General features: G+C 37.2%; 4 protein-coding genes across 8 annotated transcripts in view; 1 reads left to right on the forward strand and 3 right to left on the reverse strand.

Annotated features, from left to right (window-relative positions):
* LOC125574904 (probable protein phosphatase 2C 13) overlaps positions 1-1,262 on the reverse strand; it is a 2,989-nt gene extending 1,727 nt beyond the window's left edge. For 2 of the 3 annotated variants that reach the window (XR_007325236.1, XM_048761206.1), the window contains exons 1-2: positions 927-1,262; positions 1-276 (exon numbers count right to left, since the gene is read on the reverse strand). The exon at positions 1-276 is cut by the window's left edge. Coding sequence is in view for 2 of the 3 variants with exons in the window: in XM_048761206.1 (XP_048617163.1) it covers positions 1-276; positions 927-1,067 (417 nt within the window). In the remaining variant the exon portion in view is untranslated. Of the gene's footprint in view, positions 277-746 lie in introns of all 3 variants that reach the window. The other variant, XM_048761207.1, reaches the window with a different exon arrangement.
* A 7,451-nt stretch (positions 1,263-8,713) lies between these two features.
* On the reverse strand, positions 8,714-18,877 carry LOC125589046 (acetyl-CoA carboxylase 1-like). Its single transcript, XM_048761208.1, has 32 exons — positions 18,325-18,877; positions 17,892-18,232; positions 17,614-17,820; positions 17,255-17,416; positions 17,091-17,183; positions 16,896-16,991; positions 16,640-16,813; positions 16,454-16,547; positions 16,191-16,369; positions 16,071-16,121; positions 15,917-15,956; positions 15,690-15,814; positions 15,485-15,601; positions 15,336-15,410; positions 15,211-15,267; positions 15,025-15,129; positions 14,832-14,918; positions 14,561-14,752; positions 14,288-14,476; positions 14,111-14,221; positions 13,926-14,015; positions 13,656-13,832; positions 13,473-13,553; positions 13,259-13,381; positions 12,893-13,141; positions 12,506-12,819; positions 12,173-12,401; positions 11,796-12,091; positions 11,486-11,702; positions 11,238-11,414; positions 9,032-11,158; positions 8,714-8,960 (listed from the first exon to the last, which is right to left on the reverse strand). The coding sequence occupies exons 1-32, from the start codon at positions 18,620-18,622 to the stop codon at positions 8,904-8,906; spliced, it is 6,930 nt and encodes a 2,309-aa protein (XP_048617165.1). The 5' UTR covers positions 18,623-18,877; the 3' UTR covers positions 8,714-8,903.
* Positions 18,878-28,714: 9,837 nt separating this feature from the next.
* LOC106404549 lies at positions 28,715-53,847 on the reverse strand. Of its 3 annotated transcripts, XM_048761796.1 has the most exons (63): positions 53,563-53,847; positions 53,246-53,327; positions 52,935-53,038; positions 52,005-52,100; positions 51,860-51,907; positions 51,705-51,755; positions 51,369-51,472; positions 51,087-51,204; positions 50,465-50,566; positions 50,151-50,348; positions 49,757-49,914; positions 49,403-49,561; positions 48,975-49,067; positions 48,479-48,833; positions 48,236-48,349; positions 47,690-47,785; positions 47,423-47,490; positions 47,092-47,212; positions 46,795-47,016; positions 46,478-46,705; positions 46,298-46,407; positions 46,055-46,151; positions 45,665-45,760; positions 45,428-45,568; positions 45,205-45,273; positions 44,491-44,740; positions 44,261-44,430; positions 43,852-44,172; positions 43,471-43,602; positions 43,287-43,400; positions 42,989-43,173; positions 42,612-42,720; positions 42,372-42,515; positions 41,908-42,183; positions 41,132-41,803; positions 40,713-40,919; positions 40,275-40,378; positions 39,728-40,023; positions 39,516-39,600; positions 38,394-39,095; positions 37,962-38,280; positions 37,627-37,785; positions 37,383-37,546; positions 37,128-37,308; positions 36,778-37,047; positions 36,478-36,684; positions 36,149-36,203; positions 35,836-35,966; positions 34,810-35,742; positions 34,650-34,726; positions 33,849-34,287; positions 33,561-33,647; positions 33,062-33,217; positions 32,799-32,983; positions 31,915-32,451; positions 31,415-31,735; positions 31,191-31,317; positions 30,610-30,831; positions 30,085-30,441; positions 29,796-29,954; positions 29,382-29,669; positions 29,086-29,278; positions 28,715-28,911 (listed from the first exon to the last, which is right to left on the reverse strand). In XM_048761796.1, exons 1-62 carry the CDS (start codon positions 53,575-53,577, stop codon positions 29,138-29,140), a joined length of 12,327 nt encoding a protein of 4,108 aa, XP_048617753.1. In that variant the 5' UTR covers positions 53,578-53,847; the 3' UTR covers positions 28,715-28,911; positions 29,086-29,137. The 3 variants fall into 3 exon arrangements, with proteins under 3 accessions (XP_048617753.1, XP_048617752.1, XP_048617751.1); XM_048761795.1 differs by having other exon boundaries at positions 44,261-44,740; positions 48,990-49,067; XM_048761794.1 differs by having other exon boundaries at positions 44,261-44,740.
* A 16,710-nt stretch (positions 53,848-70,557) lies between these two features.
* Positions 70,558-71,516, forward strand: LOC106404443 (receptor-like kinase TMK2). Its single transcript, XM_013845161.1, has 2 exons — positions 70,558-71,191; positions 71,281-71,516. Exons 1-2 carry the CDS (start codon positions 70,558-70,560, stop codon positions 71,514-71,516), a joined length of 870 nt encoding a protein of 289 aa, XP_013700615.1.
* The last annotated feature ends 573 nt before the right edge of the window (positions 71,517-72,089 follow it).

The raw sequence follows: 72,089 nt of genomic DNA on the forward strand, positions 1-72,089 counted from the left end.
CATCTCCGGAAATACAGAATCTTGGAAGAACAGTCTCGTCAAGTTCTCCTTCATGTAAAGCGACGCCTCAGGTCCGCCATGGCCATCAAAGACTCCATAGAAAGCACTTGGTAAAGAGAAGTTGACGGATCGAAACTGAGCTGATAAGTCGTCTATGCAGATGTGTTCATCCTCCATGGTCTCTCGGCCCCGAATGTCAGCAAAGCTCCCTGAACGTATAGTTGGGAAAAACTCAATGGTGGGCTCTTCAATGCTAGTAGTCGCAAAACTCATGCCCTGTTAACATAAATTCAAACTGTTAGTATTACTGCTTATAATATTCACAGAAAAAAAAAAACAGAAAATTCACAAAACTAATTCAACAGAACAGATAATGATCAACAATTCAAAGGGCAACCAAGTAAGTCCTTGTAACAATGTAAACACTGAGAACCATTAACAGCTTAATTAACAGTCTTAATTAGAGAAATAATCAAAAATTAAAAAGGCAATCAAGTCGTGCTTACAACAATGAGATCCCTTCACGGCTAATTAACAGCCTTAATTAGAGACGTAATAAACAATTGAAAGGACAATCAAATTGTCCTTGCAACAATGTTAACACAAATATTCATTAACAACTAAATTAACAGTCTTCACGGTAAATCAAAGGCATAACTTTTCTCTAAAAGGAGATAAGCTAATCATCTAATGCTACAGAAGAAGAAGAAGAAAAAAAAACAAACCCAATATGAATGAGCCCTTACGCAAAATTGATCATTAGCAGGACATCAAGGGAAGATCTCATCTCAAAACCTAACCGTTGACTCGCAATCTAAGCGAATCAAAACCCAATTTTGAGGAAGAATCTATTAACAGCAGATGAATCTTGGAAACCCAATCAAATAGATATTAACAGATTCAGATCGAGAGCCCTAAACACATACCGATTCGAATCGAGGCGTTTCAGCGGAATCCGAAACCTCGGCACGCACAGACTCAGAAACTCGAAAATTGTTCTGCTCTTTCGCAGAGGAGATATGGCACTTAACGTCGAGGACCCTGATCTCAGGCTGACTCAGAATCATGACGTCTCTTCACGTCTTATAATCAAAAATTGAGCAGATCTGATTGCGAAATCCACCGAAAGGCGATATCGACGACGCTTTGTTTGGACGCAATCGAAATTCGCGCAAAAGAATAAAGAACAAAGGAGAGAATTGAATTTAGGGTTTGGTTTCTGTGTTCGATGTTTATTTGTATATACTGTATGGACTGTATTCACAGATGCCCATAACTAATAACAATAATAAATAGAAAAAAGTTTTTAGGATAGCGCTACAATTTTTTTTATTATAAATATAATAGATAAGGGTTAAAATAACCAAAATTTTAATTAAAATTTTAAAAAGTAACCTTGATTTAAGTTTTGTTTATTAAAGGTGGGGGTTAGCATTCTTTTTTCAATAATAATTAAAATTTAAAATAAGAATTTCAAAAATAATTTCAAAAATAATTTCAAAAATATTTTCAGATTTCAAAATAAAATTAAATTGAAAAAAAAAAAAATTGGCATTCCTACAATATATACTATATTATCCTTCATAATTATTTATTTTTCTTTTGTTTTATTATTCTTCGAGTAAACTATAACTTTTTTCTTCCCTAATTATTATCACCGACTCTATTACTATCAGTCTTTGCTATCATAATCGTCTTCATGGCAACACCATCTCTGTTATGAAAAACCATCGCCTCTTCTATATCCAAGAACACCGATTCTTTCATAACCAGGATAATTGTTTTCTCCATAACCACCACCCCGCCATACATCCGCCATAATCACGGACACGAGATCCATATTAATATTCTATTTAACCGGATCTCGTAGTCTGGTGGTAAAGGAACCTCGGCTGAGGTGCCCGCCACCCGACTTCGAGCCCCGGCCACGAGGAGTATTTACATGGACTGCCTCTCGCCCTCCAGACCACTTCGCGTAACCAGGGGTCCTTAAGTGGACGCTTAAAAATCCTGTAATGGCTTGGGCTTCGGCCCGGTAGGCTAGTCGATCACGCAAAGTGGTCGGATACTGGATTATCAAAAAATATTAATATTCTATTTAGTTATTCCATACCATTCAGTTTCTCACGTACTATTGATATTTGGATTAGGATTTATATTTATTTTTAGGGTTTAATGATTATTATTTAGGGTTTAGTTTATGAGAGGTTTGAATTTAGTTTATGAGAAGTTTGGATTGATGTTGGAGTAACCATTACCTTATTCCCTGTGATTATAGACATTTCAAATGGTTAGAGAGAATGTCAGATGTGTGGTTCAACACTGACAAACGTATATCTTTCTTAAGTTTGGGCCAGAATTTAGATAGGCCCACTGAAAATAAGCATTACCTCATTTCCATTGCGATGTACGGAAATCTGCATATTCATACATCAATATAGGGTTGCAGTCCCGATCAGTATATAAACACGAATTCTGTGATAAAACATATCTCAACACAAAATATATTCAAATATCATATATAGACAAAAATATTTAGGTTTACCCATACATTGATCATGTCTCCGTTGATCAAATAGTAACGGATGCTGACGTGGCTTTTATATTTTATTTAATAAATAAAAAAACAATACAAATAATTTTAATTTGTCATTGGGGGCATAAAACCTGAGTTCAGCCCATATTGAACCATGCATTCAACCACTGTGCCACATCGGGTTATTGATTGTGTTAGCTATTGTGTCTTACTTATATCTAATATATTTTGTTCATATATTTCTAATTATCTAGAATTAGTTCCACAAAATATATATAAATTCTAAGAAAATTGTGTTTATTTACCTAAATTATTGTTATTGTGTTCTTAAAAAATTAAAATTTCAAAATGAAAATAAAATTTTGAAAATCAAAAAAGAATTTTCAAAATTAAAAAAGAAAATATGAAAAAACAATTGAAAAAAATTCTAAAAAATTATTATAAAAATTTTGAATTTGAAAACATATAATTCAAAACTATTTTAAAAACTATTTTATTTTAATTATTTATTATATATTTAAATAATTATTTATATTAATAGAACTATATTTATTTAAATAAATAGAAATATGAATTAAAACTAAAAAGTATTTCTGAATATATGTTTTCAAATTCAAATCTTTTATAATAATTTTTTAAAAAACAATTCAATTTTTCAAAAAATACTTTTTCATATTTTCTTTTTAAATTTCGAAATGCGTTTAAAAATCAGTAAAATAAATTGTGTCGAACAACAATAACAGAAAATTACTTATAAGGCGGTTCATCATAACCAAAATACATATTAATTTCAACAAATAAACGACAAGCAATTTCAAAGAAAAATCTTGTTTCAATCAACTAAGGGCAGGATTATCGCCGTTTTTTAGGGTTAGTATTTCGTGTTTTTAGAATTAAAAAAAAAATCTATATTATTATTTGAGAAGTGAATTTGCTTATTTGTCATCTTCTCCATATTTTTAACTAAGTCATTATTTTTTCATTATTTAACTAATTAAAAAAATAATATTGAAAAATTATCGAAAAATAAATGGAAAACGTGAATAAAAATAAAAGATAATTTCATGTATTTATATTGTGTTTATCTTCATTTTTATTTCTTATTCGTTAATTTTATAATTAGTAGTATATATACACATAGAATAATTAGATTTATCATTATACTAAAATATTAAAATAGGTTTATAAAATAACTAAAAATTGATTTATATTTGTTTGTAAACCTAAAATGTGATGGAACTTTTCTAAATAATTAAATTTACTTTAGTATTAAAATATTAAAAAGAGATATATAATCAATAACAGTAAATTTGATTTATATTTGTTGTTAATTAACGTGATTTTGTCGTGGTATTTTAATTTTTATTCTTATTATTAAATCGCAAGAATAAAATTAATTTTTATTTAATTTTAAATTTAATATTTATTTGTTTTGGTTTTTATAAATATTTAAATGGAATTATCTTTAAAATTTTAAATTATCTGCCTCCAAAAGAGAATATTTTCAAAAATATATATTTTTTTATTTACAACAAATATCTTATATACAGAAAAATTTCAAATTAACTATATTTACTTTTATTTTTTCAAGAATTCACATAATTATAACTTTTTAAAAATTAAATTTCTTTAAAAGACTATTAAGTAAAGGAAAATGTGATTATATTTTTTTTATAAAATCCATATTTTAGAAAATGATTTTTTTTGTTATAATTATTAAAGTTTGAAATTTGAAAAACCTTTTGAAAATAATAAATTATTATTTTATGATAAATAAATTATATTATAGGAAAATAAGAATTTACATTTTAAAGGAAAAACCAAAGAGATTGACTATTAGAAATAGATACAACAATAGATAGGAAATGTTCTTATCTTATATTATTACATATTAATGTTTTGTTTGTCAACATGTCTACTATGTTTGAGTGTTTATTCAGTTATAATGGTAGGTGTTTCACAACATAATCATACGTATGTCAATAGTTTTATTTACTTTGATAAATATAATATGTAAAGTTGGTTTCAGTTTAATATTTTTGTACTTTAATTTATTTTGTGATTTTGTAGGTTTTGGTAATTCCAAGAATTTGTTTTAATAACATCACTTTATATTAAAATTTATATTTTATTTAAACAATTGTTTATAAATCAATATGATAAAACTGGTCAAGGATAACAATATATTTTAAAATAAAAATATCAAAGTTGAAATATATTTTAAAATAAAAATATCAAAGTTGTTTTTCAAATATAATGTTTTTAAATCAATAAAATTTTTAAAAATTTAAGAAACTGAAAGATTCATAAAAATAATATAAATTATTGTTTGATTTAAAATTTTTGATCTTTAGATTAATAGTATATTTATTAATAAATATGTATAAAAGAATTATGCCCTCATTTGCGGGCAAAACATCTAGTTATCTATTGAGTGAAGAACCGTCCTTTAATTAGGGGGCTTAAAGCAACATTATCGCGGTCCAAGTACCGCGTCCATAACATTATTGGGCCGAAAAGAAAATCAAAAAGACTGAATTATATTTGGGATGTCCCTTAGTTAAGATGTGTTGGTGGTCGTCCTTAGGAGGCACGTGTCAGGTTGGGAATGGCCGATGATTTTTAGGGAAAAATCGAATTGAGTCCGTCTTTCAGTTTGTGTGTGTCGGTTATCTCGCGAGGGCGATTGACAGTGCGATTCTCTCTCGACGGCGGATCTCTCTCCACGACGATTCTCTCGCGACGTCGGATCTCTCTCCACGACGATTCTCTCGCGACGTCGCTTCTCTCTCGCCGGGGATTCTGTCTCGCCGGCGCTTCGGTCTCGACGGTTCTCCTCTCCTTGATTTCGAACGCAGTACAGAGGATCTGTTGTCTCTCTCGACGGCGGATCTCTCTCCACGGCGATTCTCTCGCGACGTCGCTTCTCTCTCGCCGGGGCTTCTGTCTCGACGGCGCTTCGGTCTCGACGGTTCTCCTCTCCTTGATTTCAAACGCAGTACAGAGGATCTGTTGTCTCACCGACAGCGTTTTACTGAATACGAAGGTGAAGAAGGTATGTGTTCCTCCACCGTATTAAGTATTTGTATCTATTTTGTTGTCGTTGTCGATCTACTTCCTTGGATGAGGATTTTGTTGTCGCTTTAGATATAGGGTTTTCAAAATTTTGAATCGTCTTTGTGATATGTGTTGATATTTGGTTATGATTGCCGTGTCTGATTGTCTGTTTGGTGTTTGCGTAAAATATAGTGAAAACTAGTGTAGTTTTAGGGTTTTGAAAATATATTATTGTCTTTCTAGTCTGTGAGAGAGTATGGTGAAGTTGTAAAATATATTGTTCTGTGTGATTATTTGTGGTATATTGTTTGCAAAATCATTACTTATTTGATGAAACTGATATCTGTTTTTTCGTTTGATTGTGAGTCTGCTATTAGGTGAGGTTCGTTTGGCCCTCAATAACCCGGATAATTAACAAGTCAAAGAAGAAGAACCATTTCGTCGAAAGTACAAGGTAATTCACTTTCACTTGAACTCCAATAGTTGTTACTAGTAGCTGAACATGGGACATGACTATAGCTATAGCCAGCTTTCTGAATCAGAGGAGTATGGTGGGGAGACAGCTGACAGTATCTACAGCGAGACAGAAGATCTTATACGTCGAGACCAAGCTGAGATAAGGTACAATTATGGTGAGCCGGTTCAGTATCCTCCTCAACCCGAGGTTGAGTTTGAATTTCCGCAGACATGCTACTGTGGTAGTCAACCTGTTCTAGCCACATCTTACACTAGAAATGATCCTGGAAGAAGATACTACACTTGTGATAATGTTGATGATGGAGAGTGCCGTGTATGGAAATGGTGGGATGTGGCGGTTATGGAGGAGATGAGAGCCAGGGATATACACACGCTTCAATTGGCTGAAAAGGTAGAAGCTCTAGCCTTGTTGAGTGACTATGAGACTCAGCAGAAACTGGATACGGTAGAGAAGATGGTGTGTGAGTTAGCTAAGAAGAAATCAAGGTTTACCAATGGCTTTGAATACTTAGTTGGTGTAATGGTTTTCATATTAGTTTTAATAGGAATGCTTCTCATGTTTAAGTAAATCAAATGAGTTATGGTTTTAGTTTCATGTGTAATTTGTAATGGATTTGTACTCTTTCTCGACTTTGAACTCTTTGAAGACTTTCTCGGCTTTGTGTAATTTGAACTCATGTTAACTCATGAGTAATTTGTGTCGGATTTGAACTCATGTGTAATTTGTAATGGATTTGAACTCTTTCTATGTCTTATGTTTCATGTGTAATGAATCGGATGTCTTAATGAACTCTTATGTCTAATGTTAAAAGTGTAAATGAACTCTATGTCTTATGTTAGAAGTGTAAAGAAAGATGAACATGTCTTTCTCGTTTGCTGGTAGTAAAAATAACCAAAATATCACAGGCTACTCAAGACTCACATGCTATTTACATGGGTTGTTTGTTTGTTATTATCACAAGATGTACTATAGTATCACAAGATATACTCAAGAGTCACATGGGTTGTTTGTTTCTTCCACAAGAAAACAAGATGCCATCACAAGATATATACTTCAAATATCACAAGATACATTTTTTAGTTTCTATAAATACTTCATCATCTTCTCTCATAACATATATTCAAATCATCACTCGTATGCTCACTTTAAATACATTTTCTTTCTTTTAAAATTTTAAATGGCTTCTTCTTCCCATTATCATTACCACAAAGATGATGATGATGATTTTGATAACATATTTGATGATTTTTTGGAAAATCCTGATCTTTTTCCAGAACCAAAAGAGCGAAAAAAACATTTTCGAGCTGTTGTTTCACCAAGTCGTACATATTCGTCAACTGTATCACCTACACCACCATACGCCAATTGACGAATTGCTGCGGTACATTTCTGGAGCGGAGATAGAGTCGACTGTCCGACTGCATCTTCTGTTGGTCGAAAATACTCTACTTCTGTAGAGGGACGATGGACAATACTCAAGAACAATGGTTTGTTCATTCGAAACCGTCGCCGGAATAAAGCTAAGCTATTCTTTGGATGGTCAGCACTCCAAGGTTTCAAGAACTCAACACTACAAAGCGTTGAAGCTCCCTCAAAAAGAAGCAGAACTTCAAACTTGCAGCTGTAACTGAGAAGATACAGTTTCTCTAATTGAGATATTATTTTTTGTATTTATTTTTTCTTCAAGTTTTGCAACATTCCCTTTGCTTCACAGTCCACATTGGTCTTTATGCTTCAGAGTTTCAAATTAATTATTTTCCCCTAAACCAGCTCTTGTATGCGTCTGTCTTGTGTTACAGAACTGGTGTTGATCAACACGTAAGTGACATGTTTGTCTTGAGCTTCAAGTGTTGGATAAACTTGTTCGCAATGAATATTGGTGTTGAGAGAGTTAAATATTCTATATAAACCTGGTTTCCCAAGTAATCTTAATTGAATATTACATTCCTTTATGTGTATACAACGTTTGGATCTCAACGTTTAGGCCACTGGGAGTTTTCTGGAGTAAACAACGTACATTGGATTCCGAACGTCCTGGATTTGGAGATATATCAACCGCCTGAGTTGATCACAAGTTGAAAATGATTCTCTATAAAGAGGGTTTCTAATAGAAGGTGTATTGATGGTATATAAATATACCTGAGGAGGTTCATATCCGCCAGCATAGTGAAAGTATGATCCAACAATGAGAGCATGATCTGCGTCACCAGTCGATGTCCATATCGAGATTGCTTTAGTGAAGAAGCAACGGTTGGAGAAGCTGCAGAGGTAAAGACAAGAGAGGGAGTGATCGGTTTGAGAATCCACAAGACTTGGCAGGTTTGTGTTAAAAGAGAACCAACCTCATTAGAGCGAGTCCTCCTAGCTTGAGGATTCTATTCATTTCCTTGAAAACTATAAGTGGTTTTGTAAGATAATCCACACTTACCTATTGACATACAAATAAACACATTGGTTAGTCATGACTTGAGTTTTAATTATGAAGTTTACTTTTAAACACTTACCTTTGTTTTTATGTTTTTATTTTAAAATCAGTGTTTAAAATGTTATATTTTAAGTTTTAAAGAAAAGTTTAAGTTTAATAAGAAATATAAAAAAAAATTGGTGTTTAATTTTTTTTAAAAAAATTTAAGAACCCTTAGTTAAGAGACTTGCATTGAAGCACTTAAATTTTCAGGTCTCTTAATCCAGTCTCTTAATTCACTTTTACAATTAAAAAGTATTAAAAAAAAAAGGTCTCTTGATTCATTTAGGGTCTCTAGGCTAACGGTGCTCTAACTTCAATTCCAAAGACTTTATTGGGGGGCACAAGCTATAAACCCCTTTGATATATCAACTCAACACCTTTCTTAGAGCATCCACTAGCTCTTTTCTTTTCAAAGGCTCCACCTGCATCGCACATATTCACTCAGGCCTCCACAACACACACACAATTCTAGAATTCAAAAAATGGTTTTTACCTTGTGTAGAATATTGGCAAGTCCCTGGGGCAGAGCCTGCAGATCAGATGAATTCCCAATCTCCGCAAGTTGATTCAGCAGTTTACGTGCTCTCAACTCGCTGAGCTCGGATTCGTAGTTACCAACATTGTCTTTCCATGTAAAGAACACTTGGTCGTCTGTCCAAGCCTCTTCTTTCCCCTTTGCAACATCAGATTTGCAGAACCAATCCTTAATCAAACCCATTGCAGATTTGTACGATAAGTTGTCTCCAGAAGCTTCTCTTACGTGTTTCACCAGGGAGCTCTCCGCAATTCTCCGAATGAGCTTTCTATAGAAGAAGGATCGCGAACCGCTCCAATCCACAACGCATTTGATCACTCCTTTTGCTGCCATCCTCATGGAAGTGTCGTGAAGATCCGCAAATTTGGTGGCGATTTGGATGTAAAGCGGTAAAAGCTGCTTCTTCCGAGCTTTGATCTGTTGCTTGATAAGGTCCATCTCGCTTTGTTTGGCGTCTTGCAGTTTTGCTCTGAGACTGATCAGGTTCTGGTCCAACCTTCCCATGCACTCCAACATCTCTCTCTTTCTAAATTTGATCTCTATCATCCCTTCGGGCTCGAGCACATTCCCACGTGAAGTTTCGTCAGCATACATTTCAACGTAATCCGAATTAATCTGGCTATCAACAACCACCCACGCTCCACCTCGCAGCTCTCCCATCTTGGGGATGTACACAAACACAGGCTGCCCATACGTTCTCAGACTTTCGACGATAGCTGAACCAGCCTGGAGTATCCCTTCGAAAAGATCTCTCTGCCCGCCTGAAAACCCTCGCCAGTTCGCTAGGATAAACAACGGAAGCCCTTCCCGGTTGAAATCCATGAGCGCTTGAGCCGTCTTGGCTGCTGAGCCAGGGAACCAGACTTGCCCTGCCTGCGGAACCACTCTTTCGTGCGAGTCCACCTGTCCAGGATCCGCTGGAATAATCTGCGTCACAGTCTGCGTCTCAACTGCTACAACTCCAACAGGTACTCCCCCGAGCTTAGCTCTACCGGTCACAACCGTCCTCGCCCAGCCTTCCAGAGTCTCGATAAAGCTGTTTTTATCAAAGATACCGCCAAGCCATTTACCGGCCTTGTCATTGACCCCAGCTATAGCAGCTCGCGGGTCGCAAGAGTTCTGCGGGACGTACTCCACAGTTCTCTCCGGTGGATCTAAAGGGGCGAGAAGAGGAAGAGGGCCACCCGCGTGAGCAGGAACGTAGCTCAGCCAGTTTAGAATCGCCGACACGCCTTCTAGATCATCTGAGACTGTACGATGAACAACACCATTTGCGCCCATGATTTTGGGGCCGCCGAGCTGCATGTGAGAGCTGTAGACCTCACGCCCAAGTAACTTGTTCAGCGTCGAAAAGCCAGTCAAAATGATAGGCTGGTCTAATCTCTGAATGCACCGCATACCCAGGCGGCCAAGGTAAGCACCAATGCCAACCGTTCTTCCACTGACAAAGGTTAAAGTAAAAGTTTCCTTGTACGCCCTCGAGTAAGCACCCGCTATTGCCCCGCTTCCCGTTAGATTCTCTACGCCAATACCATCTTCTTGACCAACGATTGTATCAATGACCCACCTTTTTTCCCCGCTGGGCAGCTTTATTTCGTGCGCAATGACAGATGATCCAATCCTTGCATGATCCTCAGGGCTTAGGTATATATACTGAAAACCATTCTCAGGGGAAACTTCATCCGACCATCCGACTTTAAAGCAGGCTTTGACTTCTTCAGCTACCCCTAGCCGGGCGCCAGAGTTTGCTGCTAAGTAAATCAAGGGAAGTTTCTCGGCGCAAGCGAGCTCAGTCACAGCGAGGAAAAACGCGTCCTCTCTAGGACCAAAAGACCCAGCTTTGAAGGTGACGTCATTGGCGACTATGATAATTTTCCGTCCCTTTGGAAACTCAGGAGTCGACATCTCTAGGGTCCATGCCACCATTCCACAGTCGTTGAGACCCGGTAATCTTTTAACCGGAATAAGAGAACCTTCTGGAGTAGAGAGTACAAGCTCTTCAACATTGATCAGAGTATTCTTATAAAGTTTCTTAACTCCCGGGTGTTGTGACTCCCACAACTCTTCCAAGGCTGTCTCAAATGCCTAAAAACAGAAAGAACAAAGGTAAGTGGACAAAAGAGTACACGCCAAAATGTGTGATCTTATGAATTAAGTAACTAACCAAAGGGAAATCATAGCAATAAGTAGTGTTACTCCTCCTTGCGGCTAGTCGTTGCCTGTCAAGATGTCCCAGTGGCTTATATTGATCATTGATCGGGGTTCCATGCAAAGGTCCCTTCTTGGTTATTGATTGATAAATTAAACTGTTTCCCCCAGTCGCTTCAACTTCTCGGTATATCTGAAACATCAAATCACAGCAGGTTACTATCTGTATTAATCAAATTTAATGCAAGGAAGCAGAACGTTTACATGGACAGTGCATGTACGGCCTGTCACGTTTGTAACCACAGCCCTCCAAGCGCCACTAGCCACTCCAGAGGACGCCAACCGCAGGCGCACTTCCCACTCGCACACACCCAACCTATGCATTCTCACTCCAGCTGACTTGTGTATCTCTCCTACTGTTTCTTCTAACATCATCTCCATTGTAGTTTCTTCAACCTCCGCCGCATTCACGTCAACTCTCCTGTGAGAAACAAAAATGAATATGAATATTGTTAGTTGTTACCATAAGGTCTGATAACATAAAGTTCTCAAGGACACAGCTAGCATCGCAGACCTGGGGTAAGGCATAAGATCATTAATCTGCTGTTCACGAGATAGGCAAAGAAACATATGTGCGTGGTCTGGTTTCATAGCATCCTCCTTATGGGCATTCAGTTCAAGTTCCTCCATCGCATCCCTCAAAGATCTAACAAGTGTTAGGCTAAGTTGGTTATCCTGCCCTTGTCGAACAAGAGATCTCAGGAACATCCTCCTGACTGGCACCGGCTTGTTGTCTGTGACAGTATACAGATGCCATTGACGATCTCGTGTAGGGGTATATTGTATATTTTCATATCCTCTCAGCTTATCCTGCGTCGGACAAAACAGTAAAAACGATCATGAATATAGAATGCTTGTCAAACAAGAATTTTATTAACGTTTCATTCATACCAACTCAAGGTATATGGAAAGAGGAGGTTCAAGATGGCGCAGCATCGGCTCTTCTGCGTAATACTGTTTCTCCATCGACCAATGGAACGAATGTCTAATAGGCGTTTGTTCTTCATCCCGCTGGATTATACAGCTTACCACACCGACACCTGCAGAACGGAGTCTCGAACTTACTTCTTCCTCTTTGAGAACTTTGTCCACTCTTCCTTGAGCTTGTTCCTCATTCTCACTAATAAGGCGAACAAATTAAAGCAGCAGCGTTAACAGATATGGTTAGACGATATATCTAGCACCTACCTTAGTTTGAAAACGTCACAGGCTTGTGTCAAGTACCTGTCCTGAAGAAGACTCATGCCCACAATAGCAATGTGCATTATATTGCCAGATAAAGGAGATTCATAGTCGCTGTGGTTTGTTTCTGTCAGTGCTGCACTTATTATATTCGGCAAAAACTCCAGCGATTTGATTATAACCATAAACCCCTTTTTTTTCTTTCTACGCTTCTCAACAAAAACTTTTTCACATGTCTCTTGGTCATCATCTGAGTCAGTGGTTTTTCTTTCCATAAGATCGTCTAGAAACTCCCAGGAAGCAATAAGACCATATTGGTGCCACTGCATCCTCACGCTTTCTTTAACGACGTAGGGCTAATGACAAAGGTACAAGTTAATATGAAGTGTTTAATAATAATAATAAGGGTGCAAAAGAATGAAGTAGAACCTGGTACAATCTGCGAATATAAGTCTCAACAACTAATCTTTGAAGTGTGCGGTCGCTGTGGTCAAATAGTCCCACGAGAGCATCTTCAACAGCTAAAGGTGCGCTCACAAGATCTTCCATGGCACACTTACTCTTGGGAGTATCCATATTTTCCCCATCCTCTGCACACATTTCTAACTCCGACAGAATGCTAGAACGAAGTTCACTTAGTTTTCTCTGTTCGAGTAATTGAATCGCCTTGAGCACCACCTACACACACAAATTGATCATCAGTTAAAGGTACACACACAATCTAGAGATGTTTAAGTGTAGTTAGTATGGTTAAGGTATCCATATTATTATATCACACAAGGAAACTAAACTCACATCAGAGTAGTTAGTATGGTTAAGTGTCAAGAATCGGACAAGTTTATCTCTGTACACAGAAGGATTAGCATAAACAAAATGCTCCATGAGTCGGAGAACGAGCTTGTTTTTGCTTTTTAGGCCCTGAAAAGAACAATAGATGTAGCATACCCAATTCAATGACATAGTGTGATGAAGACAGTAAAAACCTGGTCTGAGAAGGATAATTACGGACCTGGTGTGACAGCACTATATCCACAATCTTCGACCGATCTACTTTCTTGTATTCCTGACGCATACGTTCTATAACATGAGCCTGTCGAAAAGAAAGATAAAAATGACTCCTCAGACATAGCTAGCAACCACAAAGCCGTATATAAATCAAATTGAACCATGTATATATATATATATGTATTACCAGCATGTTATCGTTGAATAATCCTTCTACTGATAGATATTCCTCAAAGAGGGAACGAACAATAGCACAGGCATGACTTTCTCTACCACCTTCGTAAGAGTTTGCAAGGCTCATCAATGGTTCAATGAGCCTTTCAAGGGCACCTCTCTCATTCTCATCACAAGATGCTACATGAGCCTGTCTCAACAAGTGGTGACCGAGTTAGTTCAGAGTAACAACAGGATCATAGGATCTCAAATATTGGAAGAAATAAATAGGTCAATCAATCACCTTTAGAATGCCTTTTAAAAGTTTGGCAGGAAAATCTGCGGTCAAGGAGTTCCTGGAGATACACTCATATTCCATGTACTTTGATTCTAGCTGATATAGAATTTTAAAAGAGAAACATTATTAAAAGTCTTAAAACTAAAAAACAAATAATGCAAGAATGGGATAACATATTAATAAGTGTTTACCATGATTCTGAGATCTTTTGGTAACCGTGTCGCCAGAACTGCAAAGCACTCTTGCCACTGAAGGAATGGGAGTTCAGGGCTATCAAGGCAAGAAACCAAGTCTTGAACAACCTGCATTATGAACAATCTCAAGCGCCAGAAATAATCTTAAGAAAGTTGGATCAAACGGTGTTTTACCTCATCTACTTGATGCTCATAGCCGGCAAGAATCATGCGAGCAGCATTTAAAGTTGCAGCACATCTCTTATGAACTTTAGCAGAAATTTCCGTTGGAAGCCCTAATCTTGGGAAGCGACCATGGAAGGGTTCGGCCTTTCTTACAGTCGAAGGATCAGTAAGATCAAGATTGGCTATAAGTTCACCAGGCTGCAAGAAAAATAATGGATGAGTTGATAAATAAAAAAAGTCAACAAAATCTATTTGTACGTAACTAAAGTAGCAGCATTTTACCAGCATGACTTGTCCCTCTGACATTTTAAAATGGATAACTCCTGACGCAGGTGAAAGAAGCGGCATGCACATCTTCATGACCTCAACCTCTGCATAGGGTGTATCAGCATCAATGCTGCTATCATCTGAAACCAGATACCTAACTAGCTTGCACGGTGTCTCAGCCATTAATTTTGAAGGGTCGTGTTCATTCTGAATAAAGCCAAAAAAAAGAGACTTCAGATAAATGTGAGGTAGTAAGGTAAGACAGAAAAAAAATTCAATTTGAAACCTGAAGTAAACAAGTTTTGCCGTCAATCAGAAGACGGGTGCCTGAGGTTTCTTCCTGTGCATATATAACATGGCTTTTACCATCCAACTGCAATAGACAGTGAAAATCAACGGGCTGGAGGTGAGATTCTGAAAGGCAGTTAATATATGTGGTGTGACATATGTTGCTTCTGTTTTGTTAGTATGAAACTTGCCTGCATCAACAAACCTCCATCACGTAGAGTGTGTATTTCTGCTGCCACTTCTGAGTTGTTCATTCTTAGCTTGTAGCTTCCTGATCCACTCCGGACCACATCAACCTAGAGAAACATTTATGTTCGCAATTTAATATGGCAGAAGAAATCCAGACAAGTAGAATTAATTGGGCACTAGAAACATACCGTATATTTACTTCCTTCAATATTCAGAGACACTTGAGAATGCACAAGAGATATATGCTGCAGTTTAAAAAAAAAAAAAAAAGTAAGATAAAAGATCACCAGCAAGAGATCAGATAATTTAATACCTTTGGGGGAATTTGCCCCTTGTCAAGATAAGCAATGTAATCCGAGACCACGGCAGCACCAGTCGCTGATGCTTTCTGGACAAATAAAACATCCTCTGTGTCACCATACAAACTTTTTACAAGAAAACTCTGATCTCTGAGAAACTTACATAGAGAGTCCCGCTGACAACAGAGAGGTGCCACGGAGGCCTATCTGCTCGGACCCGCATAGCAATTCTACTGTCCAACCAACCAGTGTGAATTTTGTTTTCCCGGTAATCAGAAGCCTGATCAACAATTGGCATGATGATCCTTGTCAGAGAGTGCATTTTTTTCTGTAAACACAGAGTGTGACTAGGAAGAAGGGAAGCGTACATGTAGAAGGTCAATCGTGTAGTCAACGTTAGTCCTAACTCCTCCACGAATTTGAATTTCTTTCAGCGCAAGAACCATATTTGATATTGCCATGGCTCTGGATTCCCCAAATGCAAAAACATGTCCTGAGTTGAAGATTTTAAAACAAGTTTAAATTTGTATTTTTTTTTTAAAAAACTCGAGAATATAACTGACCTAGCATGCAAAAAAAATTACATTAAACTTACCAAACTGAGAATCTGAGAACTCGTGGATGCCTCCACCAGACTGTAAAAAGAAAATTTGAAGTTGTAAGATTAAAGACATGAGGATTTTTTTTCAATAAAAAAAGACTAAAGATATAATACAGAAGAGCATCCATAGACATGTATGTATGTATACCTTGACAGAGAAGTACCCCCACACATTTGGGTTGCTCTTAAAACTAAGCTCCTGTCACAAGTTCATAAGAGTGTTACAATAGACATTTTCACATTTTCATTCGACAGCTACCGTTTTTACCTGCACTTGACCGCTGGTGGGTTTAAACCCGTCATCAGGATCCTCGCTTGTCACCCGGACAGCGACACAGTGACCTTTTGGCCTTACAGATTCAGCTTTATCAAAATCAAAAGGGGAGGCTAGCAAAGATGTTGTCCTCCACGAATCATATTGTTCTATACCATAGAACCGTCTTATCTCTGAGATATATTAAAGTCCATTACAATACGCATATGGGGGACTAGAAAGGAGGAATCGCTGCCTTTTTGGGTAAATAAGCATACCAGGGATTTGCCAGAGAGGGATTCCCATACCGACAGCAACTTGGGCAGCTGGAAGATTTATGTCAGCGATCCGCTCGGTTACAGGGTGCTCGACCTAACCCTCAAAACAAGTTTTTTTTTTTTCTACTTTTCAAAAGACCAAACGTTTCGTAGAAATAAACTGGAAACCTTTTGAAGGAAACAAACCTGTAACCTAGGGTTAAGCTCTAAGAAGAAGTAGTCCCCAGTGTCCATGCTGTAGAGAAACTCAACAGTAGCAGCTCCAACATAGTTAACACTCTTAGCCAACCTTCTAGCTGCCTGCTCCAGCTTCTTCACGGTATCTCGGGGAGCCACAGTGATGGGACCCTCCTCGATGATCTGTGTGATAACAAAACCCAATAAAGTAACAAGTCAAGCAATCATAGGTGGTCTTAACAATTTAGATCAATTGATAACAAACCTTTTGGTGTCTTCTCTGGACGCTACAATCACGGCTATGCAAAGCTGAAACATTTCCATATTGGTCACAGAGCAGCTGCACCTCTAGATGCCGACTCTACAAAATTTAATAAAGAGAAAAAAAAGCAATGCACTCATCAGCTGTGTGCTTCGATCAAGTGATCTATTTTTTTTAATGTAAATCTGCCATACATACCTGGGAAGCAACCTTCATTATGAATATCGGCGAGCCTGGGACCTCGCCTTGAACTTGCTTGAATAGAGTCCTAACCTCATCATCATCATGGACCTACGAAAATGAATGCAGAGTAAGTACACTTTCAAAGTGACACTCCAAAGGCATTATCTACACTAGGTTACCTCCCTAATGCCTTTACCACCACCACCCCACGAAGCTTTGATCATTGCTGGATAACCGACAACTTGACAACTAGCAACCGCTTCTTCGGTAGTGTAGACACAAGCTTGCCTGTACATCTCCTCGGGGATCGTTACCATGCTGCTACCAGGAGGTATTTTAACCTGGAAAACATCAGAACTGATCAGCACTTTTATATAAATATTTTGGGGGCTCTAGGCGATTTAATAAAGATTTCAATAGTTTGGAGACCTAAAGCGAATGTTTGGGAGCCTATGTATGTAATGTTTTTCAAAAGATTTGGAGACCTAAGGCGAATGTTTTTCATCAGTCTCTGGTAAGCAAGTTCAGCTTCACTTACATGGGAACCACTCCATGGCAGAGTAGGTACATCAGCAGCTTGTGCAATCAAGGACGAACCAATCTTATCGCCTAATGCTAACATTGAGGCTGCTGTAGGACCAAGAAATATGACTCCTTTGGCCTTTAATGCATCAGGCAACTCAGGGTTTTCAGATGCATGACCCCAACCAGGCCAAACTGCATCCACACCTGTTGCTTGAGCCATCTGCATATTTACAATTGTATTAGTAGACTAAAGCAAAAAAAAAAAGGTAGCTCGCACAAAGTTGCACTCACCTCTACAATAAGATGAACATTAGCATAATTGTTATTGTTCGTTCCACCCGGGACTTGCATAAACTGATCAGCGATCCTGATATGTTCCGCATTGATCCGCATGTCTTCAGGAGTCGCCATGGCCACCAATGATATGGATTTTTCCGAGCCAAATGTTTGGTAAGACCATGCTCTAACACTCCGTATCAACTTGACAGCTGCCATTCCATTGGTAGCAACCAAAATGCTATGGATTGGCCTTTTTCCACCATGAGCCTTACAGAACTCATCGACTTGAGACACTCTTACAGCACTATGATCATTCCCATTAATGGATCCGGTCCCTTGAGGTTCAGATATATCTGTAAAAATAAAATGCAAAAATATTACGATTTGCTTAGTTTCATCGATATGAATACGACTTTAAATAAAATGCAAAAATAATAAAGCAAACCATTATCGCAGAAGGAGGTCGGATCAGGGCTGCTCAAGTCCTTCCTTCCTAAGTAGGCCATAGGACGGAACTGTTTGTTCCTTTGAGACAGAACATTCCTTCTGGTCTTGTTTTTGTAAATCGAAACTCCTTTGAAAGCTCTAATCATAGAGCTGCTTCCCAGCTTCACTGTGGCTGGGGAGTCACTGCCACTTGCACCACGAGCTGATGTGATCCATGGTGAAACATTGGAGAGTCTAAACCGATCAGAAGCTCCATTTCCGGCAGCAGAACACGAAACTAAAGCTCTCATCTCCATGTTTGACAGAAAACTTTGCAACCAAGCCAGACCAAAATGACCGTGAATAGTGTTGTAGAAAACGTAACCCTAGAACCTTGTAAAAATACTCAAGTACCCTCCATATTAAATCTTTTCATTTTAAAGATATAAAATAACTTTCCTAATATTTAGACAGCACTAAATCTACGATTCAAATATATTCTAAACCAAGAAAAAAGTATAATACCCGATATTTTTAAATCCGACCTGGACACTGAACCGGACGATTTACCGGGTTGCTGGGTCACTGGATCGACCGCAGGTTAACCGCGGGTTAATAAATGAATTAATTTTATTATATAATAATATATCAGCTATGTAAATAAAAATATAGAAACTAAAATTTAATAATTTAAAATGTTTTTAAAACATAAAATAATAGTTTGGGTATGTATATATTTTATGTTTAAAAACATTTAGAAAATATTTAATTTTAGTTTTAAATTTTTATTTTCATTTGACATACAAAATATCAAAAAATAGTTTAGACTATTTATAAATTTTTCTAACAAAGTAAGAGTTATGATATATAAAAAAATCAAGACATAAAATTTATAAATATTTAAATATTTAATGTGAATAATAAATTAAACTTTAAATACAAAATAAACCAAAAATAAAAGATCATTGTAATAAATTGTCAATAACAGAAATAAACTAACACCAAATCACTTCAACTAATTTTGGTTCTCTCTACCATCGTTCACTTCATTTTCTTCAGATGGCATAGTAAAATCTTCATCAAAATCTAAAATCACAAATATAAAATTGAAAAGTGAAAATCTAACATCTTTTTTTTGTCAGCACCTAATTTCTTAATTGGAAATTTAGAATATAAAATATAATCTAAAAACATAATTAAAAACTCAAAAAAGAAGTAAAAGTTATTTATTGGTTCAATTGGTGGTTCAACCGGTATCAGGTTTCGAGTTTTACTGGATTTTTACGGGTTTCTAAATATTGGGTTTTTCACTAAACTCAAACCAAGTTTTTTCTGGGTTACCGGATTTACAGGTTCAACCGCGGGTCTGGGTCGGGTGTCAAAATGAATGAATGCTATTCCAATGTTGTCCACACCCAAATTAATTTTTCTCTGTGTATCCATGACATGAAAACATACGAAGATATATAGTTCATTAGAAGTCATTACAATATATAATTTTATTCGCTAAAATTATATCTCATATATATTAAAAGAGAATCATTACAACATTTAGGGTAGTCATGTGTCATCACCACAATGAGTTTTAGAATTCTTAGAGAAACATGTTGGTTCATCTAAATATATAATAAACTTTTTATTAAACTAACCATAAATTTATTATTAATATTTTTTATTTTTTCCTTAAATAAAAGTTACGGAATTTTCTAATGTTACTAAAGTATATATAAAAATTAATGATGTTGAATAATAAAGATTTGATAAAAATTAGTGTATTCTCTCACTACAAGAAAACGTTTCCGTAACGACGAAAAGTTACGAGAAAAATTTTTCCTCGTAAACTTACGAGTAGTTTACGAGGATGTTACGACGAAATAGAAATTCGTCGTAACGTAGACGTAAAATTACAAGAAAAACATTTTGTCGTAAATACATTGTACATTTACGACGAAAGTACGTCGCGAACAATATTCATCGTAAATATACGAGGATATTAAGATAAAACATGTTACTGTTATTTACTGGTGAAAACGTGTATTCAATGCGCTTTGAATTGCCTAATTTCGTTGTAAATTTCTTGTAAAACCGATGTAAGAGAGATGTAAAACCCTAGTAAAATTTTCCTAGTAAAATCATTGTTATACTTCATCTACCAAATTCGAAATTTTTTCTATATATATGTCATTTCTCACAACTCACTCTCTCACAACACACAAAGGAAAAGAAGAAGAAAAAAGTTTTGAGAAAAAAAATTCCAGAAAAAATTAAAAAAAAAAATTCCCAAAAAATCCCAAAACAATTTCCAAAAAAAAAATTCCGAAAAAAAAATGGCGGACGGTGGTAATATTTAAGAGCTACGGAGTTGGATGTATTCTCATAAAGATTCGGAAGGGAGAGTGACGAATGCATTTCTGAGCGGGTTAGAGACATTCATGTACCAGGCGGACTCTACACCGATCACGCAGGAAAGCGGTAAGATGTTCTGACCTTGTCGGAAATGAGAGAATTCAAAATTTGCACGTAGTGAAACTGTATGGAAGCATTTAGTAAACATAGGATTTACACCACAATATTATATTTGGTATCAACACGGAGAGGGTTATGGTGGAAATGAAGCTAGTAATAGTAATAATAATTTTGAGGATGTTGGTAATAATGAAGAACCGAATCATTTGCGTAATGAATATAATTATCATCAAGAAGGTCAGATGGTAGATCATGATAGGGTTCAAGACATGATTACTGATGCATTTTTAGAAACAACTACAACAATAGATGATAGAACTGGAAATGTAGAAGAACCTAATTTGGATGCAAAAGGTTTTATGAAATGCTAGATGCTGCAAATCAACCAATCTACACTGGTTGTAGAAAAGGTCTCTTTAAATTGTCTCTAGCAGGTAGGATGATGAATATTAAAATGGATCATAATTTACCTGAGAATTGCATGAATGCATGGGCGGAGTTGTTTAAAGAGTATTTGCCAGAAGACAACGTGTCTGTTGAATCTATTATGAGATTCAAAAATTGGTTTATAGTCTTGGGTTGCCTTCGGAGATGATAGATGTTTGCATCGACAACTGCATGATCTACTGGAAAGATGATGAGAAGCTAGAAGAGTGTCGATTCTGCAAGAAACCACGATTCAAACCGCAAGGACGTGGAAGGAATAGGGTACCGTACCAAAGGATGTGGTACCTACCAATTACAGACAGGTTGAAAAGGTTATATCATTCTGAGAGAACTGTTGCATCGATGAGGTGGCATGCCGAACATCTCCAGAGGGATGGCGAGGTCGCTCAACCATCAGATGCAAGAGCGTGGAAACATTTCAACAAGGTACACCCATATTTCAGTAGAAATATTCTAGATGTCTATCTTGGGTTATGCACCGATAGATTTAGTCCATTCGAAATGTCTAGGAGACAATATTCTTTGTGGCCAGTCATTCTTACGCCGTATAATCTGCTGCCGGAAATGTGCATGGAACAAGAATTTCTGTTCTTAACCATATTAATCCATGGGCTGAAGCATCCAAAACGGTCGCTAGATGTTTTTCTTCAACCATTGATACAAGAGCTAAAGGAGTTGTGGTCAGAAGGGGTGATGGGTATGATTGTTCGTTGAAAAAAAAAATTTACGATGCGAGCAGTTCTGCTGTGGACGATAAGTGACTTTCCTGCTTATGGGATGTTGTCTGGTTGGACAACACATGGAAGATTATCTTGTCAATATTGTTTTGGATCGACAGATGCTTTTTAACTGAAGAATGGTAGGAAGAGTTGTTGGTTTGACTGTCATCGTCGGTTTCTTCCCATTTCTCATCCGTACAGAAGAAATAAGACATTATTTAGGTACAAAAGAGTTGTCAGAGACAGTCCTCCTCCATATTTCACCGGCCAACAGATCGAAGCGGACATTGATTATTACGGAGCTCAGGAAACAATTAAGTGTGGAGAAAACTGGCATGTTCCTGGAAATATGTATGATGGGTATGGTGTGGCGCACAATCGGCATAAGAAGAGTATATTTTGGGAGTTGCCTTACTGGAAGGATCTTCTTTTACGTCACAACCTGGATGTGATGCATATAGAAAAGAACATTTTTGACAACATCATGAATACAATACTGAACGTCCCTGAGAAAACATAAGATAACAAGAAGTTAAGGATGGACTTACCGGATATTTGCTCAAGAAGTGAGTTACATATCAAGAGCAATGGAAACGTTCATGTTCCTATCTTTCAGTTGTCATCAGAAGCCAAAATAACTTTGTTTGACTGGGTTGCATCAGAATTTAAGTTCCCTGATGGTTATGTTTCTAATATGTCAAGATGTGTTGAACGAGGTCAAAAGTTCTCAGGAATGAAGAGTCATGATTGTCATGTGTTTATGCAATGACTACTTCAATTTGCTTTTGCCGAGCTCCTTCCAACAAATGTACATGAAGCAATTGCAGGTAAATATCAATTTATAATATATGTACATATGTTATGAAATGTTATTAATTGGGTTACTTTTGCAATATACAGCCACCAGACCCTTCTTCAGAGATCTTAGCACACATACGTTCAAAGAAGAAGTCATCGAACAACTTCATGAGAACATTCCGATCATATTGTGCAATCTGGAGAAGATATTTCCACCTTCATTTTTTGACGTCATGGAGCATCTAGTTGTCCACCTCCCGTATGAAGCATTGCTTCGTGGACCTGTTCACAATGGATGGATGTATCGGTTTGAGCGTTCCATAAAACATTTGAAGGGAAAAGCAAGAAATCTTGCAAAGGTCGAAGGTTCAATAGTTGCTGGGAGTTTGACAGCGGAAACATCTAACTTCACATCATACTACTTTGCTCCAACTGTTCGTACGAGAAAAAAAGTTCCTAGAAGATACAATGATGGAGGAGTACCGACATCATATGCAGTTGATGGTGTTCCTGACATTTTCTGTCAAATTGGACTGTTTGGTGGTAAACTGAAAGAAGTATGGTGGTCATGTGAAGAAGATAAGCATAGTGCCCACACTTATATTTTGCTCAACTGCGAGGATGCACTAATTCGTTCCTTTGAGAGGTAAATATTCTTGTGAATGTTAATTATATGAAAAATGTTAATTATATATGATCTAAAGCATTCATTTTATTTGCAGCCTGTTTGTATCTCAAGTTGAAGAGGCAATACCAGGAATATCCTCAACTGAGGTGGACGCACAGAAAGATAAGCACTTTGTCAAGTGGTTAAAATCACAGGTATATATATATATCTCATTTTAACAGTGATGCTATAAGATAATTTTAACGGTTATTCTTTTTGTAGGCTGAGTATGACGATCCATATTACCCCGTATGGTTTCACGATTTGGTCCAGGTCCAGTAGCAAAGGTCACCACATCACCTATGTATTTTACACGAGGTTTTACCTTTCACACATACGAGTATGGGAGACATCGGGCAACAAGTAACTACGGAATATGTGTGAAAGGCGAAACAGACTTTTACGGGATCTTGCAGGAGATTATTGAAGTCGAATTTCCGGAGTTATTGAAGCTAAAATGCGTCCTCTTCAAATATGAATGGTTCGACCTCGTTGTGAACCGAGGTGTTCGGGTTAACAAATTTGGTGTTGTGGATGTCAATTCTGGGAGCAGATACAACAAGTTCGAACCTTTCATCCTAGCTTCTCAAGCCGAGCTAGTTAGTTTCCTTCCATACCCTCACCTTCGAAGTTCAGGGATAAACTGGTTAGCTGTTATAAAAATTATACCTCGTGGACGAATTGTTGCTGGAGAAGAACCACATTTGCAAGAAGAAGACGTTATCAATGAAGTTGATGTACCTGATCAACAAATTAATTAAATCCTTCTGATCGATCCGGAAAACCAACAATATGAAGATCTTCCGGAGATGTGACAGATGAAGCACGTGAAGACGAGTTTGATGGAAGCGACGATGATCATTGTACTGATCATGATGAGAATGAAAACGATTCAGAATGATGTAATCTATGTAACAAATGTTGTTTTTCTTTTCCATTTTCTCATTTTAATTTTAATGTATGTGTAACAAATGTAGTTTTTCTTTTTCATTTTCTCATTTTAATGTATGTGTAACATATGTTGTTTTATATAATATGTTTTCCTTTGGTTTTAAGAAATTAGTTTGGAGTTTAGGGTTTAAGTTGGATAAAGAGATAATGAGGAAGAAGATGTAAAGAAGAAGATGGTGTTATAAGATAAGTGACTTTGGGGTTTAGGTTTTCGGATTTCGGGGTTTTGGGTTAAGCCTCGTAAAGTCGTCGTAAACAAAAACATGGGCCTGGTAAATTCGTCGTAAATGAAAAAAGCATGACCCTTCCACGAAAATTCTCGTAAATATTCCACGTAAATTCGTTGTAAAGTTAAAAACACGGGCCTGGTAAATTCGTCGTAAATGAAAAAAGCGGGCCTGGTAATTTCGTTGTAACTGAAAAAACGTGGGTCTGGTAACTTTGTCGTAACTTTACGATGACTTTTACGAGGAATGTCTTTTCTTATATATAGGCGACGCCTCAGAACGAGCTTTGCTCGTTCATTCCTCCCAAATCCCTCTCCACTCCTCCAAGGTAATCTCTCTCTCTCTCTCTCTAATTTTTTTAAAAATAATTTGTTTAATTTTAGGTGGTTAGTATAGGTAATTAGTTTAAGTGGTTTGTATAGGTAATTAGTTTAAATGGTTAGTATAGGTAATTAGTTTAGGTGATTAGTTAGGTATCTGAATAATATTTTTAAATTTTGTCGTTAATGATAAAACTAACTGTAATTTTTTTTTTTTTAATTTAGATGGGTCATAGAAGAAAGCCAGCTGCACCTACTTACTCTCAGATGTTTCATGATGGTGTCAGGACATCTTCTTCCGGTCCATCATCTTCCGAGGCAGTTCCGGACTCTCAGACATCTTAGAGTGTTTCTTGGAGTCCTTCTCCTCCTGCACCTCATATGCCTCCACCACCTCCTCCTCCAGCCGCTGCACCTCAGCCTGTCCCAGCAGGTGGAGTTCATCCAGATTTGTGTGTGCCTCCATCTGCCCCATACGCGAGATATACAGTGGAGGATTTGCTCGCCCAGCATGGAAGAGAGGGCTTGGGTGCTCTGGATCCCGATAGACCGCCGGGAACTTATTGGTAACTTATTATTTTTTAGTACATTAATTTTTTTTTTTAACAATTAGGTTCTCTTTTCAGGTTTGGGGCCAACAACCGTGTTGGCCGAAGCGTGTCGGAGACGATCAAGGGATACTACGACGGAGCCTATCCGAATTGGAGCAAGACTCCAGACCACGTTAAGACGACTTGGTTTGAATGTTTTGTGGTGATATTTTTTTTTTAAATCTAATTAAATATTTAAATTAAATATTTATTTTTAATTTTTCAAAATTTTGTTTGTTTCAACAAAGGTGGCACTGGTCCTTGGGAATCACCGAGAGGGTGAAGAGGGAGTTCGTTGCAAAGGCAAAGACCCGCCTTTGCAACACTGTCTCCAATTGGAAGGACAAGTGAGAGATCTACGGTTATCAGGGAAAGCCCACCGAGCTCACGAAGGAAGTATGGGATGATCTCATCGCCTATTGGGAGCTACCCTCTTCGATCCGTAAGGCCAACTCGTGCTCCGCTTTGTGAAGAACGAAGGACAAAGATGGTCATTTGCCCATGGTTCACAGAACCGGACAAAAGCCTCACGCCGAAATCCGTCTAGAAGCTATAAGTTGTTTCTAATATTTATTTTGAATTTTTTAATTAATTTAAATTTTAATATTTAATTTTATTTAATTTTTTTTGTTTGTAGTATGAGAAGATGGGAGTCTTACCATCTCTGTCTGATCTATTCGAGATGACTCACGCCACATCAGACGAGATTTTTGTGGATCCGGCATCCGAGAAACTCTTCAACGCAATGGCTTCTCGGGTTGAAGAGCGGGAGACGCAATTGACCCAGCAGTCTCCTGATGGATCACCCGTCAAACTGACCACCGAAGAGGTCGACGGGATCTTCGAAGAGGTAAAACTTTATAAATTTATTTAAATAAATTTAACTATTTAATAAAATTTAACTATATTAATATGCTTATATAGGTGGCTCCTAGAATGAAGGGACGGACAGTGGGCATAGGTTCTGTTAACGAAGTTGCTAAGGCAACTTCGTCGTACGCTTCGAGACGGGATGAAGAGAACTCTCAGATGAGAGCTCGGATAGATAGCCAGCAGGATCATTTAGACTCTCTTGAGGATCTGCTGGACGCGATGGCGGTGGAAAACCCGACTATGCAGTGAGCACTAAATGAGAGATGAGCCGCTCTCGGGATGCCAATACGGAATCCCGAAGATGCCGATCCAGACCGTTCTCAACGAGCACCGCCACCGACTACTTCGATAATATGTAGTAGTTTTTTTTTGTTTCATTTTGTATTATGAATTTAAATATTATGTTATGATTTTTAAATAGTTTTTAAAAATATGTTTTCATTTTCATATTTCATTTTATATTTAAAATTTCGATTTTTAAATAATATTATTATTTTAATTTAATATTAGATGGCAAGAAACGATGTAAATTCGTTGTAAACTTTACATGGAATTTACAACGAAATCTTCGTAACGTCGTAACGTTTACGTGGAGCTTACATGGGCAGCATTGTAAAATCCTCGTAAATGTTACATGGAGTTTACATCGAAATAATACGAGTACTTTACATCGAAATAATATGAGTACTTTACAACGAAATGTTTCCTTCCATTTTACAAGGAACGCATTCCTCATAAACGTTACCACGTGTTTACGACTAAACCTCTGTTACGACGGACGTTTAACAACGAAATGGTTTTCGATGTTAATTCGTCGTAACACCCCTTTTACGACGACTTTACAAGGAATATTGCCCTCGTAAAAAATATGTTTTCTTGTAGTGTCTGTCATATTTATTCAATTTTAAATTAATAAAACAAATTAAACAACTACATTAACCATAAAATAAAAATTTAGATTTTTCTGTATATGTTATATTTTAATTTTTTTAAACGACTATAAATTACTAAAACTGTTAAAAGTATCACATTCAAAATTTTGTGATTCATGGTTTAAATTTTTGTTATGATAAAATACAAATGATTACAAAATCATATAAGTAAGAAGTCTCATTTTATAAATATTAAGTGTAAGTTAAACTATATACCGTATAAAATACATAAATATTTTAATTTCGAAATTTGCTTTGAACAAATTTTTTTTGGTAAAATCTTTGAACAATTATTGAAAATTTAATATTTAAATTTTAAACTTAGCCTTGAATTTTCTTTAAAATTATAAATTACTAAAACTATTAATCACACAATGAAACTTTTGTTATCACTGATTCAAAGTTTTTGTTATAAAATATACAAATGATCAAAAAATTATACGAGTAGAAAACATTGTTTAATATATATCAATATTAAAAATACACTATATGTATATATGTTAATGCCATTAAAATTTAATATATATCATATAATATAGGGTTTGTGAATAGCTGCTAAAAGACTTGGACTTTAATTTGTTTGCTTTGATTTGGTTCACGAGAATCATTCGAAGATAATGAATTTTTCTAATCTGAATTAGAACTATAACCAAGAGACTTACTGCTATTTTGGATTTTTTTTATATGTTATGTTCTTTATGTGTGTTGGTTGGATTTGAAAAAGTTCAGGATTGTTAAAGGGAAGAATGAATACTATAGCTTGAGGATAGCCAGTTTATAGCACGCTATTCCTTAGACACTTTTATAAAACAATATACAATTTTATTCTTGATTTTTGTGAATTTTTTATTTTTTATGAATTTTCGTGATTTGTTTTGAATTTTTTATGATTTTATATTTTCTGTATTTTATTGTTATTTTATTTATAAAATAATATAAATATTTTTGTGAACTTTTTGATTTTTGTAAATTCTTATGATTTTATGATTTGTTTTGATTTTTTTATGAATTTTATATTTTCTGTATTTTATATTTATTTTATTAATAAAATAATTTAAATATTGTGATTTCTTTGATTTTTTGTGAATCATATCGAATTGGTAGATTAACCTTCTTTTAAATTCTTTAATCTAAATAAATTATTATTTGTAAACTATGCAGGAATTTAAAATGTTTATGATGATATCAAAGTTATGTATTTATAAAATAAAAATATGTACGTGCGGATCAAACTCTGGTGAGCAAAATTGAGTTTTTCTACTAAAAAATCAGCAATAACCTGTTTTAATAATATAGATATTTATTAAAACATTGTAGTTGTACTTTTAAAGTTAACTAAAAAAGACGAAACTGAGTTGTAAAATCATCTTAGTAGATAATAGTATAGTTTTTTTTTTTGTTCTTTTTGACGACATTCTCTAAAAGCAATAAAATTATATAAGGCAGCTATGTGTTGATCAACACGAGTTTACTGTTGGAAAAGTCTGTACTGCAGAGGTTTATATATATACACACATATGGTTCTACGATATGATTTACGAAAATCCTACACGAGAAAGAAAATTTGAGCACGATGAAAAAGTCTTTATACCAAAGCTGTGCTTCATCTCACCCACCTAAGCACACAAAAGAAAACATGTCTGTTAGTGTTCGAACAAGAACACTGAATAACGAAAAACACACATAGAAACCTTAAAATGTGTTTGTGTTATAGTAAATCATCAGGCATAAGTACATGTTCCAAGGAAATGGAGAAATGATCAGAGGAAGAAGCAGGAAAAAGTATTTACCAGGGTGGCGGGCGAGATGGAAGGTGACAGAGCTCGAAGATTCAGACAGATTTTAACTTGAGCTGGTCGTTGGGCTAGTGCCAAAGGTTGAAGAGGGTGCAACTGAAGCTGGCATTTGTTGAGAACCTCCTTCAGCCCAAAAACTCTCAGATATCGGGGAATACGGCCTTGTCACTTTGTTCTTCACCAATGCCTAAATCAAATAACCAAAACATGTATATTCTGAATATTTGTTTTAACCAAAGGGTGACATTATTGTTGATTAAATGTGAAAGAAAAAAAAAAGAAACTCTAACCCTTGAATCATTTTGCCCGTACAAGTTAATGGCTTTATCGATGGCCGAGTAAACGTCCAAGGCCTGCTTCGTGTTGGGACTGCATTTGACAACACGGACTTGTTCCTTCGAATCATTTGGCTTTGATTTCAGATAGAGAATAAGCCGCGAAGGTGGAGAGTTAGGCTGGTCCTTTTTCCCCTCAGTCAGTTCCATAAACACAAGATCAGTCCATAGAACGTCCCACTGTATGGAGCACGCATCTTTGGCCGGGATGAACTTTCTTTGACCCATTATGTTGGACGGTTGCTAGAAAACAAGTAAAACGTTGCTAATGTCAAAGAGGATTTCTTGGCTAGAAACCGAGGACGAACACTAGACCAATTAGACCTTATGCATACACTGCGAAGAGTAAGAGGTTATAGTGTGACTCACTTGTAGCAATATTACTCTTCGATGTGTGATCATTAGAACTTTTCCTTTTGGTAGGATGAAATGACTTTCATAAGCGTCTGTCAATGCAAACTTCCCACGTACTTTGAACAGGTCGACCTGACCAAGGAATGATCCAGATTCTGCCAACTGCAATATGACCTGTAAGTGCAAAAGTTAGACGAATGAATCTTTGCATACGTACCATCATCACGAATAAATCCATTCCTCATCAGAACGAAAAAAACTAGTGGAATACAGTTTGAAAAGATTCATGAGTACAAATTTGCACCTGCCCCTGTGCTCTGTATTCGTTGTAAGGACGAAGCAGACTATCAGCGCCAACAGCTCTTGGAAGTCTCCGGCGAAGAAGTTGTTCATCTGAAGTGATTGCTGCTGCTATCTTCATCCTCATGGCATTTGCACCCTCAGTGGTCTTCGACAGAAGATCCAGAACTCCACTCACAGGTTGGGCAGCAGCACCGATAATTCCTTTCCCAAAACCTGAGACAAATCCTTCGACACCAGAAGATTTTGCACCTTCGAGAGGCTTTGTCAATATGCCTGTGACTCCCCTAAACAGGCCTTTCGCTAGAGCTCCACCTCCTTCTCTGATAATATCGCCAAAGTCCTCAACACCTTTGTTATCCTGTCAAATGTCAGTCAACACTTGTATAAGAAGCCATTGGAACGTTCCAGTCTTAAATGGACAATCTCCACATATTAGGTGAACAGATGATAGGCAAATTGTATTTGTTTATGTTGCGTCTACATGAAACAGCAACATGCAGGAGCAAAATCATAGCCAGGAACGAACCTGTCTCTGTCGACTTTGGATGAATTTTTTATCCATTGACAGCGCAGCAATGCCTTGACTCATATGGCCAAGAGCGCTGCTTGCATTGCCAAGAATATCAACACCTGAGAGCAACTGAAGAGGGTGGCCAAGGAGGTCTTTCTTTACGTTCCTAATAGCACTATTGATCATAGTACTTTTCCGCATGGATATGTTCTCGTTAAATCTTTCACTTATGCGTACCTGGTTTCAAGATAGGTAAAATTAATAAAGAAATACATATGAATATTCGTCTGGGTTGGGCTGGAAGTGCAGTATTTCCAGTAGTTGGGACATCGACAAATCAAATTTTACAAGTTGTGAAAACTCGTCGACTATAATCATTATAGTGATCCTACGAGTGAAACGTAACCACGGATTGTCATAAACTAATTAATGGGTGTTGGCCAATTGATCCAGAGTCGTGTAGATACCACATACTAATCCCTGGATGTACATACTAGTAGGCTAACTATGATAAATTGTTTCCTAATAGGCTAATCGGTGAAACACAGACGTCCCTATTGTTAGTTACCGTCAATCAGTTAGTATGGAAAACTTACTGGCATGTTTTCTGTATTCCCAAGAGCAGTCATCAGGGATGACCAAAAGCCAAGCACTCCCCTCGGCCTTTGACTTGGAGACATGGCCATAGATACTTTAAATCTAACTTCTGAGATATCAAGAACTCTGCAATTTTGGAAGGATGTAACCATATAGGTAAGTGTCAATGCATGGACTCATTTAGTAAATAGCATATATATATAAGAAAGCGGTGTGTACATACCCGATTTGAATGAATGGATCAACTGATACAGCCGTTGACTCAGAATTGGATAGCCTACTCAAGTTGGATTGCTGAATCATCTCATGAATGCGCCAGATTATAGGTTCATGGATGTTAACCAGAAAGGCAGTATTTTCACGTCCGTGGAAACCTATATACGGGTAGACACGGAGATCGAGACCAGCATTCGATTGCAAAGTAACAGAAAACTTCAGAATGCAGTCAGCGTTATCTCCAGTTTTCTGTGGTCTGAACAGAACCGGCATTGGAGCCAATGGTAATTGGTTATCCACTTGTATTCCTTGCATCCTTAGCTTGAACCTGTAAAAAATTAGCGTTCAACATTAGTGCAGCGTGCTTGGTTTTATAACTGATAAGCGTGAAGACGGTGACCACTATTGTCGAATTAGACATGAATTTAGTACGGTCAGAACAACTACAGTGGTGAAATAGAATGCTCTGTAAAATAAAGCTACAACTTAAGAACCTGATAAACTCACCTGCTAAGCCCAGAGCCCAAGCCGGTTGAGTATGCCACAAAGAGGTTTTGCACTGACATGTACAATATTTCCTCCGGAGCATGATCGATTACGGAGATTCCAAGCTCAGCGAGCTCAACAATCACATGAAACTCAGACTCTTCTGAGGCCAGAAGTTGAGATTGCTGAGACCCACCAGATAAATCTGACAAAGATGATGCTGGAAGTCTTCTGCTTATGCTTGACGTAGGTTCAACTGCTGGCATCCAGTCACTGATTCTCACAATGTTCTTTTTGTCTTCCTTTACAATAGTAACTCGTATGGGTCTGGTAGGTCCAGTCTCAGTTCGTGGTGGATGATCACCAATCTTATCAATATCATATTTTTCCGATTTAGAAGGATCATTGCCATCAACAAGAAGTTCAAATAGATGTCGTCTACCAAGATCTTCCCAATAAAACGAAGCAGCTGCGTTAGGAGGAAGAAATTGCCAAGATTCACTGACACCACCCACTTGGCGATAGCGAATAGGAAGAAACATGGAACGGTTCTCGATCCTAGGAGAGTGGATTCACATCACAGAGAATACAAAACGAAATCGTCAGATATCCTTAGTGGAAAAAAAAAACGTAAATATAGTAGAGTGAACACAAACTTGGATTCAGCCAATAGGATGCATCATCGTATTAAAATAATTTCATGCAGGTTCCATGGATTACTTTATTCACAAAACTGATAATGGGTTTCAAAGAAAAGATTTGGCAGCAAGTTTTTAAATCATAAATGCAAATATGATCTGGCAGCTAGAAAATGTACCATCAATATCCAAGTAAACAGTAAAGTAACATTAGAAAATAAACAACTCATCTGGAACTGGAAGACAGTTGAAGCATGTGTAATTTACCTATAAGGACCGGAGACAGAGTTTGGCCTAAAAATAACTTCGTAACGTGAGTTTTTTGTCCCGCTTCTGACTTGTACTCTTAGCTGCAATTGCTCAGTCCCATCTTCTCTTCCGACAGGGACACGCATTATACCTTCACTAAAGACACTGAATGGTGTGCTCCACCTATATCCCTTCACTCGTAACTGAAAATGTCCCATCCGCCGTAAGCACATTAATCATATTAAAATTAAGATACAGAAATCTGAAGGTATTTCACATACTTTCAGCGACTCAATCCGGGTGGAAGACTGCCATCCAAAGAGCTTTGGAGGATCAGAAGGATTAATCCATTCTTCTGTCTGACAATCACATTGTTGAAGACAGATGCTCATACCCACCCTGTTGATGAATAACGTGTGTGGCTGGAAATGAATAACCTGAAAGCAAATGTATAATTGGGAGTAAGATAACAAAAGGGACTCAGTATTAAGCACTGATCCGCCTCTAGTTTATCTTGATATAATAAACCACGGAGAGGAGTCTAATATCATAGCATGTACATTTTTTAAGGAAACAGGAGAGAAAAACAAAGGCTAAGTAAGTATTGTTTTGCCAAGCTAACTAACCCGTAAGAGTTTTCACGCCCAAATAACATTTTAATAAATAGACACCAACACATAAAACACTGTTTATGAGCACGAATTTGACTTCAGACAAGTAATTTATACAGATACACCAGCAATGAGAAAACAGAAAAATCTCACGGAAGTGATATCTGACCTTTGTTCTGTCCGATGTCATATTCAATACTGCTGAGAGTTTGTAGTAAGAGAAATCTGAGCAGAAAGCGTTTACATCTATGCGTTCCTGGAAAAGGATTCGTAGTTAATGAAAGGAGAGAAAGTTGCTAGTCACACAACCAATTAAAGAAAATGACGACACGGCCGCACAGCTAGGAGGAAATTCTTTGCACAGAAGTGTGTCAGAAATGGTTCTCGTACAATAAAGCAAAGTCCAGCAATTTCAAGCCATAGCTTTAAGACAATCTTTTAATATTTAGCAACTCACCTTCTTCTCAAGTTCAAGTAGAGAAATTCCAGGACTGTAGATCTCAGAATCCCGAGCTGCAACAGCAATACCAATTCGTGGGGAAACATAAGAATCCTTCTGAGATGGAAACAGCACGACGCCACTACGACCAGCTGATTCTTGTGGAGAAAGCATGCTAGGCAAAGGACTAGTATCCTGGATAACCTCAAGCACTCGGACATTTTTCCTCTGTTGTCTTCTCTCCATCGAAAATGCAGGAATTTTCTTAAAAGATTTGGAGGCCCTAGACAAACAAGGGGAGCCAGCTTCCGCATTTTCTGATGGTTCAATCTCCACCACTCTATAGCCTAGAGGAAGATATGAATCATTTGTAATCCAATATGGTACAAAGAACCTTATAGTCTTAGGTGCAGCCCCGGTTTCTCCAACATCACGTTCTATACTTACACGCAGTCTCCTGAAACGCAGAGAAAGAGTATGATGTGGCAAAATATTATCATGAATGTATAGTATCGAGGTTATAACAGAGAAAAAAAAACGTCCACATTTGATAATTCTCAGCATGATAAGATTTCTTCAATAAATTAAATTCAGCTACGGACTGGCTCCTCCTAAAGATACTGATGAAATATTATTCTGGAACAAATAACGATTTTGTAACGTGACCCTTAATGGTCAAGAGCCGTAAAAACAGCTGTTAACCATTGTTTTCTTTTTAAAGAAACAATGCACATATTCATGTATCTGACGTATTAGGCGGAGTTAACAAAACTAAGAATTCCAGGCAGAACGAGAAATGAAAAAGAAAGAGTGACAAACCTTTTGCTCTGTTGATGGACGAACCAAAAGGATGACACACTGTCACTTGAAGATAGATCTAAAACAGGAATAGGATCCTACAAAAGAAATTCAGATTTAGTAACGAATTGAGAACTTTTTCCAATGTGAGTAGATTCTTCTGTAGAATATCAAAGCCAACCTTTTCCAACGCCCAGCCACCATGGACAGCTAGTGTAAGATACACAGGTCTCTGAATATCTGCTGAATATACGTGAGAAATCTTCCTTGAAGATACTACACCATGTTGTCTCTCAAGATATGTGCCTTCTTTTGTTTTTTCCCACACTGTGAATTTGACTGGGCAAGGAAGTCTATTTTCTAGCTTCAAAGGAGAACTAACAGAAATTTTCCAATCATAAACAGGTGTATTAAGGTCTGTATGAAGAACTGACGCATCTGCTCCCACGCTGAGCCAAAATGGCTTACTTCCTGTAGAGGGCTGGCAGCAGAAAAGCATATCTTTCTTCTCAAGCTGGTTTAGTTTCAAAGCAAAAGTAGATGCTCTGCTGCTTTGCTTGAACGTTTGCTGCCGAGTAAGCAAACCTTGATCAACAAATGGTTGATCTTTTCCACAACCAGAACTCACGGCGATGCAACTACCCCATGCATAAGAAAGATCGTCAACCCTTGGCCGGACATGTAGGCACTGTTCATTATCTTTTGATAAACATCCCCATGGTAAAACATAGGACGATTTACAGACAACCAAAGCATTATGATTGCTCGCTCCTGAAGAGGTATTCTGATCAGATGATATGCATATCTCTAAATTGACATCTAAATCATTTGTAACTGTTGCTAAACATCTGAATGTTGCGTGCTTTCTTCCGTTTCTCATAGAAACTTCCATTGCAATAAAATCGTTTTGTAGTGATTTCGGAGCAACAGAGAGCGGAAGCAACGAGCGAATGCTATGCCATGAGTCATCAGGCCTAACTCCAATCCAGAAACCAGTGTCTCTGTCAACAAAATCCTTACTTTCCATATTTCTTAGTGTGTTGGGGACTGTAGTCTTCTCGAAATAAGATGTTGAGACAAGCAAGCATCCGTTGTCATGTATATCTTCGACATTCTTCATATCATTTCAAATGAGAAATAGCAACATATGTTAGAGAAGCTTGAAAAATACGTTAAACTACCTTTATATAAATGAAAAACAGCTAACCTTTCTCTGAAGCGTATAAGAACTAATATTCTCAGCATCACTTGACTGATATAGCGACCTTACTGAAGCTACTTTTCTAAGTGTATTTTCCCCATGTCCAACAGGAAATGAAAGCGACCCGACCACCTCTCCTGCATTAGTTAATAGCTTACTCTCATGTAACAGACTGGACAATCTACTCAAATGAACAATAAACAATGCCAATTCACTCTAGAAAAGAATGATAAAACAGACAAAAAAGGACAGCTTAATTGATGGTTATGCATGACGAACAGGTCGAAGTAAATAAACGGAAGAAGTCATTGAATTTAACCTTTTCCGGCTTTAGCAGCAAGGTTTGTCACTTCAACCTCCAATCTGGCCAATCCCTAAAACAATCAAATCGAAAAAGACTACAAATATGAGATAAGTTCCAAAATCATGCCAATTGTTTTAACTTCAAAAAGGAATTTTTCAAACCGATATAGCTTGTACTACTAGGCATCTGAATCAGAGCGAACATAGGGAAGCAACTAGCTTTATATATTGTTTCAATCTAATGTTAATTCTAGGCTAAATTCGCTTGTGATACCGCAAGTTTGAAGGAACAGAGAAGATGATCAATAATGGAAGCAGAAAATTAAATGTTTCCTAATATACTACCTTCTTTGGGATTTCAAATATGAAAAGTTCATTCCACTTGGAGATGCATTCCATCAAGTCATTGACAACTGCAGTGGAAGGCTTTACACACTTTGTCCTAGCACTTTGAGGAAAAAGCTTTTGTGGTTCTGCACCCTGACTATCAACAACAAGGCGCAGGGTGCAAAAGAAATTGTGACTGTTGCCATCATCGACAATATGCAAACCCTTCACAAAAAAGTGAAAGTACCATCTTAACCATAAAGCTTTCTAATACGCTACAATAAAAATTCCCAATGACGGATGCTTTCGTATATGTACCTTAGCCTCCAGAATCTGTACAGTCATGTAATTGCGTGCTTCCCTAGAACTGTCTGAAACATTTAACCTATTGGAAAACCTTGGAGGTGGAACCCACACAGAAGTATTTTCATCGTGACACAATTTTACAACTACATCTGAGTTCTCCTCCAGCTTTTTCAGATATATGTCACGGCCGAGTTTATTCTCTACCACAATGGTCTGAAAATCATCTTCGTCAAGAGCTGACAAAGCCGAAAGATCCCCACTCTCACGAGAGACACCTGATTCCTGCACCACAGCGGACATATATGCTTTCACGAAGAAAATATATATTTTCGCGAAGAAATAGAGACTAAAGAACAAGGTACCTCGTTCATTTTGGCCGCTCTTTCTTCAAGTTCTAGTTGCCTTCTCCATGAAACAACGGCGTCACCAAGGGTTTCAATGTTTGCAGCACTAACGTTTATGTTCAAAATGTTAGTAGCAGCAACTCGCAGACGTTTTCCTGGCTTCGATGATTGACTCAAGGAAGTATCATATGTTTCCAACCTTCAAAACGAAAGCGAGAAGTCAAAATATTATTCCAGTTTTATCTCCCAGTTAAGTCTCATTATTATATTTACTTGAATATTCCATCAAATGGCTCCAGAAGAGGCTCCCACGCTTCCAACTGTGGGTTAAATGTTGAAGCTGCGACTGAGGCAACGAGTACTGCATTCATGGCCTCAGGACGACCATGAGTTGCTAGCTTGATATTAGTGACAGTTGTGTCAAAGAGAGGAGTCATCTGGAAGAATTCAGAACAGGATAGAGATGTAAACATTGCGTTTGAACAAATTGGATAGTAAATTTGACCATATAACATACCATCCCATGTAAGCCGTCTAGAAGTGTCAGAGAGAAGCACCTCAGCTTAATTTCTGCATTTATATTTTCCTGTGTCTTCGGCTTTGCGGATTCTCCAATAGCGAAAGCCATCCGACTTGGAGGCCTTTTCAGATCAGAACGTGCAAGAAAAGTGCATGCCTACACAAGATATCAGCAGCTATCAGGATTGGGACATACTTTTCTCTGTGTGAGTACTTAAGCAATTGGATAGTAGCTGGTTCACAAAACCCAGAAGTTCCTACAGTTCAATAATGACAATACAAAGCCTTCACATAGTAAGAGACAAAGCACCAAGGTTAAACAGGTTGTCCAACCTGATTGTCAACTTTCCAAATGCTCCAGCATTGAGAAGACTTTGAACTTGAAGATCTTGAAACAGAAGCTTCGTAAATGTTGGCTTGGTTAACAAAATCAATCCTTGGACAACAGAACGAATCCACATGTGGCTCCACATCAAATTTAGAAATAACGCATCCTAGAGAAACATAGCCGGGAGGCGCAACAGGAAACCAGCAAAAAACTTCATCCAAGCCCTTCCCCACAATATGTGCAGCTTTAGTGAAGTGAACAGGTTTTGCAGCAATCTCAGAGTCATCTGCTTTAAAAAGTATTCCAAGTGCTGGTGGTTCCAACCTAATGAGAGAAGAAGAAAATCATAGATTATTGACATTAATGTAAGAAAACAGGTCATTTACTGTAGCTAATCTAAAAACCAAAATTAAAATTGAAGTTAAAAATTTACTGACCCTTCAGTTATGCTATCACCCAATATGGCAAAACCAGGACGTGGTACAGGCCTCCATATTGAGATAGGTCTACGAAGATCACCACCCTTGTCCCACCAGATTCTCTCAAAGTTAGGAGTTGAAACATGATAACTCGATGGCTTAGAAATAGACCTGAGTACGTCCCAGCCTGATGAATTTCCAGTCTGATCATTTGTTTGCTCGCTTTGAGAGCCATTTGTAGATGATGGGTCACATAATGGATATGTTTTCAACTGAAGGGGATTCCAAAGAAGACAATGACTGAGGCCACAACTATATTGTTTGGAGGGAGCCTCAGTTGAGGAGTGAGCATAGAATGATCCAAGAACATTATCAGCGCGCCACATGCTAAATCCAGACTCAATTAATGAACTGGAGGGGACGGTGTATATGCACTCAGAGAAACTGCTGGAAGATACAAGGTCAGATCTTAGACAATAAACAATGTGATCTGGTGGTGGCTCACTTCCTAAATTTGCAACACACCCCATAGCAGTATATCCTGCAGGAGCTACAGGCATCCAGAGGGAGCACTCATTGCTATCAGGAGAATGTTGACCATTACCCTCTTTTAAACCTTGAATAACAGAGAACAGGCCAATACAATTAAACCCAATCGGCTTCCGCACGCGCCCATATGTATTACTTACTGCCATTACTGCTTGTGTAGGAGGAATTGCCCTGAAAGGAAAATTTTCAAGGGATTTAATATCATAATGCAGCTTTACCTTCTAGAAGAAGAAAACATATGTACACTGAAGTGAGCACTTCTTAAGCAATTGTAAGCACTGACACATATCAAATGAAAAAGAGGCTGCATGTTACACCCAAGTATCCGTTAGTTAAAGCTCCAATACGATAAGAGCTTGGTTATTTCTGTTACGGAAACGATTTGCCATGAATTTTATGGACGGAGTTCAATGCTATTGATGACTGAACAAACACATTCAGGATGAAACATAAGGTTTTATCCTCCAAGAGAATTATTTTGGTTGAGTATATTAGATACACAAAACATTTACTATAATCATTGAAAGCTCTGTTGTGCGGATGAAAATATCAAGATATACATGTAACCAGATAAGCCACTAATAATATTACCTTGATGTCACACAGTCTCCCAATATAACATAGTTCGAAGGAGCCTGCGGCCTCCAAATTGTGAGGTTGTTACCCGGTCCATTTTCTGCGCGCATCCCCAAAAGAAAATAGTCAATAGAGTAATTATCTGATACAGTCGGTTAACAAGGTAGACAAATAATAGATCATATGGCCAGACTAAAAAAGTGCACCTAACGTAACTGATGCCATACCTTTCGGTGAAACCCAAATCCTGTGGAAGTTGGTGCATGAAGCTAAAGGAATAGCATTTCCAGATTGTATGGCTCCAGTTACTTGGCTCTGGAGATTCAGCAGGAGAGATAGAGCACTCAAGGAAAGGTGCATGTATATGTCAGTTGACGTCAAGGACATATTTGTTTTCTCTTTGACAGAAGTGTAACCCCCAGAAATATCGACTGGATCAAGAATGATAAGACCAGAACCAGTTTCAACCACCAGGTTCTTAAGCAAGGCCCGAACCCAAATGTCATTTTCTTTTGAGGCGTACCTGTTGAAAACAATAGCAAAAATACATCAACAATGTAACAAAAACTTTAGATCCGTTCACAACAAAGGAAAAAAATGCTTGTTTTCAACGTCATAGACAAGATGGAGTCGACGTCAAGCAAACGTATTTGTATCATGGAAATATTGTGTTGTAAAATGTGCTCGAACCTAACTGTCCAGAACTTTCATGTATGAAAAAATGTTGATAAACATTAATCACTGATACTTAAATTTGGACAAAGCTGCACTTACATAAAATTAAAATCCAATTTAACTCGCAAAAGCTTTTCTACAGCAGAGGAGTCATCCAGGGAGGATTTTGTACCATCAAAGAATGTGAACTCGGGAGCAACAACCTGTACAAAAACAAGCTATGATATTGACAAATACAGCAAAACAAAAAAAGAAAAATCCAGTTTCATTAATCAGCTAGGACAGTAATTGACAACTTATGAAAGATGGCGGCTGAAAGAAGTTGCGGAACCCTCCACATAAAACAAATCTTATGAGCCAAAAAAGAACATCGAAGAAACACCAGAATTACGGAATAATGATTTAAAATAAGTAAGAGAAAAAATGTAAAGTCTAATAGTTTTTGATCAAATATGATTTACCTTATCCAACTCGCCCTATAAAATATGCGCTCAAAACTATTTAAACAGGTAAAAAGAAAGGCTCTAGGAAACCTACCTGAGCTTCAAAGGTAAAACTCTGGCCAGACTTCAAATCGGATTGACGAATATCTGAGACATCTGATGGTTTGTACGCATTGCTCAGCACATTCTCAGAATTAGATTTGGCATTTTCTAACATTGAGATATCAACACCATCTTCTGGGGAAAATAAGCAGCTGCTATCGTTACTCAAGTAAATGCACTTGCTCAGAAGCGACCCATTCTGCCACAGAAGAAAAAGAAACAGAAAAGAAGCAGCTATTAAAATTAATTGGAAAAGGAGAATGTGACGCAATAATTACAACAAAACAAAGAATCCTTCTCCGCTTCACGCTATAAGCGCTCGGAAAAGAAATTCACTCTGCCAAGTGATTATTTTAAAATTACAAAAGGATGTATTTAATATAAGATATATAAAGAGAAAAGAGTTTCTACCTTAATTTTTACATTCACGAACCGCAACGTTTTTCCATGACCAACGATTATGATAGGTTCTAATCTTCCTGAGTTTAAATCCTTCTCTCCTTGTTCACTCAACGAGATTACCTTTCCACATCCATCATAAGTATACTCATCAACCCCCAGTGAATCTGCTACTAACTGTCTACATGGGGACAAGTGCACGACATCTTCAATCTGTTTATAGAGAGCCTCAGAGAGAACTATGCCACTACATCTAGTGATTGGATCATTTGTTGGATCCAATGTTTCGTCTCTTCCTGTTATTGCACGTAAAGCTGGAACAAAAAATTCACCAACCGCAAGGAGGAAGTCAGGAACAGCAAGGATACGAGGTTGTTGAACCCGTAAAACACATGACTGAGAGGACGCTCGCCATCTATAATCCATCAGCAGCATCGTTGAACATGGTGCGTCAAAATCAAGAACTGCCCTAGAGTTGGCCCGCTTAAAACTTCCCTTTTTAAGGGAAAAGGGTAAAGATTCAGAAGAAGCTTGCTTGGATGTATCAACCGATGAGCCAAGCATCAGTCGCATTTCAGGCTTTGTGTTAGGACGGATGTCTAGAACAGAAACTTTAGGAACCGAGACATACAAATCTGTCTCAGACAGTGACGTCATCCTGTAGGATACCCATAATCCTTCAAGCTGTTAAATCAAAGTGAATGGCAAATTTGTTTTTAGATATCTGGTACATTTTTTAGGGGCAAAATCTATAAGAAAATAGAATGATCAGGCTCAGAAGCACGTACCGCAACATGAGCTAACGGTGACTCTTCATTAACACCATTACGCAACTCAAGAAGAGCATAATTGATATCAACGGCCAGTATAGTTACTGTACGTGACATTATCGTCTGACTATTCAGGTTCACTTTGTCAACCAGTATCCGCATTTGATCTTTGGGGCCAGAACTATTACCACGGAAATCTGGAGGAAGCTTTGCGTCCTCAAACAAATTCATGGTTGTGCAACTTACAATAATATCATATTCTTTGTCAGACATCACACCATGCAAGAAATCAATCTGCACGGCAAACAGCAAGCTATCCCTTTACAATAATAACATTTATAAGTATAGTCATCACTAATCTATCAATATCAGGAAGCCAAGACAAAAAACATACAAACTTATTTAGTTTAGAGTATCGGTTCTTGACTCCAGAAGTAAATATTTGGGTTCTTTAAACGTATAGAGAAGAAGAAATCCAATACCTTGATCTCAATTGAAAGTGTTGGTACTTTCTTAAAAACATCTCGTAGGCTGCGCCGTACAAAAATGTCCAATCCCTGGCCTTCATGTATCATTGGTTTCCCGATTGAACCATTTATGCCTACTGACATGTTTAGTCCAAGAATCTTACAACAAAAAGACAATGGAAACAATCAGCAGGCTAGTGTTTTCATCCACACGTTAAACAAAAGTGTTTCATATTTATTCTAATATATATGAACCTTTGCATGAAGAACATCTACACGTACAGCACTAGGATCTTTCTCCGGACACCCATGCCAGCTTATTTCATTTGATACCTCCAGCTGACCAAGGTCAAGTTGTATGTAACTGCAGCCAATAGAAGTGTGTTGAGATTTTATCAACATTCAGAGAAAGATAAAAGTAAATCTTTTGGAGATTCAGTAACAAAAAGGTAAATATGTTGCAGACCTCAAGCTTTCTTTAGAGCTACAAGATAAAGACTATATTACGCAAACAATTTTGATGGCAACGACTAGACTAGCGTTAGAGAGCTATATAACCGAAGTGTTGACATACCTAATACGTTACTGATAGCATAGGACATCAAATAATAAACCGCATCATTTATACTTACTCTTTGCTCAGAGAATCTTTAGGGACAACAATTATTGGAGTGTCTAACGAAAGGTCTAGTTTCAGCGCAGTAGCACCATCCATCTCATATTTCTTGATTAGCCACTCAAAGCCTCCCACTTTGTCAACAAGCTTAATGACTTCTTCTGTATGAGGAGTGGCAAGTCCCATGAAGTACGCTGTAACCTGAAAACCATTTCATTGGCTTGGTCAATACTAAAATGAGTCCAAAGAAGAGCATTTAAGTTTCGGTTGCACTTTAAATAAACTGGGTAAGAAAAGGTTATTGATCATGGCACCTCTTGAACAAATCTGTAGAGGAATACGATGCGGACAGCTGACAGTCTACCAGATAAGCTATAATCATATCCTTCATAGTCATCATCGCCAGCACTATATGAATTGAATTTGAACTGCAGAGTAAAAGAGGAAGTGAGCAGATTCACAACGAAAAAAAGCAAGATAAGGCCGTCAGCGTTTTACCTTGATAAGAGACTCAACACCAGGATCACGTATGTCACAGAGCCAACTCCAGCAGTTTCCAGAGTCTAACGACTTGTCACAGAGTTTAAAATTACCTAGGGTCCCTTCTATTGAAAGAGAGCTCGGGTGAACCTTGAAAAATAAACAAATTTAACAAAAAACAGTTACCTAAAACAGACTTTCTATGAAACTGATTCGCTTTGCTTATAACATTTTAGAGAACCAACTGCAGATCTAACTTTTAGAAACTCAGTTTCAAGAGTTTCAATAGTATCATTAACAAACTGATTTTCTTGTCCTATGGTATGGGGCCATGATTAAGAGTAACTAGAAACAAAATCAAATACGTCTAATAAGATGCCTCAGGCCAATATTTATTACCTTAATGTCCAACACAAATCGTTCCTGTACAAACATCGCAAGCTGAGAACCATCCTCCTTGTTGAGAAACACAGTCACACTATCAACATTCATGTTCAGGTAAAACACTACACGGTCCTTGCCGTATCCAAGTAATCCTTCAATGCGTCCACCATCATCATTTGTTTCTTTCTCCATATCAGATTTCTCAAACGCCACAGTGTTGGTATCTTTATCATTTTCCACATATGTTGCAGCGCTCAAGTCAAATCCAAAACCAATTAGAGCAACTACAGTCGGTCTGCTGCAAAAGAACTCCAGTTTTGACATGCGAATGCTCATCTGAAATTGATTTCAAGCAAAACTTAGCGAAGTCGAGAAGGTATATTTGCCACACTAAGCTGACCTCACATGGTCTTAGATTACATACATGTGTGTCGATTCCATTATAATCGGGGGAGCTGGAGTTCCTCGTCAAGAAAACAACTGATACGAAATCAGAAAATTCACCACCCTGCACCTCATAAAATACCTCATCGCAAAGGCCTTTTCCCTGAGATGTATCTTTTTCATGAAAACCACCTTCAGCATCCTCGAGTCCTGCATGTTCATCAGAGTCCATCAGCATGCTGCACTGAATCATATCCATATCCGGAGTACCTGGTTCTGTAGGAGACAGAAACTCTGCCAAAGCATCAGTGAAGGCATCTTCATCATCTGCATGTCTTACAGACATCTCCTTGTCATAAGAATCACATCTTGGTGAGTCTTGTATGTCTTCGTTCTTCAGGACAGAGTAAGCCAAATACCGAGGACTGCCTGACTGCTGATGCTGAAGTTCATCTTTGATTTGCAGAGAGTGCAACTTCGTCCTAACGGTTAAGCCATTCTCTGAACTTATCATATTGACCTGCAAAGCAAACACAAACCTGCCTCTATCAAACTAGTATATTGTATAGTAGCTACACGGAGAGATAAAAAAGCTTGAAAAGGTATTAAAAGGCACATCAGGAATGGTAACCCTGTAAGCAGAAGAAATACAAATATCAAAACGGACATCTTAACAAGTGGCGTTCCTAAGCAATGCAACCTGATTTAGCGAATTGTACGACAAGAATTTTAATCATTTAATCAACTTTTATGAACAATGTCGTTTCTCTGTTTGTAGTTTCCGTCCATAACCATTATCTTAGCCAGGCTTAATGAATTAAAATATTATTTAATCAGAAACTAAATATCATGGCGTTAGGTTTTCTAAGCTTTGCACAACCAGTAAGCCTCATCTTTTCCCCTTCTTTCCTTAGTACCAACAAACGACGCAAATCACATACAGACAACTTCAGTATCAGCTTAATATGTCCGACAAACACAAACCTTTCCTCCGATAGCAAGAACTTTGAGAAGCAGAACCTCTTCAAGCTGCTCATCACATTCATCCTTGATCTGCAGGAGAATAGGATTTCAAAATTCAAGTAAAATATCAGGAAAAGTTGCTGTCACAGAATTTAAATATGATTTGTCAGCTCAAGCGACTATGAAATTTCTGATATACAGATAGCACACACATAAAATTAAGTGAAAACCTGACACAACTAACCTTCCCATACAAGTACAACTTCGTCTCAATTAAAGCACCATTAATAACAAGATCAGCAGCTTTCGAATTCCCGATCTGAGGTTCATGGAAGTCACCATCACCATCACTTGTATGACCAAGTACATCCCCCGACAGAGGAGCCTACAAAAGGACAAGACTTTTCAGCATCAACCAGACATGACCAGTGCAGAAAGAAAAGCCCAGGAAAAAAAAAGTTATGAGATTTTATAGATATACAGAAGCTTGATAGATAGCTTGGACAAGTCCTCTCAGCCATGCTGCCTTCTTCTCCCCCTGAAACTCTATGATCCAGGTGCTAGAAGATTCCAGGGCCTGAAGAATGCATAAGATCCGTGATTTGTAATGGAAATCACATATAACAATACAGCAAACAAAGCGATGCTGTAAAGGAATATCTGTGAACTGTTTTTTTCTAACTTCGAAAGCAACTTCAATAAAAGTAAAGTACAGAGAATCATCAACACTCTCAACCATCTTATTTCAGGTATGTACCGATTCAAGACTAAGCAATCATACCCAATTAGGAGTATATTTTAATCGCTGGACTCATAGACTTGCCAGTTCTTTTATGACTCCTATTATTTACAATTAGGTAGCTTAGCTTACCGTTTTAAGATTCGTTCCCCTTAGACCGACAGCAAGGCAGTATAGCGAACCACCAACATTTGCGGGCGGAACCTCGAATACTTGCCTGCCAGCCATGCTGCACATGCAAAGTTTCTAATTTAACCGTCTTCTATTAATACATGCAAAAACACTTTGTAGCAGGGAAGACTAACTCGAAGGTACAAAAAAAAAAGAGAAAGAGGGGTACATGAAAGAAAATAATGAGTGGAGAATAGCACAAACCATAAATAACGTTGATAATCAGGTGACCTCTCTGATTCAAATGCATACAGATATAAACCAGACAAAACAAGGTGACAAGGCTGCCAAGTAGCAACAGAGTTGCCAATTCCCTGAAACAATAGATTTCATACAGTCAAAGCCAATAAAGATAAATCAAGCTTGAAAAGTACATATACATACCTTCCAAACTAAGATTTTAGCGTCACTAGCAAGATCTGCAGGACTCCAAGGTTGGATTCCATCTGGAGTGTCATCAACAGGAGCTTGACTGTAGGTTTTCATAGCACCATACAAGATGTCGGACAGTTGCATGATCCTCATATATCTCGTTGGCGAGAAATGAACACCAATATTTGGCACTTGGATGGAAATTCTTGTGGATGGATAACTTGGGTGAGGTACTTTGATCTTCAAGAAGAGATATATGCGCGTGTCAAGTAGAAATGCCTCGTTTTAGCAATTGACACATGAATAGAAATGTCGCACAAGGTAAATACCTGATCAACAATAACTGCCATTCCACACCTATCAATAAGGGAATAAACGTTGTCCGCTTTCTCTAGAATGGGAGACAACATTGGCTGATTAGTGAAATCTTCCATGAGTAAACTGCAACCCCAGTTGTCAGATCCACAGTCGGTAAAGAAAGCGGCAATATCTCTTCCGGAAATGCAGAACCGAGAATATAAGTTTTGCCTTTGCTCCTCAGACCGAGTATCCTGCACTTGTACAAGAAGTATAAGAAAACAGAAGAGAACCACTACTAAAGTCGTATAGCAAGTCTGGAAACTTACCATGGTGGTTAGCGTAAAATTACCAAAATCCAAAAGGAAATGGCTACTGCATTTGGAAGATCCTGAAGCTCTCAAAGGGATTCTCACTTTTGGAGCATCAAGATCAATGTCAAGAGAAAATCTGACAAACCAAAGGAAAAGCATCAAGGAATCTGGTGAATATTTTGCTACTTGTACAAACTGATAAAGTATTTAGATCTAAATTCTAACAGACTATAATAAAATAGTTTTTGTTCCGTGCAAACAGCATCTCGCTTTAGTCACCACCAAATGGTCCAACTCTGATCTAAGGGACAATGGTAAAGAGAGATCCAAGTTAAATTTTTCTAACCTGCTTTGCTCCTCCAACACTATTTGAAGTTGTTCTTGAGCCCGTCGAGTCACTTCCTCTAGTTTCATCTGTAATAAAGAACGGTAAAAATAAAAATAAATGCTAAAGCCTAAAAGTCTGCGGATAGTAAACATACAGAACTCTATGACTGAGGAATTTCGTAAGGGTGCATAAATCAATGATATGAGTTACACGTCTTATTGTCACCACAACGAATATGCACTAAATCATTGTAATAAAAATTGCTACTGAACATTAGAACAGTACCTGAAGCGCAGCAGCAGTTTCCAGTGCAACAGTAGGGCTAACTGCGTTACTTCGCTTCACAAATTCCAAAACACGATCATAACTTTCAGTCCAGATCTGCAATACGAAATTACCAATTGTGCTCAAGACTTGAAATAAACAACTTGTGCTCCTTTGGCAGTAGCTGAATTTAGTACACCAAAGCTTGTATCGCTGGTGTTAAATGTTTGAGAAGCGTATCTCTCGTTATACTAAAATTCCGAACTTAGAAAAACATATGCACATGAGAGTTACAAGTACTTCGTAGTTTAAAATTATAACGATATATATCCATCCATTCTTTCCAAAAGGGAAGCACACAGTATATCGGAGCTTTAAGCTACAAAAACTTTATTCTAAGGTCCAGATCATTTACTATGCCAAATTTTCGGGAAACTACATTCAATGCCACCAGCTAGATATTAGATAGACACTGCTATATACTCGAGACGTATTTTACAGTTATACGACTAATATGCAGATCCTAAATACCCATGTTTCAAGAGCACACATATATGAACTGATTACCGTAGCGTGGCAAGGGGATATCGTGGCTGATAGCCTCCAATCAATGTTTTCTCCAATTGGAGATTTCACAAAACTAGCCATCAAGGCATTTGTCTTTCTCTCACTGGATACACTCTGCAAAGACAGAAGCATGACACACAGAGGGGAGCAGCGAAAGGTCAAATCTTCATTTATAGGCAGGAATATAGAATCTTATCACAAGGATTTGTGACCCTGGCCATAAGGTGAAATTTGAAAACAAACCTGTGCAAGGGAACCTTCTGGTGCAGATAAGCCATAGAACCTCAGTGATACATCACACTGAGTACTTCGATGTCTGAACTTTGTCGTCACATCGAGCTGCTCAAACCTACCACACATCACCTCAGTTTGGTTTACATCAACAATCCTAGCGGCTCCTTGACCAATTGATACCGTTACAAGAAAGTGAGTCATATTTTGCATGTCTTTTCCTGAATACAAATTCATGTCTTCGTCTGGCTGATGACTCAGTAACTTATTTATGGCCTTCCATTCTTCTTTAGTCAATCCTTCCTCCACCGATTTCGATCCCTCAGCCACACTATCGACCTCAGGCTCATCTTCAGCTTCTGTCCGCCTTCATGGAGATAGTAACGACAAATATTAATTAAAAAATATGGAATCTAGATGTGATGTTGCATTCATTGTTACGATAAGAATTTGAAAAGCCAAAAAGCAAGACAACCATATTCAGAAGGAAGCAACAGAATCCACTAACCAATTAAATGAGAACCAACCGCCCTTTTTCAGCTTTCTCTGCTCTGCTGCTTCTTTTGACTTCACAGATTCTACCTTTGCATGTGCAATCAACCTATTACGCCGATTCAACACATGGTCAGATAAGTCGGAAGGAGGAAAAGCACATAGACAGCACAGTGCCATTAAGAATCCCAATGAAAACAAAGAGGAAGAATGGCAAAGCTTGACCTTCTTATGAGAAAAAGTGGTATAATAAGACTATGTAATCAAACAGTAAGTCAAATATGTCTATAAACTTTCAGTATATTTGGAACTTGACCATAGTCATGTCAATAGCCAAATCAATCCAGAGATCAAGTGTCTTCGAGATGGATTCCGGTGGTATACATCACACGGTTGAATTTGACCACATGCTTTCCACTCAAAATGTGAGGATATAATTATTACCTCCACAAAAGAATCACTTTGGAATCAAGGTCCCTTTCGATTTCTCTCATCTCTGGGTTATTAGCATTTGATGACTGCTGGAGAAAATTGGTATACAGCTGAATATAACGCCGACGTAACTGGCAAAGGTGATGGATTCTATCCCAGGAAAATCGATAGCTGAAATGGGGTCAGTATATGAAAGACAGATCAAAATACAACATCATTCCACATATAGAATGCAGTATACTTTCCTAGAAGATGATCAACTATGCAAGACTAAAAACAAAATAGATTTTCTAGATAATTGATGTTTCTTTTCCTACTCTGTCAGTAAAATCCTGCAACGGAGATTTAAATGAAACGAGCACGTACCATAGTCTCTTTTGTTGCAAACTAGCTTGAGCAGCAAAGCGCCACCACAAACGTGGAGCCTCTGAAACAGGAACCATGGGCCTTAAATGTGAAATCTCAATATATGTTTTGTATCTTGAAACAACTTCGACTAGCTTTATCCAATCGTGATATTGTTCCTGGTAAGGGAAACATGGTAGACAACATACAACTGACTTAAGTCCAGCACCTCAAAAACAAAATCACTAAGCAGACGCAGTATCAAACTCTAACGGGTTACGGGTCTCAGAAGTACAAAGATGGTCAGTAGAAACCAAAACCCGATGGAAAATATTACAGCTAACACTGGAAGAAAACGAGAAACCTTTCCCCAGAAAAAAATTGAAACAACAATAAAAAGTACAGAAAATGGTACCTCTGTGATTGTCACGTTAACATCATTTATGTTAACTGACGCTCTTTCAAATGGAGTCTCCTGATTATTTCTCTCCTGATTTCCCAACCGGTGATACTTAAGAGATCCATTGATAGGGGACAATAGATATCGACGATTTAAGGCCCATTTCGACTTTCCGTTATGCTCAGTTTTCTCCTTTATGCCATCTTCAAACATCTGAACAAAGACAGCCAGTAGTTAAATACATAAAACCTCAAGGTACATTTGACTTGACTAATAATTTGACGAAAAACACAAAATAATCACCAAGTAAAAGGTGGACAAGAACAAACCTTTACCCACTCCTCGGTACTAATATAGTCCCATTGCTTCTCAATTTCCCAGGGAGAGCTATTAGAATCATGATACAGAGCAAGCCTTTCAAGCTGCAATGACTGTGACAGAGACCATGCTTTAGCCTAATTGTGTCTTTTCAAGTCAATAAGTAGTATAATTATCATTCAGCACACTTAGTTTTCAACCAACAGACCTTGTAACAAAGTATGAACTATGACACGCACTCTAATCGAGCACAAACATTAGAGAAAATAACTAACTGAATAGAGACAAAAGAACAATTAAAAATATTTTTTGAACTACGAATCAATTAAAAACTACTACCTCATTCTCTCATGTGAAACAAACGACATTTCCTTTAAAAAGTCTAATCGATGTTCTATCGTATTTCAAGCCTCTTTTACTTCGTATATGAGACCATAAAATGGGAAATATTGACTAAGATTTCTTAAGACATGGGACCACTAGATCTGAATCCCAATTATGAACCACAAGAGATCTCAAACGTCCATATGGAATCATAGATACTTATAGTCCAAACACACGATACTTTTTGTCAACTTTCAAGTTTCAACTGCTTCGCCCAATTGATAATAAAAGGTAAGAAACAAAGCTCACCTTACGCAGCTTATCCAAAGCACCGCTTGTGTCAAATGTCTCATTTCCTTCCTCATCCATTGTAACAGCTGCCAGCCTGGCCAAGGTGATGCCCGAAGCAAAGGGATGCCCTGGATTACTGGAGCAAATATTGTTGAAACAAGGAAAAAATTGATTAGCAAGTACTTCTGAGTCGTCTCCAATAAACACCAAAAACAATGACGTTACTAAAGAACACAAAAGATAGATATGGCTGTAAAAGCAGAACAGGGAAAATAAACAAAAAGACAAACAGCCACAAACCTGGTAGAATCCTCGTATCTAATATGCACATTGCTGATGGATACTTTAAGGTTGCCAATAATTGTGGCAATAAGCGAACCTAGCCAAGAATTTCCTGCTGGAGGCTGCAAAGAATAAGCATAAAAGAGCTACAAGTTATAACATATAACATAATTAGCATATGAGAAAACAATTTATCTAGTAACTAGCAAGGAGGGCATATATATCCTTCGTAAAAGATCATAAGGAATCTTCTAGTCTGATCAGGAAAGTTCCACGTCACTCAAACAGATAACCCGTAAAAGAAAATAAGAACGACAAAAAAAATTACAAAATAAGTTCAGTTCAGAAGCATACACTTCCCAGCTTAGATTTTGCTCTTGCTTCAAGAGTTGCCGACTCTGCTTCCTATTTGTAACAAACACGAGAATGGTAAATCAGAATATGTACAGTAAAAGACGAAAACTCATATCGATTATATTCAGAAGTATTCAGCCAGAAAAATTTAATACCTCGATCTGCTGAAGCTTGGTCTCTAGAAGCTTTTCCCTGTCTTCCTCCTAGTATGAAAATAGTTCAAGTAAAGTTGGTACCAACCAAAGTGAAAAGCTTAAAGGCGAGACAACGCAAACACAAATAAAAATTCCAAGAGAATACCTTTACTGTTCGGCCATCAGGGGCAGGATAAGCAAGAACAAAGACACGGTCGATCAAAACAATGACTGGCTCTTTTCCTAAACTTTTCCAAGGGACCTGAAACAAAGGTTTGTGAGTCAGTGACAAGTTCTAGATATGCTACCTAGCCATAATTACAGGAATTTCCTAACAAAAATAGCATTTGCTTCTTCAAATACAAGTCCACGTTCAGAAACCAGGGAGGATGTCACCCTGGCTGGTAATACCCATGACAATTGACTCCGTATCAAAAGCTTCAATATATACTACAAACAGAATCACACGCATTTCTATTTTTTTTTTTTAAATCCACATATTATGAAAGAGCGGTAAATACTTGATTAACAGAAAATGTAGGCCAGAATATATCCAGTTAAATCATATGGGACTTCCCTCTATTGAAGCATTTTTGCCTATAACTGATATCACGTTGACAATAAAAATTCTTCATAGCACATTTCTCTAGTTTCATAACTCCTTCGACACTGCTAATAGCCTTACAGTTCGATAATTCATGTGAAAAAGGCTAAAAAATTTCACTCTCTTCACTATTACCAACAAACATGTCCACAAACAAAACCATATCAATTACCAGCATTGCTATTTTACATCATTGCATAAGAGCATCACACATGCATACATTTCTGGTCATGTAAGCTAGCTAAGTCATCAATAAGTTGTTTTTCCTCTCTCTCTCTATATATCCTCAAAGTACTTGAGTAAGCATATATAGGAATTAGCATGTGAAGAAATATGATGCAAGTAACACCGGCAAGGATTTTCAATCCAAGCTCAAGTAACCAAACTTTCCAGAAAGAAATATGCTTATATCAGTTTACCGTATAGAATGGTCTGGACAAAAATCATCAAAAAAAAAAAAAAATCCATCAAGAGAAGAAGAAAAATAGCAACCTTTAAAGTAATGGTTCCGACAAAACCGGATTTGACAGCGACAGGGAGTTTCAGTGAATTCAGAGCCTCCGCCTTTAACTTCAAATCTTTAAGAACAACATCCCCTGAAAAGCAAGAAAGCTCAAACATCAGATAAGGGGAAGAACCAAAGTTAAACAACTGAGTACAAAGCCAAGGGATAACATCTCTACATATGTGAATTTCACCAGTGACCAGTAAACAAACAACTTCATATCCGAGATCATGAGCAGTCTTTTGCACATAAGAATTGTAAATACTCCAAAATTAATTTTTTTAAAAAAAAGGCCAACCTTTCCAGACACTAATCCGCAGAGCCTCTGTCGAGAGTCCATGCACATATTCACCCAGATACCTCCGAAGCAGATGTAGTACCTGAACAGCGAATTGTAAACTTGCAATTAATAGATACTCCATTTCATCAATTAAGCTGGACAATGAAACCGTTCACCAGTTATATTCTCATTTCAATGCAAAATATCAATTAATTAGTTCTCCACTAGCATCTGCGATTGGAACATCGAAATAGACCCAAAATAACCTTAAGCCTACTGAGCCGGCGAGAAGAACTAATTGTAATCCCCAAAATTAAAAAGAGAGGAGGGCTTACATGAGCTTCGAACATGGCGGCGAGAAATTAGCTAGGGGAGGGTGCGAAAAATGGTAAGGTCGTCTTCACGCGTGGTTTGGAGAATCGAGGATCATCGAGATCCGAGGAACGAACCAACTCAACATTGAAGAGAGGGAAAGCACGATCTTGAATTCCAAATCAAACGAGTATTCTTCAAAACCCAGCGATCGATCTAAGCAAAGAGAGTCAAGATATAGAGCGAGAGAGAGAGAGAGAGAGAGAGAGAGAGACGGTTCCGTTTCGGGGAGAGAGAGAGAGAGTCAGGGATGGATTTTTCAGGTAATATACGTGCCGGTCCTTACCAATTTGCTTTTTTGTTACAAGAAGAACTAGAATTTTATTATATCGCAGAAATTTAAATAAAGCAAAATTTTATACCCGTACGAAGAAGATAATACTGATAAGAAGAGAGGATGTGTTATTGAAGGAGAAGGATGGTGTGTTTACAAACGAACGCAAACGTTTGTATATAAAAAGAAATTTATTGTGCAAATAGTGCAGCAGGCCCCACATCTTTTTATATTTTCAACGAAAGCGGCTCATCTTTTCTTTTGTTTTTCGTAACACTCCCCCTTGGGGGCCGGTGTCACTATCCGCTCTCGCTTAACGTCTTTGTTGCCTCGTTAAAAACTTTTCTAGGAAAACCCTATGGAAAAAACCATAGTAAGGTAAAAAGAGTACAACTACGTAAGCTCCCCCTCGAATGAGCAGTCATAGATCTTTCTGATGACGCATTCCAATGTTGTGGATGTGTTTTCTGAATGCCGAAGTCGGAAGTGATTTTGTGAAGAGGTCAGCTGCATTGTCGCATGATTGGACATATCTTACTTCAATCTCTTTCTTCTTCACGAGCTCTTGAGTGTATGAGAAGAACTTCGGATGATTATGCTTCGTTCTATCGCTTTTAATATATTCGTCCTTTGTTTGAGCAACACATGCTGCATTATCATCATATAGAATAGTTGGCTCCGTATTTTCGTCAATCCCGCTGTTTGAACAGATGTGTCGGCTCATTGATCTCAGCCAAACACATTCTCTACTTGCTTCATGGAGTGCAATGATCTCAGCATGATTTGAAGAAGTAGCCACAAGCGTTTGTTTCTGAGAACGCCAAGATATAGCAGTGCCTCCGATCGTAAAAACGTATCCTGTTTGCGATCGGGCTTTGTGTGGATCTGAAAGATATCCTGCATCTGCAAAACCAACCATTTGACCTTTTGAACTTTTAGGATAAAACAAGCCTAAATCAATGGTCTCTTGGAGGTAACGAAAAACATGTTTAATCCCATTCCAATGTCTTCGAGTTGGAGATGAGCTGAATCTTGCCAAAAGATTCACAGCAAATGATATATCAGGCCGTGTACAATTTGCAAGGTACATCAGCGCTTCAATTGCACTTAGATATGGTACTTCCGGACCAAGTATCTCTTCTTTCTCCTCAGGTGGTCGAAATGGATCACTTTCAATATTAAGTGACCTAACGACCATCGGGGTGCTAAGAGGAGTTGATTTATCCATGTTAAATCGTTTCAACACTCTTTTAGTGTATGTGGATTGATACACAAATATACCATTTTGTGAATGTTCTATTTGTAGGCTAAGACAATATTGTGTCTGTCCAAGATCTTTCATCTCAAATTCTCCTTTGAGATAGTCTGATGCCTTTTGTATTTCCTTTTGAGTTCCGATAATGTTAAGATCATCAACATATACCGCGATTATTACAAATCCGGATATTGTTTTCTTGATGAAAACACATGGGCATATAGGATCATTCACATATCCTTCTTTTGTTAAATGATCACTGAGACGATTATACCACATACGTCCAGATTGCTTTAACCCATATAATGATCTTTGCAATTTTATTGCACATAACTCTTTAGGTTTGGAATTTAATGCTTCTGGCATTTTAAATCCATCAGGAACTTTCATGTAGATATCAATATCTAATGATCCATATAGATAAGCTGTAACAACATCCATGAGACGCATCTCTAGATTTTATCAGCTGCTAGACTCATCAGGAATCTAAATGTGATGGCATCCATAACTGGAGAATACGTTTCTTCATAATCGATTCCAGGTCTTTGAGAAAAACCTTGAGCCACTAGACGAGCTTTGTATCTCGTAATCTCATTTTTCTCATTTCGCTTTCGAACGAAAACCCATTTGTACCCAACTGGTCTCACATCTGCAGGTGTGAGCACAATAGATCCAAATACTTTTCGTTTATTAAGCGAATCAAGTTCAGCTTGTATTGCATTTTTCCATTGTTCCCAATCATGTCTCTTTTGACATTCATAGACAGATTTTGGTTCTGGATCATCGATTTCTTCATTTATTTCACTTGACACAATATATGAGAAAGCATCATCAAGGTCATTTTGTTCATTTCTATTCCATATCCTTTTATTATGGATGTAATTAATAGAAATCTCATGATTATCTTTCGATTCATGATGCTCTGATTGATGATGTTCTGATTCATCAGAATCCTTATCATTTATTTCTTCCAAAATATTTTCTGCTATTTTGGGTGCATCATATATTTCAGCTTTCTTCTGTTTCCTAGGATTCTTATCCTTAGAACCAACAGGTCTACCACGCTTCAGGCGTGTTTTTGGCTCTCGTGTGTCATCCTCCTTTTCTTGTTCATTTGGCATTTTGATACGAGCAGGAGCATTTGCAGCTGATATATGAGATTTAGTTACCGTCTTGGTATCTACAAATGCATCAGGTAGCTGGTTAGCTATACTCTGTAAATGCATAATTCGTCGAACTTCTAGTTCTGACTCTTTAGTAGGAGGATCAAGATATAACAATGATGGTACACTCCATTTTATATCACTTCCAACATTTTTGTTTTCTCCCCCTAGAACTTGGAATACATTTTCGTCAAAATGACAATCAGCAAAACGTGCTGTAAAGACGTCACCAGTCTGTGGTTCTAGGTATCTAATAATTGATGGGGAATCAAAACCAACATATATTCTCAATCTTCTTTGTGGTCCCATCTTTGTACGTTGTGGTGGTGCTACAGGCACATATACCGCACAACCAAAGATCCTAAAGTGGGAAATGTTTGGTTCTCGACCAAACGCTAACTGTAGTGGGGAATACTTATGGTATGCACTCGGTCTGATCCGAATGAGTGCTTCTGCATGCAAAATGGCATGTCCCCATACAGAGGTTGGAAGTTTTGATCTCATGATCAATGGTCTTGCAATCAATTGCAGACGCTTAATTAAAGATTCAGCCAAACCATTTTGCGTATGAACATGAGCAACCGAATGTTCAACTTCAATTCCCATTACCATACAATAGTCATTGAATGCTTGGGATGTGAATTCACCAGCGTTGTCTAGTCTAACTCTTTTAATAGTATAATCAGGAAACTGCGCTCGCAGTTTGATCATCTGAGTTAGAAATCTCGCAAATGCCACATTTCGAGATGATAATAGACAAACGTGTGACCATCTACTGGATGCGTCAATTAATACCATAAAATAGTGGAATGGTCCACAAGGTGGGTGTATAGGTCCACATATATCGCCTTGAATTCTTTCAAGGAACTTTGGTGATTCTTTATCGATTTTGGTTGGCGATGGCCTTACGATCAATTTTCCTAGAGAACATGCAACACATGTCATTTTATTCCCTTGAGAAATCTCCTGGATTTTCAGTGGATGACCATGTGAACTTTCTATGATTTTACGCATCATTGTAGTTCCTGGGTGGCCAAGGCGATCATGCCATAACGTGAACTCTTCTGGGTTCCGTTCTACTACAAGATTTGATTCGATCTCATCGATATAAGTATGATGTAACCCCGAAGGAAGCTCTGGAAACTTTTCCAATATGTGTTTTCTGCCACATTTCTCAGAAGTTACATACATGTATTTCTTTACATCCTCAGTTGCAGACTGAGTATCATATCCGTGAAGATATATATCTTTAAAACTCAACAAATTCCTTTTAGAACTTGGAGAATATAGAGCATTATTTATGGAAAATTTTGTTCCATTCGGTAAAGTAAAGTTTGCTTTACCAGTTCCTTCAATCACGTCTGCAGGACCTGATATTGTATTGACGACAATTCTTTTCGAAGAGTTTTATGAAAAGAAAACTAAAGGTAGTAAACTTACATGGATCCATTCACTAGGAATTTGTCACGTCAATGGATTGTTTGATCAAAATCCCATTGAATTGATTGTGTCTACTCACCAGGCTGTTGTGCTTCTACTTTTCAACACAAGAGACAAACTGAGCTACAATGACATCCAAATTCAACTGAACGTAGGCCATGAAGATCTAGTGTGTTTACTTCATTCCCTGTCATATTGTAAATACAAGATCCAGCCACAGAGACTGTTTCCAGGACTGATGTTTCTGAATTCAACTCAAAATTCACCGCTAGTATGTGCAGAATAAAGATCCCTCTCCGTCATGTTGATGATAGGAAGAAATTCATTGAAAATGTCGATAAAGACAGTCGCTATGCAATTGATGCTGCCATTGTCAAGATCAGGAAGGGAAAGAAAGCACTGGGACATCAACAACTTGTTTCTGATTGTGCCGGGAAACTTAGCCAGATGTTCAAGCCTGATATTAAAACGATTAAAATATGTATTGAGGATTTAATAACCAGAGACTATTTGGAGAGGGACATGGAGAATCCTAACATGTTTAGGTACTTGTCTTAGGGAACAAAGCATATATATCTGCTTGTATTTTCCATATCATGGCTTCTATCTTTTTAGCTCTTGTTTTTCAGTTTTGTTTTTCTGTTTTTCTTAAAACTCGGTTATGCTTTTTATTTGTTTCTTGGAATGAAATTTTGACCTTGTGGGTTTTGTTTCTTGGTATGCAATCAACTTCATCAAAAATTACGTCCAACAGCACCTAATTTTTGTTGATGAAATAAAAACATAACGTGTTTAGGTACTTGATATTCTATATGCAATAAAATTTTGTTTTTGTGTGTTTGGAACCCCTATTTTCACGTCTGGCTCTAATAGTAACAGCCAACATAAACAGAGCACGTCGCAGAGATGTGCCATCAAAGACTTTCCATGGAACCAGGATTGAAGAAGTACATGTTTTACTCTCTGATTTATGAAAGAAGAAGCTTTGTTCAGTATAGTTAGATCTATACTCTTGATGATTTGAGATGTGACAATTGGGTTAAGCGTTGGTGTTTGCATATGTACAAAAGATATGGAAAAAGAAATTGGTACGTGATAAAGGATAACTTTTATGTAAATTTGGTCTTGCTAGTAAAAGCACTTTTGTATTGTCTTCCAATACGTAGCATGACTTTCACGAGAAGTTGTCATGAAAGACATGATGCATTTTGAGTTGTGAAGCTTAAAAAGATTTTCCATTAGCGATTTCTCAATTTACAGACATGTTGCTTCTGATCATTTTTATATTCTGAGGGAAAGGAAGCATCATGATTACCATTTACCACCATCTCCTTTGATGTAAAGTTCCTTAACATGCTCACATTTTGCTTCTCACATTATGGAAGTCTATCTTTGGGATCCTGTAATAATAATCAAGGCATTTTCGTTTAACCAAAATATCTTATATTCCTGCCAAAGCATAAGACTTTTAATCTGCAGAAGAAGAAAAAGAAAATATGAAAGTGCATATTGTGGCTAGTATCTTGTGTTTGAATGCATATAGAATATATAAGAGCATAAAGTAAAGAACAAATATAGATTTGTTAACCGGGTTCGTTTCCTACATCCCCAGGACCACGTCTAGAATTCATTCACAAGAAGAGGCCGCAATCTACAATCGCTATATGGTATCCACACTACAAGAAAACAGCGGCATACCGAGGGAAAAATCGTCGGTATGTCTTCGGAATAACGTTATTCCGACGACATACCGACGAAACAAGTCCTCGGAAATAACTCCTCGGAAATTCATTTTTCCTCGGAAATCCCTCGGAAATTTCCGACGGAATTCCGAGGAAACTCCGAGGACCACCAGTTCGTCGGAAAGGTCCTCGGAATATACCGAGGGAGAACTTCCTCGGGATATTTCGATGGACTTTCCGATGGTCCAATCCTCGGAAGTTCCGACTAAATGTTCCTCGGAATTTTCATCGGGAATTTCCGAGGAGCGGAGCCCTCGGAAAATTCCGAGGAAGGAGTCCCTCGGAAAATTCCGAGGAAAGAGTCCCTCGGTATATTCCGACGACTTATTCCGAGGAAATGTTCGTCGGAAATTTCCGAGGGTTCATTTCCTCGGAATTTCAAAAAAAATTAATTTTAAAAAAAAAAAATTGAAATTTAAATTCGAAAATATAAAATTAACATTAAAATTGAAAACATATTAGATAATATTCAAAGTTGTACAAATAAAAATAAAACATTCCGAGTTTTTGAAAAAAAAAAAATTACGGGTCTTGCACGTTCAGGAACACCTCGTTCAGGTACATCCTCTTCATCATCTCCATCATTTGCTGGTTCAGCCTCTTCTGTGCTTCACAGCCCGCCTGTTGAGCCGCCATCTGGGTCTCCAACAAAGATATGCGATCATCCTTGTCCTTTAACTGAGCCGTAAGTACTTCTGGATCAACAAAGGGCGGTGGTGCAGAAAAAGGAGGAACCGACCGGGAGCGACGACCCAAACCGACCAAACGTCCCTTCTTCTTTGGAACCGACTGAAAAAGAAAATAGCCAAATTTAAATAATATAAAAAGATGATAAAATAAAAATCAAGAAATAAATGAATTGAACTTTAAAAAAAAGAACTTACCGATTCAACGATTTCGTTGATTCGAACCCGGGACAAGTTGGTCGAAGCCGTCGAATCGTCATCCTCGGTTTGAAGCTGAGACACTTCATCTTGCACCTGAGTTTGGACCAGGGTGACCACTTCCCTCACAAGACCATCATCAATCTGGCCGGTCTTCTTGTTGGTATACGCCTTCTTCATTAGGGCGAGATCATCAACCGGCTCGCCATCATTTTCTTCCGCCTTGAAAAAAACATAAATTAAACAAACATTAGAAATTAGAAGAAATGCACAAAAAATAAAATTTCAAAACTTAAATAATTGAAGAAAAAGCGGCTGAACTTACCATACGATCCCCCAGAGTGGCAATAGATTGAGCACCCAAGTTATGCTTGAAGTCGCCCTTCCTTTTACGCTCGCTCCTGCGGTTGGTGGAGTTGGTGGAAGAAGTTTCTTTCATCTCGTCATTATCCCAATACACACACAGCTCCTTCCAGACCGTGTTGTTCATCGACTTTGGGACCTTTTAATAAAAAAAAAGAAAATAGTTAAATAAATAAAAAATAGTTTAATAAATTATAAAATTGTTTAATAAATTAAAAACAACCTTGTTTATTTCTCACTTCTTCTTCCACTCGTGCATCTGCTTTCCATAGTTGTCCAAAACTTTATGAACGAAGTGGTGATAGATAAAGAGCGTCTCATCGGAATTCCAGTTGAATTCTTGCTGAAAAAAAAAACACAATTAGTAGAAAATTTATATTAAAGATTAAAAATATAAGTAAAAAATTAGAATACTTACTGCAAACTGACGAAACCACAGATGCTGCTTGTCGGTAGGGAAGTCAGTGAAAGTCGGATGTCCCTTGTCGAGGGCCGAGTACATCATACGGTTGATTCATGCGCTGATCTTGTTCCCGGATCGGTTGAACCTAATAAAAAGAACAAATTATTAATAATGAATCAAATTTTAATGAAAAACAAAATACGTTTAATTACCATGTTTGACCCCGTCCATGTGGATACGGAGTGAGATAGGGAAGATGGTCACGACCGGGCTGTCGAACCAACTCTGCAACACTCATCACTCCCGGAGGAGCAGGAGCGGGTGCAGCAGCGGGAGCGAGAGGAGCAGGAACGGGAAATGGAGAGGGAGATGTATGGTAGGAGCTGTGTGGCGAAGCGGAATCCTGAATCTGGCTGGAATCCCGAGACTGGCTCCCCGTACCACCACGACCACGACGCTGTCGAGGCCGGGTCTGATCAACATTAGACCTGTAAATTAAAAAAATACATATTTAAAAATTAGTTCTAATAATTTTAATAAATAAAAAAACATATTTAAAAAATAGTTTTTAATCACAAAAATATAAATATTTTAATAATTACAAAAAATAGTTTTAATAAATTAAAATAGTTTAATAATTACAAAAAATAGTTTTAATAAAAAAATATTTAAATAATTACAAAAAATAGTTTTAATAATATTAAAAATGTTTAATAAATATAGAAATTTATATTATATATATATATAAATATTTTTAAAAAAAAAAAATCCCAAATAATAGTTTTTAATCACAAAAAAAGTTTTATAGATATTAAAAATGTTTAATAAATATATAAATGATTTTATAATGCAAAAAATAGATTTTATATACAAAAAACATTTTCATATTATATATACATAATTATCAATTAGATTTTTATAACCACAAAATTAATAAAAACTAAAAAAAAAATCCAAATCAAGTGAATACCATAATCAAACTCGATTTTACACAATCTTACCATTCACCCTAACAAAAATCTATAAATATCATTCCAAATCATCAAATCTACTTAAAAACCTAACAAATCTAACCTAAGAGAGTGGGATAGGGTTCATACATGATGCAGTGACTGAAATTGAGGAGGATTAGGGCGGATTCGCCGGAAATCGTCGCGAGAGAAGGGAGGAAACGACGGAAATCGCGAGAGAGAAGAGAGAGTTCGGCAGAGAGGAAGAGAGAAATGGGGAAGAAGATCTGGTTCGACCTAATAAAATGAGGCGTCCGACGAAAAATGTCCGTCGGAATTTCCTCGGAATGATTAAATATTTCCGTCGGAATTTCCTCGGAAATCATTAATTCAATTTTCGCAAAATATTTGGCGGCTTGGTTTACACGATTAAATTAAAATATTCCGAGGAACCATGTTTCCTCGGAATACCCTCGGTAATTACCGGGGAAATTCCGAGGAAACAGGGTTTGGGGTTTCAAAACATCGATTTTTTTTTGCCGTATTTCATTTCTTATACAATTGTAATGCATACCATTGAGGATTCTTTGTATAGATGATCATAAACCATAAAATAACAAAATTTCAAAAATAATTGTAAGTATTCCCTTTACCGTTTATTAAAGTGTATAAGTGTTTCTCTTATGTTGTGTGGTTTTCGTTCATGCAATCGTAAAAGTGTTTGTTATTGGGTAAAACACCAAAGTTTGACTTCATAATCTGGTTAAGACACTTAATGAAGGTTATATACGTGTTATTCAATCCACAAAACGTTGTTTCCGGTTAAAAACCCCTAGTTCCTCGGAATTTCCTCGGAATATTCCGAGAAAATTCCTAGGAAACCCTTATCTTCCTCGGAATTCCGTCGAAATATTCTGAGGAAATTCCGAGGAAAAAGACTCTATAATCATCCCTAAATCGACAAGGTCTATTCCGAGGAAATTCCGAGGAAAACCTATCTTCCCTCGGAATTTCCTCGGTATTTCTATTAAAAAAAAAAAGTCGATGCTAGTCTGTTTCTGAGTCATCATCACCAGATGAATCTGAATCTGGATCTTGGTGAAACTCTCCAATCACTGGTTCATCCTCTACGTGAACGACGGCTTCCTCTCCGAAGTCGGTTAAATCGACTACAAGGCCAACTCTAGCTAAATCTTCTGCTGCACTTAAGTTGCCGGATGTGCTTGGTTGTAGTGGGCCTTCCAGCTCAGAACTTCCCTGAACTCGGCCTCTCGGGTTGAGTCTTATAACAGTAACCCATGGATCATCTCTGTTCCTTACTTGGGGGTACTTGATATAACAAACCTGTAACATTAAAAAAATTATTAGTAAAATTATAAATTAATACACATCATGATGAATCTTTCTGAATCATTAACATTTAATTACCTGATCGGCCTGAGAAGCAAGAATGAAAGGATCATAATATTGCAGCTTTCGCCTCGAATTTACTGATGTAACACCAAATGCATCTGTTCTCACACCTCGATCTAGAGTGTTGTCGTGCCAATCACAATAGAAAACAGTACAGCGCAATCCAACCATGCACAAATACTTGATTTCCAAAATCCCATGTATGTGTCCGTAGTATACATCATCTCCTGATGCAGAACAAACGCCAGCATCATAAGTCGTACTCGAACGTCTCCTCTTCTGAGTTGTGAATGCATATCCTGGAGTACAAAATCTTGGATATGACTTCACAACAAAGTTTGGTCCAACAACCATCTTGCGTATCCAATCGTCAAATGTTTCACCTCTGGCCAAACCAGCAGACACCTATTAATAGCACATATATATGTTATATCAATAAATGTGAATTAGTATAAATATGTGATAAATGATATTTTAATTCGTTTAAAGCACTCACATAAGTAAACATCCATCCAGCAAATTCTCTCTGCTTCATTTCTTCTAGTTCGTCCTCTGTAGCGTATCTATATCCGAACCGCTTTTCTGCCATAAAAATCATGTACATATGATGACAATAATGTAATTTATTAAGATTTAAATTTCAACTTGTCAAAATAAAAATTTGTAAGCTAATTTATTTACCTCTCATATTGAAGAACATCTTCGCAGTTGGTGAGCAAATATGTTTGCAAATTACTGCGCTCCTGCTCAGTAAGTCGACGGTCCTTTGGTTTTCCGCTAAGTCGTCCAACGTCTGTGAAAATGTCTGGAACCGTAACATGATATGTTGCCCGTTCGCCTCTATCATCATGCCGAGCAGGTCTTCTGTTTTTGGTCTGAACTTCTGCTGGAAAGTAGTACTCGGCAAAGTTTGAAGTTTTTTCATTGATCATCTGTGCGACTATAGGACTTTCCACCCTACTTAAATTTTTCAACATCATCTTCAAATGGAACATATACCGCTCATACAGATACATCCATCTATACTGTACAGGACCACCAAGTTCCAATTCTCTTGCCAGGTGAATAACAAGATGCTCCATAACATCAAAAAATGAGGGAGAAAATATCTTCTCAAGGTTGACTGAATCACGTCTATGTTAGTCTTCAAATTATCAATACCTTCAAGAGTCACTGATCTCGTGCATATTTCGCGGAAGAAACCACTTATCCCTGCAATTGCTTCATGAACATTTCGTGGTAATAGTTCCTTGAAGGCAAACGGAAGGAGGCGCTGCATCATTACATGGCAATCGTGGCTTTTCAAGCAAGTAAACTTTCCTTCCTTTCTGTCGATACAGTTACGCAAATTAGATGCGTAACCGTCTGGAAATTCCACATCGTTTGAAATCCAATCAAAGAACGCATCTTTTCCCTCTGCATCAAGTCGGTATATGGGAAAAGGAGCCCTACCATTCTCATCAACATGAAGTTCTGAACGAGCACATATATCGACTAAATCCAGTCTTGACTTCAAATTATCCTTTGTTTTACCTTGAACATTAAGGATCGTGTTCATGAGATTGTCAAAAAAGTTCTTCTCAATATGCATGACATCTAAATTATGCCTTAGCAGATGATCCTCCCAGTATGGCAGATCCCAGAAAATACTTTTTTGGTGCCAGTTATGTAGGTCTCCAACATCATCTACCGGAAAACGCTCATGTCCACCGACGTCTGGCGTCCTTTCTGCACCAAAATCTCTTAGTTGTGTCTTCAAATCTTTCCCACAAATTTCCGGAGGTGGACTGTCAAACACCCTCTTGTTCTTCGTAAACAAATTCCTACTCCTACGATATGGATGATCAGGTGGTAGGAATCTCCTGTGACAGTCAAACCAACACGTTTTCCTTCCGTGTTTTAGTTGGAAAGCATCAGTGTTATCTTGAAAATATGGACATGATAGCCTTCCATGCATTGTCCATCCAGATAATATACCATATGCTGGAAAATCACGTATTGTCCACATTAGTATTCCCCGCATTTGAAAGTTTTCTTTACACGAAACATCGTATGTTTCAGCACCTTGAGCTCATAGTTGTTGCAACTCATATATTAGTGGCTGAAGAAACACATCAAGTGATCTCTTAGGATGCTCTGGTCCGGGAACGAGAATCGAGAGAAACAAAAACTCTCGTCGCAAGCACAAGTTTGGGGGTAGGTTGTATGGTGTAAGAATGACTGGCCATAGAGAATACTGTCTTCCACTCTTGCCAAACGGGCTGAAACCATCAGTACATAATCCAAGGTAGACATTTCTTCTCTCATACGCAAAGTCGGGATACTTTGATTGGAAATGCTTCCACGCTTTTGCATCTAAAGGATGTCTGATCTCACCATCTGTTGAGTGCTCCGCATGCCATCTCATTTGTTGCGCTGTGCGTTCACACAGATACAACCTCTGCAACCTTTCCGTCAAAGGCAAATACCACATCCTTTTATATGGCACTGGAACTCTTCCACACGTATCTTTATAACGAGGCTCCCCACAAAATTTGCATGTAATCCGCTGTTCATCCGCCCTCCAATAAATCATGCAGTTGTCGCTGCATACATCTATTACCTGATACGATAAACCAAGACCAGCTACGAGTTTCTGAACCTCGTTGTATGAACCAGGAGCTACATTATCCTCGGGTAGAATACCTTTTACAAAATCAGCAATCGCATCCACACAGTCTTCAGCCAAATTATAATATGTTTTAATGCCCATCAATCTTGTAGCAGATGATAAAGCTGAATGACCATCTCTGCAACCTTCGTACAATGGTTGCTTTCCAGCATCCAACATATCATAAAATCTCTTAGCTTCTGCATTGGGTAAATCTTACCCTCTAAAATGATCATTTACCATCTGCTCAGTACCTACACCATAATCTACATCCGTTCTAATTGGTTCTTCTAATCTAACCGTTGGCTGAGGTTCGCTAGTACTACCATGTTCATAATCAGTTTTCCCATGATGATACCAAATTTTGTAACTTCGTGTAAACCCACTCAAATATAGATGAGTCCAAACATCCCACTCTTTAATAACCTTTCTATTTTTACAATTAGAGCAAGGACATCTTAACATACCTGTTTTTGCTTCCGGTTGTCGGTGAACTAACCCCATGAATTCGGTTATACCTCGTTGGTATTCTTCCGTAAGCAATCTCGTGTTCGGATCCAAATGAGGTCGATCGATCCAAGAACGAAAATAATTTGAAGAAGACATGTTTTTTATGAATCAAATTCGTGTGTAAAGAGAGTAAGAGAGAGGATGAAGATATGGAGTGAATGAAGAGGAAGAGGGGTGCTTGTATTTATAGTTGAAATCCTGCCAACAGACCGAGGAAATTCCGACGGAATTCCGACGCCAACGGCTAGTTCTTCGGAATTTCCTCGTAATTTTTCAAATCCCCCAACGGCTCTCCAACGGCTCTCTAACGGCTATAATATATCCTCGGAATTCATCGGTTTTTCCGGGGAATACATTTATTCCTCGGTATTCCATAAGAATATTCCGACGGATTGATATTTTCTCAGAATTCAGTCGGTATATTCCGAGGAAATTTCGAAGAAACCAAATTTTGTGTTTCCTCAGAATATCCTCGGAAATTCCTTGGGATATTCCGAGGATTTCATTTTCCGTCAGAATGTCCGTCAGAATACCGTTGTTTTCTTGTAGTGCCAACACACATTTGTTACCATTCTTATCTAGATTTACAATGATTAGAGAAAATACTACTCATTGTCTCTTCCGACAAACATAGTTCTCTCTAACTAAACCACCAATATATCTCACCATCTGTCTGGTGGGACGACGCCACACACTTGTGTGCCTCTCTCAAGTATATCCTGGGCGTGTGCCTTTTTCTTTAAAGGTCTCATGGTATTTATCCTGATTTCTAAACCCTAAAACCTAGGATCTCCAAGAAATCTTTCCTTTTCCTTTTCCTAAGAATAAGAAAGTTTTTCATCATCTGAAATCTATACTATTAAAACAGGATCCTATTGTCCTTTTTACCTTAGCATGTCATTTCTTTACTAACATTGCATATTTCATTAAGGGTAATCAAGTAATATTAATAACACATCTATATTGGGCCATTTTTTCGGATCCAGTCCAATGTCCACATCACATCTCTCTTGTGCCATTTGGGTCGATTAAGAAATCAGATTCAATTCTCACTTTTTTTTTTCCTTTGGACCATTGAGTCCAAGTTCAAATAATTTTTTTCAACCATTCTTAATTATTTTTTTCTTTTCTTAATATAATTTAAGCATTCATAAAAAAAATGGATTTTTTCCTCGAAAAGTATAAATCTTTATTAAAAGTATATAATTATTTTTATTAAAAATATTAACCACATAATAAAATTAATTTATCAGAGTTATACCAACTTAATTCATTAAAGAAATACAGTTTAATTTTTTAAACATAAATAGTCATTTAAAATGAAATACTATAAAGAAAGATAAAAAATTTAAGTCTTTTATAAAATAAAACACAAATATATGAAATATAACATTTACTAAATATTTGTCAATTGAGAAAAAAAAAAATCCGCGCTTTGAAGCGCGGATCAAAATCTAGTAAGCTATTAAAGTTAATTACCTAACTACACAGCCACGTCTTCGCTTTTTTAAGTTGACCGCAAGTCGTCCTCTTATGTATTTCAGCGGTCGCTTCACAACTCAGTTTCTTCTATGACTTTATGTACCACTTCTTGTACTACTTCCGGATTAGCACATGAAATACTACCAGCGTTTGCTAATTCTCAGGACATATTTCAACAATATTGAGTTTGGTTTAAAAAAAAACATATTGAGGTTGTGGCATTTGTACTAATCCATCAGTTTTTTTTTGGTTCAAATCCATGAGCTTTTTAAGGTTATAAGACATTATAAAAATACTCTTAAGCTATTCTTTGTGGTATCCAAAAGAGAAAAAATAAAATAAAGTAACAAATAGAGAAGAAAACTATTTTTTATTTAGGTGTGTCAAGGTACGTGTTTTGGAGGCTTGAATATTTTCTGATTTGTATGATCTTCTTTGGAAGCTTCCTGAGGCAGTGAGTTTGAGATTCAATCGGGGAATTTGCATTTCAATGGTTGTTTTCTTATTAGTGAGACAGCTTTTCTTTGCAGTATTTAGAAGATAATGTCTTTTGTGTTGAAATCCAACGGTACGATTTTCTTGGTTAGAGCTAAATTTGGTAGAAGTTTTTTTTTTTACTTGTTCATTTTGGATTTGTATGGTGTTGTTATCATTTAAGGTTCATACTGTAATTATGTATATTATGTATCAGTTCGTGAAGTACTACAGGAGATAGTATATGTATGTGTTATGAAGATGGGCTGGGTTTGAATTCGTCTTTTGTGATGTCAGTGGGTTTGTTAATATTGGAGAAGAGGTAATATATTTATTGGGGAAATTACGTTAAAGATAAATTATATTATTTGGAAAGGAAAAGACAAGAGAGTTATTCCTTAAGAGAGGAAAAAAATAAAGTTGCTTAAGTTGCTTTTGGAAGAATTTGGAGAGAAATATTTGGTTATCTATACAAGGAGGATGTTCTTTTATGAAAAAAAGTGTCTCTGCAAAATAAAAAAAAAATCGAGAGATCTTTGTTTGGTGCTTGTGTAATCAAGTTTTTGGTGTCACTGCTCTGCGTTAGGTGTTGTGTAGTTATACTTCTAGAGTGTTGGAAGATTGAAGTCTAGCTAGATTCATGGGGGCTTGGCTCGGGGTTAGGTGATCTTGAAAAATCAAAGTCAAGAGTCTAGGGTGAGTTTTAACTTAGTATTGGGGTATCCTAAAGAATTTTTGTAATAGAAAAGATTGGTGTAAACGCTTTCTTGTTCTAGTGAATTTGAAAAGAGAAACTTGTGTGTTTTTACTTTCTGCACTTAGTTTACTCTGACTTCACTGCACTTACAATTGGTATCAGATCGGATCACATAAGTTACTGGTGAGATCAAGAAAGGTGAGGACATAAACTGGTCCAGAAAGAAAAACAGAGGTTTTGATAGAGGCATATCAAAAGGGAACGTCTATGACAAGACCACCATGAGAGCAAACAATCACATGTATGCTCTCTTGGACCTAACCCTGAACGAACTTAAAATCCTTTAATCTACAAGTGGAAGAATAGACTGAGTTTGTAGATGAAAAGGGAAACAAAGCAACTCCTTCATACTGACTGGCATCAATGTTTAGAAAAATAATTAAATTTGGATTTGGCATCAATGTTTAATACCAACTTAAAATGATTTTTTTAGTGTTTTTACATCAGTTTGTAATAGTTATTTTTATTTTTAGTTTTTATTTGTATATCGATGATGTATAATACTAATTCCAAATAAAAATAATTTAGTGAACCGGAATTTCAAACAAGGACAATGGTGAGGTGGTTGCCACAACTATCTTGGTTCTTTTATGTTCTTTTTCAAAAAAAACTATTTTGGTTCTTTGTCTCAGGGGGTTTGTTGTCTACTGTGTTTGTGTGTAGAGAACAAATTAATGTGTAAAAAGTTTAAAAGATAATATTATTTAAAAACATAGGAGTAATCTCATGATACATACTATAACCAACATTTGAATATTCAGTCCTTATCTTGAGTTTGTTAAAAAGGAACTCAACACATCCATAATATAACATTATATAACAAAACTACCCAATAACTTATATCATACACAAAAATACACTTTGTAATAAAAACTAACAAACAATTATTTCAAATTACACAAAGAGACAAAATTCCATGAGAAGCGCTGATTAACCACTAGTTAGATATAATTCATTTAATTTTTACATTACTAAAACGTAAAATCTAACCTTAAGAGGTTATATGTACATTAAAACATGAAATAATTAAAATAAACAATACATAGTAAAACATAAGTAAATCATAAGGAAAATATAAGCAATATTTTTCAAAAATTATGAAAATAAAAATTTTTAATTTCAATTTTAGACTTTTAGATAAACATATATTACACACTTTGTGAAGGGAGATGATTGAAATCTAAAATTTTTATTTGGTATGGCTGAGCACAACAAGATCGAGATGGTTGATCAAAGTGAGATCATCGAGAACAAAGCGATCCCAATGCAGATTCTTAAAGATGCAACAAACAACTTTGGAGTTGAGAATTTACTCGGAGAAGGTGGGTTTGGATCTGTATATAGAGGCACACTGCAATATGGAAGGGAGATTGCTGTTAAGAAGATAAACCAATCAACTATTGCTGGTAAAGGCCTCAAAGAATTCAAATCCGAGGTCACTGTTCTAACCAGGGTTCATCACCGCAACTTAGTGTCTCTTTATGGGTATTCCATTGAAGGAAACAATAGGCTATTAGTCTATCAGTACATGCCCCAAGGTACATTGAGCAAACATCTTTTTCACTGGGGTGACCACAGTTTGAGACCACTAGACTGGACTACACGCCTTAGTATTGCGTTGGATGTCGCTCGAGCAGTAGAGTGTCTCCATACGCTGGCTCTTCAGAGCCAAAGCTACATCCACGGGGACTTGAAACCGCCAAACATTCTTCTCCGGGATGATTTACGAGCTAAAGCATCTGACATTGGATTAGTGACTGCTACAGAAGAAGACATGGAATCAGTCAAGACCAAGTGTCGTGGGACACCCGGTTTCATGGCACCCGAATATTGTATAGTTATCTTATTCCTCTGTCAATTATCTATATTTGATTGTGTAATTGATTTTGGAAACTAACAACTAAAATATCGATAACTGCAGTGGACGGAAGGGTTACGAGAAAGATCGATGTTTACAGCTTTGGAGTCATACTCATGGAGCTCATAACCGGCAAGAAAGCTACAGACCATAGCCGAGCTGAAGACGATATCCACATCACAACATGGTTCAGGAAGATGCTTCGTGAAGACGCCACTTTCTTGGAATCTATTGACGGAAACATTATCGCCAACCAAGAGACTCAACGGACCATATATGAAGTTGCAAAACTAGCATGACAATGCTGCACGAGGACACCTGAGCAGAGACCAGAAAAGGCTCAGGTCTTCAGCTTCCTTTCCTCGTTGATTGAACGGTGGGAACCCAGCAGCGAAATCCAAGATTTCGATGAAAATATAGTTTCTTCGGATTTGATAGCAGAATGGGAGAAGATTGTGAAGGGAAGCAGCAATATGGTGTGATAATGTAAAGAGTCTTCAAATGTTATATATAGTAAATCTAAACTATGGTGTTTCTGTAGAGTTGTGCTCACCTTATCATTTTTTAGGCATTGGCCTCAGGCACCCTCATGCATCAATACATTTTGGGGCCCCCATATTCATAAATAATTATACAATCAAAATTATTTTATGATCACTGTAAAATCATACTATCTTTTAATACTTTTTAATGATATGAATATTTCTGTTTATTTGTTGTGGACATTAATTTTTTTCTTTCTACTTTAAATGATGAAAACACTTTTCTATATAGAATTTGAGTGTATATATAAAAAATTCAATTGTAACCACAATATAATGTTTGCCGTTAATTTTCATAAGATTAATTTTTCATAAAGATAATTTCAAAAT

Source organism: Brassica napus, chromosome C6 (genome assembly GCF_020379485.1).
Source record: "Brassica napus cultivar Da-Ae chromosome C6, Da-Ae, whole genome shotgun sequence".
Lineage (NCBI taxonomy): Eukaryota > Viridiplantae > Streptophyta > Magnoliopsida > Brassicales > Brassicaceae > Brassica > Brassica napus.

Excerpts from the sequence above, each read along its gene's own strand:
- LOC125589046 (XM_048761208.1), bottom strand. The coding sequence starts at position 18,622 with ATGGAGATGAGAGCTTTAGTTTCGTGTTCTGCTGCCGGAAATGGAGCT. Across the intron at positions 14,753-14,831 it reads GCAAAACTTGTTTACTTCAG|AATGAACACGACCCTTCAAA; the intron begins GTTTCAAATTGA and ends GGCTTTATTCAG. Across the intron at positions 14,222-14,287 it reads ATGAGCATCAAGTAGATGAG|GTTGTTCAAGACTTGGTTTC; the intron begins GTAAAACACCGT and ends TTCATAATGCAG.
- LOC106404549 (XM_048761794.1), bottom strand. Across the intron at positions 36,204-36,477 it reads TATTTGAAATCCCAAAGAAG|GGATTGGCCAGATTGGAGGT; the intron begins GTAGTATATTAG and ends TGATTGTTTTAG. Across the intron at positions 31,318-31,414 it reads GATCCATTCATTCAAATCGG|AGTTCTTGATATCTCAGAAG; the intron begins GTATGTACACAC and ends CCAAAATTGCAG.
- LOC106404443 (XM_013845161.1), top strand. The coding sequence starts at position 70,558 with ATGGCTGAGCACAACAAGATCGAGATGGTTGATCAAAGTGAGATCATC. Across the intron at positions 71,192-71,280 it reads TTTCATGGCACCCGAATATT|TGGACGGAAGGGTTACGAGA; the intron begins GTATAGTTATCT and ends CGATAACTGCAG.